Source organism: Salmo trutta, chromosome 5 (genome assembly GCF_901001165.1).
Source record: "Salmo trutta chromosome 5, fSalTru1.1, whole genome shotgun sequence".
NCBI lineage: Eukaryota > Metazoa > Chordata > Actinopteri > Salmoniformes > Salmonidae > Salmo > Salmo trutta.
In genome coordinates, this window is record NC_042961.1 from 44,010,076 (window position 1) to 44,082,164 (window position 72,089).

The following is a 72,089-nucleotide window of genomic DNA, read 5'->3' on the forward strand; positions in this document are numbered from 1 at the left end:
TACACTGTGTATACATAACATTAAGAACACCTGCTCTTTCCATGACATAGACTGACCAGGTGAATCCAGGTTAAAGCTATGATCCCTTATTGATGTCACTTCAATCAGTGTAAATCTACTTCAATCAGTGTGGATGAAGGGCTGGAGGCAGGTTAAAGGATATTTAATCCTTGAGACAATTGAGACATGGATTGTGTATGTGTGCCATTCAGAGGGTTTGAAGTGCCTTTGAATGGGGTATGGTAGTAGGTGCCAGGCACACCGGTTTGTGTCAAGAACTCCAACGCTGCTGGGTTTTTTACGCTCAACAGTTTCCCATGTGCATCAAGAATGGTCCACCACCCAAAGGACATCCAGCCAACTTGACAACTGTGGGAGGCATTGAAGTCAACATGGGCCAGCATCCCTGTAGAATGCTTTCGACATATTGTAGAGTCCATGCCCTGTTGAATTGAGGCTGTTCTGAGGGCAAAAGGGGGGGTGCAACTCAATGTTAGGAAGGTGTTCCTAATGTTTGGTATACTCAGTGTATATGCACTACACATTATTGTTTGGGGGGGGTCCATCTTTAGTGTTTCCACTGGGGCACAATAACTACTGCGCACATGGCTTGAAATCACCGCCCCAGTTTAAGCACCTCCTTCCACGTTGAAATGACTTGGTGTACCCAGTGAGAAGGGCCATTTAAACTTGAAAAAGATTAAGACTATCACTGACGCCTCAGAGGCTACATTCACATTTGGTTTTGCTTTTTTACCTGATAAAATATCTTAATTAAATTGTTGGAATTATATGAGATTTATCCTAGGTAATAATGTTCAATTGTATTTGTGAATTTAGCAAAAATAGACTTTTGGACTAGATGAATTTCCTTAGATGAGAACTGTATCTCATTGCATACCTGTAGGGTTTTACAACAAGTGGATTATCTGTGGAAAGGAATACCACAACCAAAAGGTATTCGCCCAGGCACAACCCACTGATGACCCGCTTGTTTGAAATGTCTACACAGAGCTTGTGTTTTTGGTTGTCTGTGCTCCTGTTTCGTATACATGCACTGTTGACACTGTACACATGGTTGATACTTGTCACCTGCTGCATCATGTCTTCTTAAATGTAAATGTCGAGTTTTTAAACAGATAGAAATCACATGGGGGGGGGGGTGTTCAGTAGGCTCCAACATGTATTAGGTTTCTGTCTTGAAATTACAGCCTAGGCTAAAATGTCTAAAGCAGTAACATACTTTGAGATGGGGGGACAAATCATGTCCAAACTTGCACAATTTCCGTTCATTCTACTGTTCTTAGGAAAGACAAATGGAAATTCAAAAGTGTCTAACATTAGTTCTGGAGTAGCCTAGCATGCAGGCAGGCAGGCTGGCAGCGTGGACATGACGCCTCATGTCAACCAGATGCATCAAACTGCGTCCATGTGGAAGTCATTCATTGTCAATTGAGCAGTCTGCAGCGCTACGTTGGGGATGCCGCACTAGGCTGCAGGTTCTGTGTACCACGTGCATTTAATATTTTCAACTCGTGCGGTTGCTTTACTGTGCAGTGGTACATGGAAGTACACACACAGACTCCCAACTAGCTAGCTTTTAGCAACTTCAAAAGCGAAGCACGTGCATCAAGTACGAAAAATGCGGGCTACACACCCAACAAACAAAACGCACATGCATATGGCGGACATTGGGCGTTATGTAAATGGTATAGACTTTATACACAAGCCTCGCGTCGCCCAGGGGATTCTGAAACCTATACCCCAGTTGGAAATGCAGTAGCCTAGCCTTGAGATATTGGACAACTTTCCACTAACATAGTTGGAACATTTGGGAAATGTTATTGAAGTCAGACCAATAGGCTACACTTAAATCTGTTTGTTTGAATAACCTTATGTTTTGTTTGTCTCCATGTTCTTGACATGATCCGTTATTTCCTTATAATATATGGGAACTCACAACGCACCCTTTTCAATAGATGAGCATTAGTAATTGCCTACTATTTGTTTAACTAAACAGGGTGCATGATGTCATAGTAGCCTATCCCATACTATATTTAATAGGTTACGGGAAATAATATGCTTATGACGCAATGTAGACACGTTCAACAAGATAGAGATGTTTCATTGATATCACTGTACATTTTGATATCTTGAAGTGCTGCATGCATGGTGGTGATTCGATTGTCAAATGTTTGTAGGCCTATAGTCCAGTGAGCGGTCTGGGCATAGCAGTGTCTTGATAAGCAAAACGACAATGTATTTAGGCTGCGTTAGAAATATATTTTATTTCACCGTGTCATTAGAATCGAACGATTTTTTATTTGGAAAATATTGACGATGCGCGTTCCAGACCCCGCCTGCTTTTACAGTACGTCATTGGCGAGTAGTAGGGAGGGGGCGAAGGGAGTCACTTCCCTGCCTACTTTTAATAGCTTTGTCATGTGATGGAAAGCAGTTGTAAGACAGGTACCCTCAGTTCATTCTCGGTAAGGGGCAGTAGCCTGTGCGAGAGCGAGTGGAGCGCGAGTGGATTTCTTTTTGCCTGATTTCTTTTTTTGTTTCTTTCGGACCGTCATTCAGTGCCTGGATGGCGTGGGACAGGTGTAACCAGGACTCGGTCTGGAGAGAATTAGAGGTGAGCAGTTCTAAAATATCCAACTTAATGTCAACTGTACAGTTCTGGAACGTTTTGGGTGATGGACCTCACAGAACATCCAAAGACGGTGATTTCCAATAACGAATACGGCTTTTCCTTTGCTGGTGTTGGCACGGGATGCGTAATATCGCCGCTATTGCGCTGAGGATACGATACGGGGAAACGCAAAGCACAGGAATACATGACAAGTGGAGGGGATAAAGCAAAATTGCTGCTTTTACTTCATAGTGTCGTGTTTAAGTCGTTATATGTAATGTTGTAGGCTGCAGGAGCGGTGCGTCTCTTGCAGCCCTGGAGTTTGCTGCTGGTCGCGTCTCCCTAGGATGTCGTGCAGTCGGAAAGAATGTTTACATGCGTATGGAGATCTTTCCAGTCAAAGTCTGTATTCGCTCTTGTGCTGATGTGAGAAGGGTCCGCTCTTGAAGTCAGAATGACAGAAATGTTTCCAAGTCAGGTATTGTACAGTGACAAAGAACACTCGGACGATATACGTGTCTTTTTATCGGGGCTTTAAAGGGATTTTACGTGATTTGTTCAGTGGGATTTGTTCAGTGGAAAGTGCAGAGGTGATAACAGGAACGGAGGTTCGATATTACGAAGGAGCATCTTCTCTTACATGTATCGGGCGCGTCTTGACATTTCTGCCGACAACATCCGTTTGGAGGAGTAAATACATATCTGTAGCCTAGTTGCATATTACAAAATAGGCTATGAGAATGTTTTTACCGGTTAATGAAAATATTTGCGTAATTGCCATCGGGAATGTTTTCCCCATAGCATACTTGGTAAGCTCTTGGTTTAAAATGCACGGGGTAGATTGACAACTCAATGCAATGATTTTGACTTGAATAACTGGAAATAATGCAAATAGTGATTTAGAGATGGACGATAGACTACAACTCTGTTATTAGTGTTATGCATGTCTGTGCAAGTTGTTTTAGGCATTGAGATGTAGGCTATAGTATGCAGTTACCGTCGACTTTAACGCATTCATGGGATAGAAGCTCATCTTCGATATGAAGCTGCTGTCGGTTTATCAGCTTTTCTCCATCTGTCTATTATCACCACTCGAGGCAAGATTGAATGACAATAATTCGCTTGACAAAATGCCTTGAAATGTCAGTTTAATCCATTACTTATTGACCAAGACCATTGACCTACGCATGTATTTATTTGCTTTCATTGACAGCCTGGCGAATGACTTTATGCACCAGTAGCACTCCTTTACACTTTAACTTCAATTATTCATAGAGATAGATGGATGCTCGTTCGTCTGAGCCAGCCTGTCAAATTATTATAAAAAAAACATTTTATTTTTTGTTCCGTCTCGGCATTTTCGAGTATATCATCGTAGTGATATCTGCTTCCTATCTATTGTGTTGTTCACCCCCCCCCCAATTAGAAATGTGCGTGTTTTTCAAGAACCAGTCCTGCTTGTGACAACATGCTTACTTTATTCTTTATTTTCTAAGTGCGTCAATTCATTCTGAGTTGAGCATAAATCATGCCCTGAAATTCCCAAAGACCGTCCCTTTACAACCAGGGAATTGCACTCCGAATCCCCAGTCATATTCCTAATAATCTCACCATAGCAGGTGCTTGTATGTGTTCTGTGTGCGTAAATCACGTTGGCTCGCAGTGGCGGTTAGCGCACTCCCCCCTCGCTCTGTCTGGCGGCGCTATTTCATTAACACCCTCGGAAGTCGATGAGAAGATTGAGAGGAAATGTCAGATCTCGCTTTGATTTCTTTTTTTTTCACATATCTTGATAAAGTGGGGGCATTTTACAGGGCTAGGAGGGATAGAGACTATGATGATTTTGCATCTTTATCCTAGTTTATCGGCAAAGGAGACGGAGTTGTGTCGTAAATATAGCCTATGACTGTGTCATCTCATGAGCGCAACCAGAGGCCGGATCGACTATGGCACGTGTTGGCCGGGGGGTTTTTCTTTTTTTTGTCGCCTACCTCCCACTTGGCATAGTAGGCTATCTGTCTCTCTGTTGCCCTGAGTCGAACCCTGGTCACATCTCTCTCCAGTCAGACGCCCTCTCCCTCTCTCTGGCTCCTTGGCGAACTAACTGCCTCCGGGGTATGCCCCAGGGTGTCACCATTAACTCTCCCCTTAAGTTTGCATACATTGAATCCTGACAACTCTCTAGCCAACAGTTATAACATGTGGGGTTCGATTTGACATTTGCCAAACTTAAAACGCCTGTTTATCTATGCATAACGAGGGTGTCAGTGAGAAGACACGAGAGTAAATTTGGAATTAAAAAAAATACCTGCATTTGGCTCGCTCGAGCTTATCTCTCCTTGCTTGCCTGAGGGTTGTGCGCGTTTCTCTCTCTGTCGAGTAGAAGTGACTGCCATGTTCCAGAACAAGATGCATTGCGTGCAGTGCTGGCATAACCTTGCCTCAAGCAAGCACGGGCCACTGAAGCAATTAACATTTGTAACATATTGGCACCTGAATAAGAAATGTAGGTTAGCAAAGCGCCTTCCTGGAACGTACTTACATTGAGCTTGCAACCGTTGGCGCAGAGTCAAACTCCATTGCCCCATCTTCCTCCTCTCTCCACACCACACCGATTTAAAGTCTGGGGATCCCCTTAAAGCAGTTCGATGAAGCGATGATTTGTGTCTGGAAAGCGGCGGAGCAGCTGTCGCATAGGCCCCTATATAAAAGCGGACAGTGAAGAATGAAACGCGGCATTTAGCGTCACCTCGGCCCGGTGTATCACATGTACGGGGTGGAAAACGACTGTTGCGTCAGAGTGACATTTGTGCTATGGCTACTGCTGCCATTGTGTTGACGCGCCCAGGTCAGCCAGCCAGGTGGCAAGTCTAGCCATGCTGTCATTCAAATGAAGAGAGTTTAGCCTATCAGTGACATGGACATGAAACCATAGGAAGAATACCCCTGCAACACGATGTTGAATGAATTATCAGGCTTTATGAATGTTTGCCCTATTAGGCCAATAGGCCTAGCAGGATTTCCTAGTCTACTAAAACGAACCATGCAGTTTGAGAAATGTAAAAAGGTAGGCCTATCAATAAAGATAACTTGTTATCATCAAATACATAACGAATGTCCTCAAGGCCAGGGTGTAGTGTACAGATATTGCATAATAACCATAAAATAATACCTGTGGGGGTAACGGCTCGTGAATTCACGTGAAAAAGTGGCTTCCATCATTTGCCTCAGTGTGCGTGTGTGTTTGTGTGTGTGCGTTGGTACGTACGTGTGTCTGCGCACCTTTGTGTGTGTTGATGGGTTTCTTGACACCTCCCGTCTTCTTGTCTCCCCAGTGTGCTGCCTTGGTTGGCGAAGACCAACCCCTCTGTCCGGACCTCCCCGAACTCGACCTCTCAGAGCTTGATGTCAGTGACCTGGATGCGGACAGCTTCCTGGGCGGGCTCAAGTGGTACAGTGACCAATCAGAGATCATTTCCAGTCAATATGGCAACGAGGCTTCCAACCTCTTTGAGGTAAGAGAGCATATCATACTATCATTACTACAGCTTGTTTTTATTTTCCCAAGTCTCTCTGCTCCCCTTTGCCCCAATATCAGATTTATGACACGGTCGTTAACTATTTCCGGATATTATGGTAGCCTGGACTCTTGTTCAGTGTGTATTTTTCTATCTAGGAAGTGGATGCTAGGTAAATGAACTCTTCAGAGGTCACCAGCCTGAGCTCAGTCAGCGATAAAAACACACGCGTCACACTGTACGCTGAGTTTGCTATCTGTTGAAAGCCTTCCAGGTACTTGATAAAAACCTCCCGCCTCGTACAGTATGTAGTAGTACCGACTGTATTGAGAGAGGGACTTTATATCCCCCTGAAAAGTACGAAGTCAAGATAACAGGGTTTTTGGCGATAAGCCTGAAGACCTTTGTACTGCCCTTTGGCTTCTCTCCCTGACAGTACCTTATCAATCCCCCAAGTCATTTATTACAGTCCAGCCACAGCTCTACTCTGCTGTGGCAGGCATCTTAAGGAGCAGAGGAAATTAAACCCAGCTCTTGGCCCTTTGGCCCCCATATTATGGCCATATTGCGAAAGCCCCCTTTTCCAAAGGGTTTGGGAGGAAAATTTTCAACTTTCAACCTGCCGCACTCTCTCTCATTCAGGGAGGCAAAGTCCACTGAAAGTAGCATGCTGGGGGGGGAAATAAAGTAATTTGGGACAAGTAAGCTAGGAGAGACAGTTCATTACTGGTTTATCAGTGGGGAGATAGGCGAGGAACATGGAGATTGGTGCTGGCTTGGCTGGAGAGAGAAGAATGCTGGAGGGGAATGCCACTGTGGGTCTGTGGTTTGTCATGCTGTCACGTTTTCGGAGGCGGAAAGTGTGTGCCTCAATGGCCCCAGTAGGGGAGAGGTTGATAGCGGACAGAATTCTTTCCGCACGCACGCACGCACGCACGCACGCACGCACACACACACACACACACACACACACACACACACACACACACATGCCTCCCTCCCCCCTCCCTCCCTCCCTCCCTCCCTCTGGTCCTTCAACCTAGTGCCAGTGAGGGGCCCCTAGACAGTCCCTTGTGCTCGGGGGTCCTGAGTGCTAGTCGTGTGACCCTGGACCCTCAGAGTGATATGGCCTGCGGCCGATGAGGGGATGGATAAAAATACAAGCTAGCATGTCTGTCAAGTGTGTGTGTGTGTGTGTGTGTGTGTGTCACATTTTAAAACACAAGGCACTCTTTGAGGTAGCCAGCATAGAGAAACCAGCACTGTACGAAGTGTGTGTGTAGGATACTACATTATCTCAACACACATACTACACCGCTGGCTCTGCCTTTCCATGAGAGACGATCAGAAAACAGCTATAACGTTCGAAAAACATCTGAGCACTAATGAATGTGATGCATTTCAAATGAGCTGGCTTTACAATCAATGAATGTATTCCGTGTGCTGGCGGATGCCATCTGGAATTGGAAAGTGGAAAGTTTTCAAGTTGCCATACGAAGTGCTCAGTACATCATACAGCAACGCTGGGAGTTGGCTCATGTTATTAGTAATCCTTACTAATCTGACAGGGGAAAAATGGTTGGTTCTCTCTCTGTGTTTGTGTGTGTGTGCACGCTCACAGATCAGAGGCTTGGGGCTGGGGGTTGCCGCACAAACTTTCTGCGCTTCCCTGATTGGCCTGTGTGGGGCACTGCAGCGCCCAATCACAACGTCAGGTTTTAGAACTGGTTAATGATTGGCCAGGTGTTGTGTGAAACAAGTTGGCACAGGGGACTTTTTGTTCTTCCTCTCTCACAATCTACTGCCAATGTTTTCTTAAACTACCTGACTAGAGGTTAATGGGTGTTCGTGGTAGGTCGTCTCTACCCTAATCTTAAACAATGCACAAACGAATGAATACACACACACACACACACACACACACACACACACACACACACACACACACACACACACACACACACAAACCTCATAGACATACAAATCCACACACATACTTACATAACTACTGCACACACAAATGCACATACTCTCTCTCTCAGTCTCTCTCACAAATGTTCTCTCTTTTTCCACACACACACACACACAGTGCTGAAGGGCACGTTGCTCTGTTTTTTTATCTCGCATTTGTGATTTGCCATGGAGTTCTTCTAGTGTGCACAGTACAGAACAGGCCCTGGCTGGCAGGCAGATGAGCAGAGAGACAGAGATAGAGAGGATCAGGGAGCAGCAGCAGAAAAGGCACAGTGGATTGTTGTGAACTTGACGGTTGATGCCCTTCAGTGTCAGTTGGCTTGGCCATGATTCATCTAGAGCATCTCCGGGGCTAAAATGGTGGAGTTGAGTCTGGAGGTGGTAGGGGAGTGGAGGTTGCGCCGCTTCCCAGGGAGGGTGCCTGGAAGCTGGGTGCAGCTGTCACCGTGGGGCCCCTTTCTGGAGGGTGGGTGGTAGGGAGGGGGAAACCAAGACAGGGAGATGTGTGCTAGGCTGGGCTCCCTCTGGCTACTGCACACAACTGGAGGGAGGGGGAGAGCGTGAGAGATAAAGAGAGCGATAAACAGATATAAAGAGACAGAGTGAGAGTGATAGAGGCAGAGAGAGACCGAGACCGATAGAGAGAGAGGGAGAGACCGCAAGAGAGAGACACCCCGATGCCAGAGAAAGAAAGCGTTGTCTTTCCTTCTTTAAGAACAGCCTCTGAGAATCCTTCCTAAAATGGACAACCTGGTCGTGTTGGATGAACTTCAGTCTCGGTCCAACGCTACTTGGGAGGAAGAACAAGTATTGTTTTTGTTGCGTTGGCACTTATGCAGATGCTGCCGGCTGCGTGACAGGCGGTGGCAAATGTGTAAGCAGCTTTATTATTATACCGCTAGAGTTTTTTTTTTTAAGTCGCTGGCTGTCAATAATGTGAACATCTAGCGTGAAGTTGGTTTGATCATTAATGGATCAGGGTGATTGTTTACATCCTGCACATGGGCTATTCGTGTGTGTGTGTGGTGTGTGTGACTACTATCAAGTGTTTGATATAGAGTGTGTGTGTGACTGTCTGCTTGTGCGTGCACTTGTGTGTGTGTGTGTGTGTGTGTGTGTTTGCGGGTGTGCTTGTCCATGTGCATTCTGTGTGTGTGTGTGTTCTGTCCCTTGGATGGCCTATTTTACTGTACTCTGTGTTCTTCAGCGGTATCCGGACAATACTGAGAATGGCACACAGTCTCTTACAAGGCCAGCTATCAGTCTGGACCACAGTGTGCTCTCACACCTCTTCAACACGCCCCGGCCACTAAGCCAACACTTTCTATATCGGGCTATGATTGTTGGGTCTGCCTGTGAGATTATGTCCAGAACTCCCCAACCGGTTGCCAATGTGGACCGAGAATCACGTGGGATCTCCAGGTTACTCAAAAAACTGATCTAGATTCAGATTACGCTGTCTCCAATCCCTACCTTAAACCTTACGCAGATTTAACAAGATCTGATCCTATATCAGTGGTTAGGAGCAACTTTCTACTCACTCCATCAAATATGGCTGCCGTCTCCTTGTAAGGAAGGAGTGGAAATAACATTACCCAATGACAGCCGGTCTCAAACACACTGATCAAGCCATTTAAAGATGACTCTATCCCCAGCTGTCAATCACTCAACATTACCCAGTAAAGATATCAGAGCATTGACAGAGTCTCTCATTAACAACGATAGTGAGGAAGTCAACATCACTAGAGGTAAAACAAGATGTTGAGTGCGCGCCTCTGTCTGAAACAAGTCGCTGATCCTGCGGATTGAGTGATCGGCGTCATTTCCGCGGCGAGGATAGAATCCCGCCGTGGAGTGCCAGCGGAAATCCCCCAACTGATGAATTAAAAACAAGAGAATCTGGTGAGAGAGGGAGTGGAGGATTTAGGGCATTAGCCAGGTACTGTATATGCAATTGCTTTTTCTGTGTCGGTCGCACACAAACACACGCTAGATTAGTCATCGGAGGTGGGCGATCTTGCTTACGGCGGGTTTGGGATTGTTAAAGGAAGAAGGTATTATGCCTCCGAGAGAGAGGTCCCTCCTCTGTTTGTTTCGTTTTTGTTTGTTTATGTGTTGTTCAAATGTTTCCCTGGGCAGATGCAGTGCTAACGCATAGCGGGCCGCGGAAGAGAAAGACAGCCGGATTGATTAGGGGGGATGTGTGTGTGTGTGTGTGTGTGTGTGTGTGTGTGTGTGTGTGTGTGTGTGTGTGTGTGTGTGTGTGTGTGTGTACGTTTGGAAGTGCTGAATGTGTCGCGATCAAAACGTTTGTTTAATAGTCCCCCCTCCCTCACCCTAGACACTCACAAGTAGTAAACTTGCACACACACACACACACACACACACACACACACACACACACACACACACACACACACACACACACACACACACACACACACACACACCTTCATCACCCCCTGTTACCAGTCCCCGCTGAACGCTGGCTGCGTTTATTTTGCAAATTTATGCTGACATTTGAGAGCACAGCACACGCACCCTTTCTGCAGTTCAGCAAGGGTGGCTGAATTATCATACTGTACTGTATAATATGATTCTCTCAAGTGAGCCCTATTAAAATAAAACACACTTCCCCTCATTGTTAGGACCCCTACTTTGTGCACAAATAATATAGTTTGATAAAAGCCAGGCTCCCCTTATTCTGTAAAACAAAGGCAATCTCTGTAACAGTGTAAGAGACTCACAGATCTGCCATTCTGACTGTAAAGTAGTCTTGTGGGGTTTTGGGGGAGGGGTGTTGCAAGTGTGCTGATCAAAATGTCATGTTCCAATACCCCTTTCTACCAACACACACAGGCACACTCAAGAGTACACGTATAGGCACTCACTCACACGTGAGCACACACACACACACACACACACACACACACACACACACACACACACACACACACACACACACACACACACACACACGGTTGAGTCGGAGCGTTATCTCTGAGCGTCTGTCAGATTCATTCCACAGCAAAGAGATACTCTCGCTCTATCTCTCTCCTCTCTATCTCTCTCTCCCCCCTACACAACACTCCATTGGCTCTCACACAGACACACAGACACTCTCCCCAAAGGATGTCCGCAAACAGCCCCGTTACGTTTCATATCCAGTGGGCATAAAGAAATGGATTCACCCGCAGACTGAGGGATGGGGAGGAGGGGGGAGGGAAGAGGGAGTGAGGGAACGAGGTAGCCAAGAAAATATTACCCTCAGGGCATGTTTGGAAAAGAGCAAGAGGGAATATCTTTTGGTGGTTGCTTGGCAGGCGGGCTGGCTGACTGTTGTATGTCTTCCTAAAGAGATACACTGCTGATTGAGGGCTGGGTTGGAGCAAATAAGTGCCCCAGCTGAGTGTCCTCAAACGTATTAGCTGATTGTTTCTGCTTAACAAGACACCTGCACACACATGCACGCACTCACTCACTCTCTCTCTCACACACACACACACACACACACACACACACACACACACACACACACACACACACACACACACACACACACACACACACACACACACACACACACACACACACACACACACACTTCTATTCAATCAGACTGCAGTGGTACGGCCAAGAAAACCTTTGGTCCCATCTCACACAGAGAACTGTACTGTGCATGGATGGAAAATCCACCAACAGAATCATCTGACGACACCATAGACACTGCTTTTGGAAAGTATTCAGACCCCTTGACTTTTTCCACATTTTGCCTTATTCTGAAATTGCTTAAATCCTTTTTTTCCCTCGTCAATCTACACACAATACCCCATTTTTTAAATGTAAAAAAAAAGAACATTTGAAATTTTAGAAAATGTATTACAAATAAAACCCAGAAATATCACATTTACATAAGTATTCAGACACTTTACTCAGTACTTTGTTGAAGCACCTTTGGCAGCGATTACAGCCTCGGGTCTTCTTGGGTATGACGCTACAAGCTTAGCACACCTGTATTTGGGGAGTTTCTCCCATTCCTCTCTGCAGATCCTCTCAAGCTCTGTCAGGTTGAATGGGAAGTGTTGCTGCACAGATATTTTCAGGTCTCTACAGATATTTTTGATTGGGTTCAAGTCTGGGCTCTGGCTGGGCAACTCAAGGACATTCAGAGATGTGTCCCGAAGACACTTCTGCGTTGTCTTGGCTGTGTGATTAGGGTCGTTTTCCTGTTGTAAACTGAAACTTCGCCCCAGTCTGAGGTCCTGAGCGCTCTGGAGCAGGTTTTCATCAATGATCTCTCTGTACTTTGCTCCGTGCACCTTTGCCTCGATCCTGACTAGTCTCCAAATCCCTACCGCTGAAAAACATCCACCTTACATGCTGACCAGACAGCTCGCGTGCGTACATCCGTCATCGCGCGCATGTTGATTTTATCCACCCACACCAGGTCACACAGGTTGAAATATCAAAACAAACTCTGAACCAACTATATTAATTTGGGGACAGGTCGAAAAGCATTGAACTTTTATGGCAATTTAACTAGCTAGCTTACTGTTGCTAGCTAATTTGTCCTGGTATATTAACATTGGGTTGTTATTTTACCTGAAATGCACAAGGTCCTCTACTCCGACAGTTAATCCACAGATAAAAGGGTAAAAGTTTGTTTCTAGCAATCTCTCCTCCTTCTTCCGACTCTATATGGCGGTTGGCAACCAACTTTTAGGTGATTTACCACTACCAACTGGACTGGAGTGTGGACCTCAGTTAATCTTTCAATCACCCACGTGGGTATATGCACCTAAAAACCAATGAGGAGATGGGAGAGGCGGGACTTGCAGCGCATCAATTTTCACAAATTGAACCAAGTTCTATTTTAGCACCTGGCTACGCAGGTGCTAAAATACCCACACCCAGTGGGTAAAAATACCCACACCCTGTGTGGGTGCAATGATTGAATAACATGTATGTGTACATTTACTTTGCAACGCGAGCGGTGTGGTCAGCATGTTAGCGATGGTGCCAGGTTTCCTCCAGAAATGACGCTTGACATTCAGGCCAAAGAGTTCAATCTTGGTTTCATCAGACCAGAGAATCTTGTTTCTCATGGTCTGAGAGTCCTTTAGGTGCCTTGTTAAATGGCGGGCTGTCATGTGCCTTGTACTGAGGAGGGGGGTTCTGACTGGCCACTCTACAATAAAGGCCTGATTGGTGGAGTTCTGCAGAGATGGTTGCCCTTCTGGAAGGTTCTCCCATCTCCACAGAGGAACTCTAGAGCTCTGTCAGAGTGACCATCGGGTTCTTGGCCAAGGCCCTTCTCCCCCGATTGCTCAGTTTGGCTGGGAGGCCAGCTCTAGAAAGAGTCTTGGTGGTTCTACATTTCTTTCATTTAAGAATGATGGTGGCCACTGCGTTCTTGTGGACCTTGAATGCTGCAGAAATCTTTTGGTACCCTTCCCCAGATCTGTGCCTTGACACAATCCTGTCTCTGAGCTCTACGGACAATTCCTTCGACCTCATGGCTTGGTTTTTGCTCTGACATGCACTGTCAACTGCGGGACCTTATATAGAGGGGTGTGTGCCTTTTCAAATCATGTCCAATCAATGGAATTTACCACAGGTGGACTCCAATCAAGTTGTAGAAACATCTCAAGGATGATCAATGGAAACAGGATGCACCTGAGCTCAATTTCGAGTCTCATAGCAAGGGGTCTGAATACTTATGTAAATAAGGTATTTCTGTTTTAAAGGTATTGTAAATTATCATACATTTCTAAAAACCTGTTTTCGCTTTGTCATTATGGGGTGTTGTGTGTAGATTCCTGAGAAAAAAAATATATCTGATACATTTTAGAATAAGGCTGTAACGTCACAAAATTTGGAAAAATTCAAGGGGGCTGAGTACTTTCCGAAGGCACTGTATAAGGTCCCAACATGGGTGGGGTCAGCTATGTGACCTAGTGTCCTGTATGTCTCCCTCCTGAACCCGTAATGAGGACATGGGGGTAAAGGTTAACCATGAAGAGGTCACATCCACCTCGCGTTTCCGTCAAAGTGGAATCTGATCGCCAGCCACTGGAGTGAAGCCCCCATGGCAGGTTTATTGTATTTTTTTATATTATAATAGGTTGTGTTTCCTTTGAGGTTGTAATGTGTGTTGGGTGTGTGTGTTGTTTGTTTGTGTGTTGTTGTTGTTCTAAGAGTGAGAGTAAGGAGTAAAGTTGGCATGCCGTTGCTGCAATAAGTAGGCACCCGCACTTCCTCAAGCTATGTGTGTGTAGTGTGTGTGTGTGTGTGTGTGTGTGTGTGTGTGTGTGTGTGTGTGTAGTGAGTGTAGTGTGTGTGTGTATGTGCGCACGGGCACACACAAGAGAGTGAGACAACTTATAAAAATACCAGGTGGTGACGTTTGCATGTAATGAATGGCTAGTCGCTGCACTTCCATAGCTTTCCTGTGTGTGTGTGTGTGTGTGTGTGTGTGTGTGTGTGTGTGTGTGTGTGTGTGTGTGTGTGTGCACGCGGCTATTTTTAGTGCGAGAGCGTAATCTGTACTAAGAGCCTTTCAGGACCGCTTCTCTTTACCCTGGCCGGAAATGCTAAGCCAATAAGCCCCCTGCACGCACACATAAACACATACACACACATAGACATACACACACACACAGACATACACACACACAAATACACATAGGAACCCAAACCGCAAGCCAAGCCTTCCTGTATTATTTAATAATGTATACTTTCAAGCGGGTGGGAGTTAAAAACACTTGCTTTTTAGAGAGAGATAAAGTGAGAAAGAGTAACAGAATGAGTGAGAGCGAGGCAGAGTAAGAGAGAGAGAGAGCGAGAGAGAGAATAGAGTGGAGAGAAAGGAGAGAAAGGGAATTGAAGAGAGAGTGAGAGCAAGTGAAGGATAGAAAGAAGGAGAGAGGCCCTCAGTCCGTGGGTTCAGTGATTAGATGTGAAGTGCTATCAGTCCTGTGTGATCCTCCTCTCCAGGAGAGGCATATCGATCAGAGGTGTGCAGCCCTCCCCAGCCCGGCCGCCCTGCCGCCCGGCCGCCCTGCCTTGCTACAGCTAGCATTCCTGCACTAGCGCCTCTCTCTTCCCTAGACCTACTCATAGAATAGGATGGAATAAACAAAAAATTGTCTCGATAGAACAAAATGGACTCTGTTTGTCTCTTACAAAGTAGCTGGTCTTGGTCGTTTGTTCTTCCGAAAGAGTGTGCAGTGGTTCTTTTTCTTGTATGCCTTTTGATGTGGAAGTCAAACTCACAACCCTGCTCATTCCGGAACTACGTTCAAGACCAGTTGAGCTATGCGAACTGCATGCTTATGGTTGAAGCTTGTGTTTTCTATTTGAACATTTGGGCTCAGGCAGGGCCTTGAATAGTTGAAGAAGCTCTTGAAGTAACTCCTTGTGCTTGAGTGAGTGGCTGCTGGGATGACGCACATTGGCTTGACAATCATTACCACTGACAGACAGTAGGCTAAGCAGAAAGCTGTGGCATGGACATTGATGGTGTGCATGTGTGTGTGTGTGTGTGTGTGTGTGTGAGTGTGTGTGTGTGTGTGTGTGTGTGTGTGTTTGTGGGAAGGGAGGGGGGGTTGTCTGCCTGCCTGCCTCTGTGTGTGTGTGTGTGTTTGTGGTAAAGGGAGGGGGGTTTGTCTGCCTGCCTGTCTGCCTGCCTCTGTGTGTTTGTGGGAAAGGGAGGGGGGTTTGTCTGCCTGCCTCTGTGTGTGTGTGTTTGTGGTAAAGGGAGGGGGGTTTGTCTGCCTGCCTGTCTGCCTGCCTCTGTGTGTTTGTGGGAAAGGGAGGGGGGTTTGTCTGCCTGCCTCTGTGTATGTGTTTGTGGTAAAGGGAGGGGGGTTTGTCTGCCTGCCTCTGTGTGTGTGTTTGTGGTAAAGGGAGGGGGGTTTGTCTGCCTGCCTCTGTGTGTCTCTGCTGTGTTTATGAGGTATATTAGGGGGTTCATTCTCACTGGAAGGATGTACATACATTTGTTATGAAGCACATTTGGGAACAGTGTGTGTCCTCCGATGGGGCTGTTGACCTAATTTTAATGAGCGCTAGCTCAAAATCCCTCTATTCCTCCATCCCTGTCTGTGTCCAATACCACGTTAGTGTTGTCATTACTTATATTAACTGGCAGACTGAATAGGCTTTGTACCCAGACAATTTTGTCTGGTATTGTCAATTATGGTACGGCAGGTAGCCTAGTGGTTAGAGCGTTGGGCCAGTAACTGAAAGGTTGGATCGAATCCCCGAGCTGACAGGGTAAAGATCTCTCGTTCTGCCCCTGAACAAGGCGGTTAACCCACTGTTCCTAGACCGTCATTGTAAATAAGAATTTGTTCTCAACTGACTAGCCTAGTTAAATAAACGTACAAAAAATAAATAAAATGCTGGCCAATTGCGAGCAGAATAAACAAGGCCTATATCAACGGGCAATGTCATATCAAAACATACTTCTTGCAAACATTCTTCTTGCCGAAGTGTGCACTTGTTCACTACTCCCCACAAAATGAAAAGCATTGGATTGGTGTAGGCGTGGGATAGAGGGCATTTCCATGTACCAGTAATTGTCCTTCAAATCCATGAAGGTTTGTGGATAGGTGCTTTGGGAGAAAGTACGAGCATTGGAGAGTTCATAAACGAAGGTGTTAGGTTAGCTGGCCGACGCCCTCCCACATTTATTAGACAGAGACGGTGATATCATAACAAATATCAGCAGTAACCTTCACACACTTAACACCATCCTCCGTTTAAAGGAACTGAAGCGCTTGAGGCAGGAGGCCACAGGTGTGTCAGTATGCAATTAGTGAAATAACAAGGCTTGCAAGCGGTCAGCTGACAATTACTGGGACATTCCACTCGGTCGAACATTCAAACAAACAGGAAAAAGGTTGAGCTGATTGGAAAAGATACATTTCCTGGATTTACATGTGACAATGACATTTTATGATCCTAGATAAACATGCAATAAATACATTCATGTGAATTACAGTGAAGGCTAATCCTTGACAGGTATTTCAATGAAGGGTATTTCAATGAATTTAAGTCCATCTATGAAATCTTTCCTAACACCCATCTGTATTGATGCAGAGGACTTAGACTTTCTCTAGTTCGTTTGCTCTGTGTATCTCCACAGTTGTAGAGACGTAATATTACTCAATAGTCCCACTCAGACTGTTGAAGGTTTTGGGCGCCCTCTTATGTTTACCTGCTGGCGAGTGTGTCGCCACCCCAGAAAGGCCATCAGATAGCCAAGTGGATGAAACGTGACTCTTGATAACCTGCTCACAAAGTCACGGCACAGACAAGGGTTACCTGCTGCAGCACCCTGACCAGATACAACTGGGGGGAAAACACACACACATGCACAGAAGTCAAGGTAAAAGATAATGCATTTATTTAGTAATCAGCAAATAGCTTTTATGCAGTAGGTAAGTGCTGAGGTCTCCAGGCTTGATAAGATCATTTGCTTTCAGGTGTTTTCTGCTCTCCTTGTTGTACTCAGCATAGAGTGTAAATTGAATAGGGTGACCTTTTGCCACAGAATCAAATTGACTATATTTCCCAAAAAGATTTCTGTGGTTTCAATTACCATATATTTGTGATATTGGGTCCATACCCTCCCCAACATGCACACACATAGACACACACACACATGCTTACATAGAAACACACCCGCATGCGCACACGCACACGCACCCAATCGACGCAGAAGTGTGCTTCCCTGCATACGAAATGTTTCCCGTTTGCGTCCCGGTACACAACACCACTGTGTGATACAGTATCTGTCCACCCTCATCCTCGCTCTCTCCTTTCTATGGAATGTATCCTCCTTAGATATTACTGCGACAAATGAAAAGGCCCGCAGCCCTTGATGAGCTTGGCAGGGTCTGAAAGGTCAGGAGGGGAAAGGGGGGAGAGATGGAGGGGGGCAGCGGATATTATCCTTGGCAGTTCTGTGAGAAAAGGAGAAGCTTTGGCTGTTCTCTCTCCGTGAAAATGTCACGACAAAACAGCCTCAAACTAACACCGCACGTTGTTTTTGTTTTGCTACACGCACAGTAACGGTAACGGTTACCGATGCGCTCTTTGGTGGAGGAAATGTGACAATGTCCATTTAACAGGGTTTTGACTTCAGAGCCCCCCCCACACTCTCCATCTACTGACCACCATTGTTTACACTCGACACATACTTAGGGATGCTTAGCACTCCAGATTCATAGCTGCCTACTTAAGCAAACAGCTAGTTGCATGCCATTAGAAAAATGCATCGAAAATATTCCCCACCTCTTACTCTGTATCTAGTGGGATTTTTTGATACAAGCAATGCTCTCGTGACTGAAGGCCCATTTCAACTAAGTAGGAATGCAAGAACCTCCATTTCTTGCGTCAACCTGGATAATACAGAAAAAACCCACCCCTAACCCAAATCACCACACGAAAGAGCATCCAAACATGTTGATGGTGTGTAATTACGTTGGAGTAATAAAAAGAAAGAATTAAACCGGCTCTGACCACTCTGACCATCTGTTAGAGGGAGAGAGACGAAAAAACAACAGCAGTTCTGCGTTAGGCCTTAGATGTGGATTCTCTAATCACACTGTTAATATAAACCCCCCTTATGGTCTGGCTTCAGCTGTCGGGTGACCGGGGGCTCTCCTGGGCCTGTAACGCTTGTGACTAAGCCACTCCTCAGACTCTAGTAAGTCTAGTCACTGGAGAGCTCCAGTTGTCTTCAGCAGTGGTGGTGGGCAGACTAGTCCAAACCTCCTGGGGGAAGGGAGGGTTGCTTTAGGTGTTCTGCCCCCCCCCCTCCCTTTGCTAGAGGCCTATGGAACCAACCACTGGCCTTCTCTTCATTTGTTGGTGTCCATCTCCTCATTTGTTGGCGTCCAACAGTCTGATCTCCTTAGAGATCCACCGTTGGCGGTGTGCGAGCTGCTATGTCTGTCTGTTTCTGTTATGTGTACACCTGCTTAGAGAATCCTGAGCAAGGATTCAAGCTTGTTTCATGGCTGCTGATGATGTTGTGGTGATAGTGTAGCTTTTGCTGACTCCCATGACTTTTGACCCAGAGGTACTGTACAACCGGTAAGGCTGAAGTCAAAAAAATTGCCGTAGGACAAGGTGGCGTCAGCAGATTTTTGAGACCTGGGCATGTTTTGTGTCAGACTTTTGGTCAAGAGTTGTGGTGGGACAGCCGAAGCTGTCGGTCAAAGACTTTTTACAAACCAGAATAAAGAGACGTTTTCTTATAAACACGTTTGGGTTACTCTCAGAATCAGAGTGAGTTGTGTCTGGTTTGACGGTCTTTGACAGAGAATCGGTCATAAGGATTGTCTTCCGCTCTTGCGCGCTCTCTCTCTCTCTCTCTCTCTCTCTCGCTCTCTCCGTTCTCATCTCATAGCGCTCTAACGGTTGAAATGGCTCCCAGGAGACACATCATCAGTGCTGGCCTCGGGGCATACACTTCTCCCTCACACAGTCCGAGGCTTCACCGACAAGGCCGGAATGTAGTTTCCACTGTTTAAAAGTCACACTGGTTGTCAATGGGAGTGACACGTGACAGTGATGTCCTGCCTTGACATCACTCCTGATATTACTGAGAAACCGTGTGTAGGGCCAAGATTTCTGGTTTGGATCAAACGGTCAATGGTCATAATCCTGCACCAGGATCTCTAGTAGTACATTGCTAAGATGTTAGGCAAGCTAGGATATGAGCCCTCTTACGGCATTAGCTCAGCAGAGAGGGAAAGGGTCTGATTTGAGCTGAGTGGACGACCCACAGTTTTGACCACTCTTATCTGTATATAAAACCCAGACGGTCAAGGAATTAGACTTTTATTGCTGGGTAAATGGGCTGTATACGTGTGTTTATTTTTCTATGTGTGCGTGCGTGTGTTCTTTGTGTGTGGCGTGGAGAAGGACAACAGTCTTGGCTCATAAACATTTTCAGGTGTTGACCGATGCCACCTGGTGAGGCTTGTGTCCAAAGCAAGCAGACCCCGGTCTATTGCTTGGGATCGTTTGCTCGGGAAATGGACTTTGAATAATCCGATGCACTGTTGACTCCAGTAGCCAGACGGTAAAACGAGACTGGCCTTCAGCTCTGGCATCTGTTACCGGGCCAATCATGGCCTTGACAAATTTGACAGTTTTAATATTTTGTTTTATGACTCGTAACACTGAGACAGACAGTGCAGCCAGATACACACGCATACATGTGCTCAAGTATACACACAGGCACGAGTACACACACACACGTTCATGTGCTCACACACACACACACACACACACATACACAGACACACACATACACAATAAAGATCTATACAACACTTATGTATTGTGTCGTTCCTATAGGTTACAATCACCTTCTCTCTCCATGTGCTAAATGACTGGCTGTCTCTGTTGGCTGCACGATTTGTCTCCGCAGTGCATCGTGCTGCACCTTAAAGCCGATTCATGGTCAAACCGGCGTCTGCAGTGGCCGTACAGCATTTACGGCGATGCGGACTCCGCAGAGCAGATTGTGTCATATGCATCCAATAAATTGGACTGCACCACTTAAAATGCACCAGTCGCAGTGATTCAGGGCTAATCTCTATAGCAAGCCAGCTAATTACAAACAGCTGCTAAATTAAAAGACAAGACCTTACCTCTTCTAAGATATTGGAGTCGGTATCCCGGTGCTTGAGATAGGAGCTCAGCCAAGACAGCATGAAGTAAAATGGCACTGTTTTCTCACCTGCATCTCCACTTCGACCATTTCATTTTTTTTGCTTTACGAACTTGTCCTGCAACTGCCTCCACTTCTTGTGGCAAGCATCCCCTTCCATAGCCATTACCTCCCCGATCTCTCGTCCCCTCATTTTTGTGTCTTTGAAATCCCTACACAAGGTATCATGAAGATGTTTATGTTTGCAAACTTGTTCTTATAGCCTTTTGTCAAGGTTCTCCATGTTTATTGTCATGGAAGTTGTCAAGGAAGTGAGTTTGTCTTTCCAAAGGACCTACTGCCCCCACCTACCATCAACCAATCATGTAAATGCAGAGCTATACAGAGCCCTCCGCATTGTTACAACATTTGGGAGGTCCATGGCATCGCCGTACAGAGCTTGATTTGGCCTCCGCAATCCTCCGCAATTGCGTCATACTCTCCGTGCAGAGCCTCCGCACCGCATTGCTGGATCAAGCATAAAATCGGCCCTTTCCCTCCCCCCTCTCCTGCCATATGTTGCGCCTGTGTGACCAGCTGACAGGTCAGCTCGACTAACGCCTTAGTGGCTTCTGACTTCTGGTGCAATAATACAGAATGACATTATTCGTTTCATCAAATCTAATGCTGCTTTCTTGGTGGAGTTGTAACGTTGAAGCGACTCACCTCTCCTCCTCTCCTCTCCTAGCCTGGTTTCCCCTCTGTTTCTGATTGTGCTTTGATTAGGTCTGGCTACTCGTTTAACCTCGTCCGAGAGAACGCCTTTGAGTTTATGAGGGGGCAGAGAGAGAGAGAGAGAAATATCTAGACGAAGCAGCACAATTAAATTGTCAAGGCGCAGATTTAACCCCGAGCAATTCGCTGGCCAATTTATTAAGAAATGTTTTCTGTCTGTGTGGACTGACTTTTTTTTATTATTTCTCCCCTTATTTGCAGTCTCCCCTTATAAACAGTACTTTCAATAACAGATGACCCATTTAGAATGAGAGGATTTCTGACTGGTTGTTGTAACGGTCTCTTTCATTTTAAGATAACAGCAGTGGGTGTAAAATTAATCTCTGTCTTATTGAATGATCAGGTTTGCAATTGCGTAAACTTTTATAGTGGATTTTTTATTCCCTTCCTTCAAAGATGTAAAGATGCATTGCCAAATGCCTACTTGAAGTTTGATCCCTGGCGCATTGCTTGGAGGCTTCAAATCTTCAAGAAGCAATTAGTCCATTTAATTTGGCTATTTAACTCGGAGTTCAAAAGTGTTTATTTATTTTTAAAAACACGCGCACCCCGTTATCAGTGGCACGTATAATACCTCTGGAACACAATGGCTCGGCGGAACTCAATAAAAGAGTTAAAGCAAGGACGATTTCAAAGACAGCCTGTCTGATAACAAAGAACCTCACCTGATAATGAACGACTGGTGTGCTGCTTTTTTTTCTGAGGTAGGGGAGGGAAGGGGGGGGAGGAGGTGGGAGAGAGATGGAACAGTCCTACCGGCGCTTGCCAGCGTGCTTTATGGCTAATTGAAGCGCTTGGAGTAAAACAGCCATGAATGGCACCCTTTAGAATTGAAGCGGGTTAATATATTGTGATCCCACAATTAGCCTTGGATTGTTAAGATCTCTTTAATTCAGTGAGGTCCATTAACCAGGATGGGAGAGATGGTGCTCCCACTGAGGCCATTCCTTTTTCTTTTCTTCTGCCAACCCTATTTCATTCTCTCAACAGCCGCTGTGGTAATCGATAAAAGAGGACGCCAGGTTAGCCCCGATGGCCTCCCCCCCCTTTGCGGTTGAATATCTCAACCCAATCGGTCCAAGTGAAAGATTTCTCCCAACGGGGTTCTTTTGGCTGGTGAAGAGTCAAGGGGTAGTGGATTGACTTTGGTCCAGTGAAGCAGCGAGAGGAGGGTCTTAAGCTGGCATGGCAAAGCTGGGCTTTGCTGGACAGGGGCTCTCGCAAGAGGAGAACCACTTTCTCAGGTCTCCTCTTTTCCCCCAAGCCCCTGAAAATCCCCTGACTGGCCTGGGACTCTTACCAGCCGGAGCTTTAGCAAGGCCTGTAGCATGACCGTCACGACTTGAGCTTTTACAAGTGTCCCTTTCACAGCATTACAGTCCCCCAGGGGGTTTTCTTGAGGAACATGGCCTACCTCTCAAGTCCAGCAAGACTTTTTCAAACCGGATTGTAGTGGTCACGTACCTCGAGTGAAACTCGACCAGAGCCTTGTAAAAATTCCTGAGACCCCTCCCTTCCGATGAGGCTCGGTGGCCTTTTAACTTCTACTGGCACTAGGTCAGACAGTGGTCTTGATTTCACGTGCAAAGCACATGCATACTGGAAAAGACGAAACTGCGAAGGAGGTAAAAAAAACGCCACCCAAGCCTTCAGTGAAAAGTTGTTTAAGTTGAATCCAAACAGATGGTTCTCCATTAAAGCCTCATTTGAGATAATCTGAAATGATCCCAGTTACAATTTTCTAGCTGAGGAGCGCATGTTAGGTTCTGAGAAAAGGATCTGGCTGTATCAACTGTTATTACCCACCCGCTTAGCGCACGGCTAATAAAGTGGGATGTTGGAAAACTGTGAACGGCAACATAGGTTCCGGCACGCTGAATTGAAGCTCTTTTGCAAGTAATTAAACAGCATGGTACCACTTCGGGAGCAATTTCCTGCTAACCGTTTACTGCCAGTGCTGGCGTGGCCCCAGTCACCGTTTTGTTATCTCTGTGAAATTATGGCCCTTTTTATAATGTTCTAATAATGACTGAGAGCACATGTTGTTAGAGGGTGAATGTTGTCTGAATGGGCATTGGGTTCACATTCTCCTCACTGTCAGCTAGCTAACGCAAATGCTTAGGCTATCTGTGCCATCTTCCCAAAAAATGGAGGAGAAAAAAAACATTAAATGGCCGCTATCTCGGAAGCTCTAAAGCTTCTCCTGTGAAGAGCTATCCACGGTGGTGTGTAATCGTGGGAAACTCAGAGGGGTTGAATGGGAGCAAGCGGCCTGGGGTAATTGTGTGCACGAGGGAGCCAAGCCAGAGCAGGCAAGTGCCGCTATCTGAAGGGATGGTTCCCCCTCGGCGGGATGATCGCCGCACGCTATCGGCGAGAGATGCTAATCCTGCTGTGTGGCATAAAGGGATTTGTTTTTATTCTTATTGGGCTCGCCGCGGAGCATCCCGCGGCGATTGCTGTTTATCTTTTCCTGTCTTTTCGGTTCCCCTGGGTTTTGTCCTGGAACTTCCAGTGCCTGTTGTCTCCCCCCTCCCTCCTCCATACCCCTCTCTCTCACACACCTCCCCTGTCGATGCTAGGCAGCTCACATCTCTCCGTCTCTTTCGCTCTCTCTCTCGTGAAGATGCATACTTTTAACTGGGGAAACAGCTGCAGCTAACTCACAACATCCACTTCAAAGGGGAACAAGAGGCGAGAACAGGACTTTATTTAGAAATGTTGACGGCAACTTTCCCCTCACACACGCTTCTCGATGGACGTCAGTTGTCTTTTCCTGCCGCTTAAAAAAAACACATTAATTTAGCATTAACAGGCAGTAATTCGCCTTATCGGAGGATTGCTCAAAAACATATTTTTGACAAGCCTATCATTCCCTTTCCTGAGGGGAGAGTTGGGGGATTGAGGCGACTCAACATCTCCCCTTCCCTATCTGCTCCCCCCTAGATATTTTGCTGTGTGTCACCCTTGTTAATGGATTTTTTGGGGAGATATTATTTTGGTCCTGTAAGCTGCATGCTTAAAATATGAGTGACAGGCCTGACTCATGCGCGCAGAGAGAGAATTGTGTTTTTAAAAGAAATAGGACTCCAGAACAAAGCCGTTTTACTGCAAAACTGGCCTACTCTATTAACAACATAAGCATGTTACCACCCACCCTCCCAACCCCTTCTGCAAAAAAATACACACGCTGGTAAAGCATCTTCTCTAAACTAAAATGTCCTATTTCTCTCTCCATCCCTCTTCCCTCTTCTCTTCTCCTCCTAAGAAGATAGATGAGGAAAATGAGGCCAACTTGCTGGCAGTGCTTACAGAAACGCTGGACAGCATCCCAGTGGACGAGGACGGATTGCCTTCGTTCGAGGCCCTGGCAGATGGGGACGTGACCAATGCCAGCGACCAGAGCTGTCCCTGTACCCCCAACGGTTCGCCGCACACCCCCGAACCAGAGGAGCCCTCCTTGGTAAGACCCTGTTCCGCCCCCTCCCTCATCCCCCAGCACACACCCTTCCCTTCACCCCCTTTGCCAGAGCCTCAGCCGACACCAGATAAGGCACTATGAGCGAAGCCAGCCGGTGACCAAAAATGGCTGTGTGCCTTGCAGGCCTTCAGCTTTGGCAGCCCAGCCGCCAACCCACATGCCCCCCCTTGTGCATGTCTGTCTGTGGGCTGAGATCAGCCATGATTCAGATGCATGGATGAAAGAGCAAATCGAATTGATCAGTGTAGCTGTGAGGTGCTAATTACATTGTAGCGTACTAGCTGCGCCAATGTAATGATACATGCACAGTGGTGGGTCTGGATTGGGTGACACTATGCCACAGGCCTCAAAATCAAGCTAGGGATGTAATGAGAAAAGGAAATCCATCTCATCTCATCTAATGTCAGTGGGCCATACTAATCCCAGAACCATCATTGGAGATAGACTATTTCCTGATGAAGGTTGGTCATACTGGTGTATTTGTTACGAAACACAAAACATGACTACATAACCCCTTTGATTTGGCCTTTCCTGAGGGGGTTTGACCTGGAATATTGTTTATTTTGTTCAGTTATTGTCCGTTGTATTTTATGCTGGCTCTGCTTGACCAACCTATCCACACTAGTAAAGCACGGCCATTGTGTACCCCAAAACACCTGCCACAGCTATATAGTTTCTCGTTGACTTGTCCTTTTCACACTGTAAATAAACAGAAAGAAGACCTGCTTGATAGATAGTAATGAGTTTGTCTTCATGAGGGCTTCTGTGTTGTTACAACTACACCAAGATAAATCGAACATCCTCAGTCACACATTTGCAAAAGCATTGACTATCTCTGATCGTTTATTTGAGTGAAATGTTGAAATTTCAGAGGCAACGGCAGTTTGCGTAAACTCTACTCACCCCTTTTTCTCTCTATTCTCTCTTCCTCCCCCCTTTCTTCTCTGTTCTGTGTGGGGTTTTTTCAGCTGAAGAAGCTCCTTCTGGCGCCCGCAAACTCCCAGCTCAGCTATAATCAATACATAGGCGACAAGGCACAAAACCATGCAGCCAGCAACCACCGGATCAGACCAACACCTGCTGTTGTCAAGGTAGCTACCCAGTCGCACCGTTCGCTCGCTTCCGAGGGCCCCTCCATGTTTGTTTATCATCTCTGTTCTCAGATTTTTTTTCATTGCCGGCCTTGGAATATGTTAAACTTCTGCTCCACTGTAATCTCGTAATAAAAACAGGCTGATTGCCTGTTCAGCTTTCCAGGCGAGGCATCGGGACTGTTGTCTTATTTAACCCCCCCCCGTAGAGGGAATGGGTTTTCCATTTAGATGAATGTAGTATTTTAGTGGCTGTATAATGGGCACCAGAATACAAATTAAATGAAGTCGGTGATTCCAGTATTTTGCTGTTTGCCGTATTTCATTGGAACATGATGAATGCTCTTGAAGATTCGATTCTTATTTAGTACGATAGCACATAAATAATGCATTCGTTTACTCCTCCTTGTTCGGAGAAACTACTGAAAAAGGTGCGCTTTCTAAAAAAAAGTATAATTTGGAATGCGTTGGTAGCGTTGTTGTCTAGTAAACAGCGCATACAGGAGCTGTTGTGTTGTGCACACAGAGCTAACACATCTCTGAAAAGTCTATTTTTAAACCCTTCCTTTGACTCACCCACTTCTGGAGCATGGAGCTATGAGGGCTCCCCCAGGACAGGGGATGAGCGCACAGAGCTGCTTCGGTGCCGCTCGGGGGCCACGCAATTAAGATGATGGGCGGGCGGCGCTACCACCATCGCCTCCCAAACAGTTGGGCCGACCCGTTGTGCTGAGCCTCACTCTCTCTTCCTTAATCTATTTTAACTCTTTCTTTCGTTCTACCTCCCCCTGCAGACGGAGATCTCCTGGAACAGCAAGCCGAGGGGGGGCTGTCCGCAGCAGAGCCGTCTAGTGAGGCGCCCGTGCACCGAGCTGCTCAAGTACCTGACTGCCACTGACGACATCCTCCTCCAGACCAAAGCCAGCGACGCCAAGAGCGCCTGGGGGGGTGGCGGCAAAGACAAGGGCGGCCTGCTGGGCGCCTCCTCCTCCACCTCCTCGTCGCCGTCCTCCTCCTCCACCTCCTCTTTCTCCTCCCTCTCCTCCTCCTCCTCTATCGCCTCCAAGAAGAAGTCGTCCTCGTCGTCCGTTGTGTCGCAACAGCAGCAGCAGCAGCATCACCAGCGAGGTGAGGCTGCTGGCGAGTGTAGTGTGGCTGGTGTGGGGGCTGGGAAGTGGCGTCGTTGCGCTCATGGGGCTGGTGGCGCTGAGGGACAGTCCGAACCCGCGGCGGCACCCGCTCCTGTCCCCCCAACACGTAGGAACGGCAGTGGCCATGCCCGCCCCAAACTGGAGCGCAGGCCGTCCAGTGAAGAAGGAAGGCCGCCAGGTCCGCAGCCTGCGGTGGACGCGGGGCGCCTGGCAGCCGCTAGGTTCATTAGGTACATGCATTCTTATTCTCTCCTTCCTAGAGAGACGGGTCAGACAGGCAGCTGTGGGCGTTGCCCTGAGGTGGGCACTGCCACTCAGGCTAGCGAGTGCTGGGGCGGGCATGGCCGTGGTGCGGCAGCGCGTAGGCACATCACAGTGACCATAAAGAAAAGAGAGGAGGAGCCGGGGCATCCGTTGCTTAGCCAGCTGCTGACCTCCAAGCAGAGGCCCGCCAGCTATCGGGCCCACTTGCTCCTGCCCGCTACTACCCCTCAGCCCCGCAAGAGCAGTTCATCAAGAATGAGCTCTGGAGTCCTGGAGAGGGATCAGTGTCCCAGCCAGGCTATTGAGGTGGAGGAGAAGTACAGAGGGACTGTCAATATCAATCCCGGCAGCTGGGGTCTCAGACAGGCCAAGGAGCCTGATTCGGACCCTCTGTTGGCCGAGAGCTTAGGCCTAGGCAGCTGGGTTAGCCAGCCAGACCAGGGGCTAGATTTGGGGCTGGAGCTGGGCTTGGGTTGGCCGGAGGTTGGCCTGGTGGAGCAGGCTGGCTGTTTCGGGGAGGAGGTCCGCGATGATGATGATGCCATGGGCAGCCCCATGGTGCTCTCACAGGGCCTGCCAAGCCCACTCTTCCCAGATTCTAGAATTCCAGACCCCACTCCCTCCGTCACACAAGGGCAGCAGCACCTACACATGCAGGCAGTCTGCAGGCACCCCGATGACCAGGGCCTCCTGTTGTTAGGTAATCATCGCTGCATCCCCGCCCTCTCTCTCTTTTCTCCCTCTCCTGCTCTAACCACTTTCCAGTTTGACTACACACTAACCCCTATGCTAATTTGACGCTAGCTATCACTCCGAGAACAACAAATACATTTCTAGATGTACCATCTATTCCAAAAGGCATTCTTTCGAATTGGTACAGACCCTTGTCTCAAGATTGACTTAAGGGGAGGTGGGAGAGGGGCCTGTTACGTGTTGATACATAATGGCATCTGTTAAATCAACCACTATCTGGCTGGATCAAGCTGAGTGTTCTGAATGTCTACCTAGCTAGTCTCGGCAGAGTACTGCTCTAATGTCTAACTGAGCTTCACTCTTTAGCTGCAGTTGGAGACAGCCAGAGCCTCAGGCAACTGCACAAGCTTCTTCGACTCTCCTTTCTTCCTCTGCTTTCGGGTCCAAATGCATGCGACAATTACTTCATGGGGGGGGGGGGGGATCACCACCTCCCATTGCCATGTGTACTGTTTGTGCCGTTTTCTATTTCGTTTTCCCTTTTTTTGTATTGAGTGGGATATCTGTGTCAAACGGTGTACTCTGAACACATGTGCCAATGCCATCACTTCATCCTGCCTCACAAAGTGAACAGTCAACCAAAAAAACGGACAGGGTCAATAGAGAAAGCCTATTGGTTATTTGCTCTTCTAAACCAATAGCAAGAGAGCATATTTCTAATCGTACTAGGTTGGGTTTTGTAACATAATGCCCGAATCTGAGATCAATTTGCAGATTTGGACCTGATCTTTTCTGCCTCAACTTGTTATCTATCTAGTTAAATAATTACCCATGCTCCTTTGTGTTCTGCAGCCAAACCAACCACCTTGCCACTTCCTTTGACCCCAGAGTCTCCAAAGTAAGTGCAAGAGTTTTTCAACATTCTACATAGACCAGAAAACAACAAAAAAGAACAAAGACAAATAAAAAGACAAAGAATTAGCACCAAGAATGAGGCATTTTGTTAACTCTCATTTCCATTTCTAAGATCACAAAGCCCTTTTTATTAAAGTCACGTTTTCCTGTGTGGTGTAAAATGGTGTGTTCAATCTCGTTTGTCTTTCAGTGACCACAAGGGATCACCGTTTGAGAGCAAAACCATTGAACGCACATTGAGTGTGGAGATCTCTGGAACCCCAGGTAAGCATCTCACGTGTTTTCAGGAAATGTAGGAATTAAGATCATCCATATATGAATGAGTGGGGATTGATGCAAATATTCACCCAAATGACAGAGAAGCTCGCCCTGCTTTGTATGTGGTATAATGGAAAAACCGAGTTCTCTCACTAATCCAGTTAGGGGTTAAATTGCAGTCAATGCCTCAAGGCTTTTCACACCATCTTGATAGTTTCATAAAAGTTTCGAGTTCAAGGTGAAGGACTAGGACACATGGTGACATTTTTTTATATGCCTTGCTATTGATTAAGCTTTCCAATCTCCTTGGGTTTATTAGACAGATCCCCCTTTCTTCTCTCTGTGAAGAGTTAATATACTGCCACTCCTCTCTCTCTCTCTCTCTCGCTCTCTCTCTCTCTCTCTAGTTTCGATCTTAATGCTCTTTGACTGTGATGCTCACCAATACATCACAGACAATTGATGTGTCATTATTATTATTTTAATTGGTTTTGCCACGTAATTCAGTTTCGACCGATATTATCTGTGTCTCTTTTTTTCCTCAGACAGTCTGGTAATTTGATTAGAGACATGGAAGGTAATGTCCAATGTTAAGGCTTGGTATTTATGGGAAGGATGACATTTTCCAAACGGGGTCAACGCGGGGTGATTTTAGTAGTATTATTGTCATTATCCCTGTGCATTCTATACTTATTCATTAAGTGTGTCGGTGAGAAGCTACAGACAAAAGGTAATTAAAAGCCAGACGAAGAGAATGTCAACCAAAGCTAAAACACCAGGCTTCAGCAGTTCCTCTCTGTCTCTCTCTCTCTCTCTCTCTCTCTGTCTCTCTCTCTCTCTGTCTCTCTCTCTGTCTTTGTCTCTCTCTCTCTTTGTCTCTCTCTCTCTGTGTATGTATGTGAATTATGCAGGTAATTATTTCAGTACCCCCCCCCCCCCCTTCCTTCCCTGAGATGAATCATCCCAGGTCAATAAAAACAAAATGGATGCCCTTTTCTTCTTCTTCACAATGTATTACGTCAATGGGACTTTTGGTATTAATTTACTAGATGGGAAAATAAAGGGCCCACGATGTAAACACACCAGACTCGCCCCGACACTTAAGGTGACGTTTTGTTTGGGAACGAGGACCAATAGGAATGATCTGCCATCTCCTTAGAGTTGGAGAGGGGGTACATTTGTGGGACACCAATGCACCAAGGGGGGTCCTCCAATTGACCTCGATCCACTTGCCATTTAACACTGTGTGTATATGAGCATCAGAGGTCAGAGGGGACACCCAATGGGAATTAAGAGCTGTGGAGCAATCAAACTGTTAATATTTCTTTATTTTTACTGCGTGTGGGTGTGCCTCTGACTGCAGACTTAAATCCTGTCCCATTCTCCTTGTGTCCCTGTGCTCCTGCTCCAGCCATAGTTAATAAAGCCAAACTCTGACTCCACTGCCCTTTGCAGATTTGGGATTAGATATTAGGGAAAAGCAATTAGAAGGAAAAACTCATGGATATTGAGCCCCTTCTGCGTTAGGATTAGTCTAGTCCCGTGCGGTAAGCGACTCGGGAACGCTGAATATGGAGAAACGGGGGGTATGAAATCTCTGCGATCCCTTGAGTTAATGTCTGCTCAATTGCCCCGCTCGAGTAGATCTGGAGATTATGGTTCTTTAATTGATAACCAAAAGGAGCTAAGCCAAAGGGGGAGGGGCCACCTTCAGGACAGGGAATTTTCCGTGGCAAGGAGAGACATTTTTATATGTTTATTAGGAGTTGTAATAGTAGGCCAGTAGTAGATAAACATTTCAGCTGTAAACTTTTCCATGACATGGGGTGAAAAGTGTTTTCTTTATTATCAGTAGTGATGGTAGTAGTAGGCGTAGTAGTACTAGTAGTAGTACTAGTAATAATACAAGGAGTAGCAGGAGTCGTCGTTTAACTATGGCATCTTTTAACTATGGCCTAGGCCCTTGGTTGTTATTGTTTTGTCACTGAGGTAAACCTGAGGCAACCTCACTACTCCGAACCAGCCCACAGATTTGACTGGAAGGACTAATCTCCTCTCACTAATAGATTTACTCTGCACTGTGTTGTCTTTAATTACAGTATCTCATGACACTGGGGTTTGGGTCTATGTGTTGCTATTTGCATGGCTTACCGCAGGATCAACTCTTTAAGCCCCGAGTCAGAGTCATTCGGTTGGAAATCTCTTCGCAATTTACAGTCCGGACAGAAACAGATTAGGAAAAAAAAAATAAGAAAAAGACAAAAAAAAAATGGCTATATGTTAAGTGTTTGTGTCTGCCGAGCATCCATCACTAACCGGTTTGACTGAGAGGCGCATATTTATCGAATTCTGATTTATTTTCGACAGCGCTAATGGCTCCTAGTTTATTACCCTAGTGCGCATTGTTTTGCACAGATGGCGTTCCATTGGCGAAACAGAAGTTCCTCAGGCACCGCGCTGGCCCTCCATCCCTTCCTTATTCATAGCTCATTTCATTGGCGTAATGATAATTATAGCCCTCTTTCTCAGCTCTCGCTCTGAAATGCTGCATCAAGCCTCTGTGTCTCTATCGGCGGTCCACGTCTGACTGTTAAAGTGGGACGGCGGTTTGCGGTTCGGTTTAATGTAAAAATCCAGATAATAATTCTAGATGATAAGCTGGTCGGATTAGACAGGCCAAACTCAGGAAATGGCCCCAAAACTGAACTTGTTATGTATCAGTCGCTCTCTCGCTCTTTCTCTCGCTCTCTCTCATTCTTGTTCTCTCTTTGTGTCTTTCTCTCACTCTCTCTTTTCTGACTCCGAGCCGTCCCATTAAATACTCTTACACTGGATTTGAAACTAATAGCTGTCATTTGGTCCAATTCACTGCGATGGAGAGTAATGTGCGTTCATAAAATGTGCAAAGACAGGGAGCGTAGGTGTTCAAAGTGCCTAAAATACATTCCGGAGAGGGAGGCTGTTCGCGGTTATTGTGTGCCCGTGTCCGTGTGAACATGCATGTGTGGCTGTCTGTCTGTGTATTAGTCCGGAAGAGAAAGACACACGGTGAGAGAAAGAGAGATGCCGAGAGACAGAGAAAGAGAGAGACAGAGAGATTGATCCAGAGAGGAAGGCCGACAGGGAGAAAAGAAGGGACGAGACAAGAGAGAGGGAAAGGGACTGCCTACCTAGCGCTGGTTGTTTGTGTGTGTGTGCATTAACAGTGCTATAAAGCAGACCCGTCTCAGGAATTCCCATATAACTGCCATCTGTCGGCCTGTAAATCTGTCAGGAGGGGTCAGGTTCGGCGCGAGTCACGGAGAGGCAGGCGGGATCTGAGAAGAATGACAACCCATTACCCCTGCAGACACTGAGCCTCCATTACCAGTCAGACATCTCCCCTGCGCCAAGCCGACACTATCGTGTGACAGCACAGTGGCACGCCATAGCAACATGTACCTCCGAATGCTGACATATCTCGCTACCTTGACTGGCAGTAGAAAGAGGAAGCCTGAGCGATAGGACACTTGTGATAGATTTTCAAAACCGAAGCCAAAGGTCTTCGCGTAGGCTACATTCGAGGGTTCAAGTCGAGATGCTATATATTTTCGAAGGATGATGTGTTCTAGTTGTCCGCTGCGGATGTGTGGCTTTCTCTTCTTCCTGAACGAGGGATTGTCCAAGGTCAGGGAGGGAGGGAGAGATGGCGGAGGTAACCCAGCCATGTAGCAGCTCCACCATATTAAGTTACACAGAGCATTACATGAATCTGTCAAGATTGCAATAAAATACGGATCAGGATTAGGAGCGGGAATGAAAGTGAATATTTTAATCAAGACCCTGTGTTTATCCACTGTCTATAAACAGGTTGTGGGGAGTGGAAACGGAGGGGGGTAGGTGGAGAGGTAGAATGCATTATAATTCCATTCTTTTATCAACCCTTTCTCTTCCTCTCTCTCTTCCTCTCTCTGTCTCTCCCTCTCTCTCTCTCCAGGTCTGACACCACCTACCACGCCCCCCCACAAAGCCAGTCAAGAGAACCCTTTCAAAGCATCACTCAAAACCAAGTTGTCTTCATGCTCCTCATCTGCCCTGGCGTGCAAGAGGGTTCGGCTGAGCGAGGCGGGCCCCTGCGGCCCCCCGGCCCTAACCCCGACCCTAGGTGGGGGTCCCTCCAGGAAGGGCCCGGAGCAGACTGAGCTGTATGCCCAGCTGAGCAAAGCGTCCACTGCCCTCCCCAACTCAGTGGTCACCGCAACGACAGGGGGTTGCCAGGAGGAGCACCGCGGCGGCAACGGCAAGCGGGGTGCCCAGCCCCGCGGCTTCAGCGACCACGACTATTGTCAGTCGACGGCGGCCAGCACAAAACGGGACGCTGACGCTAATGCGGCTAACGCAGCTTATACTACTGTTACCATGACGACTACTACGACAACCCCTCTGATGCCCAATCCGGTCATGGCGGAGGACAGGCATGTGAAATGTAAGGACTCAGCCATGCCACCCTCCTCCTTTTCTTCCTCCTCCTCTTCTACATCTTCTCCTACATCTTCATCCTCTTTGGCCAAGCAGCTTCAGCAGAGCTCTTACCCTGTGGCTACGGAGGCTCAGGGGCAGGACGCTCGGGGACAGGACCGGACCCCCACCACCCAGACAAGAGCACCCCCATCACAGACCCCAGATGGGGACCAGCATTCCACCAGCAGGAAGCAGCCCCTGCGAGACCAGGAGATCCGGGCGGAGCTCAACAAGCACTTTGGCCGCCCCCAGCAAGCCATTTACAGCCAGGGTGAGAAGGGGGGGGAATTGGTGGTGGAGGAGGGGGGTCAGGGAGGAGGGGAGAAGGTTGTAGCCCCGCAGGTGTCCGAGGAGAACCCTGCTGGGGACGAGTACTACTGCAAGCTCCCTGGTTCTGGTTCTACTGGGTACCTGCACCCGGGCCTCCCGCCCTTCCACGAGGAACTTGAGCTCCAGGACCGTGGCGTGGAGGGGCGCTACCTCTACCCCTGGGAGGGCACCCCCCTGGAACTGCTTTTCGAGTCCTGCTCGCCGTCCTGCTCGCCGTCCAGCTGCTCCCCCTCACGGGGCTCCGTCTCGCCCCTCTCCTCCCTCCTCCTCTCCCCCAGACACTTTGTCTGGCCCCGCTCGGGCTCCCCCTCCTCCCGCTCCCGCTCCCGGTCCCGAAGTTTCTCCTCCCACCACCGGAGGCGCTCCCTTTCCAGCTCACCCGACGGACGCCCCTCCTCCAGGTGAGTAAAGCCTCAATCTCTACTCACCATGCCTAGGTTCCCATGTCCATACTACGTCTTGCCCAATGGATCTACTACTTACTTTCATTCTAAGTAGTATGCCAGTGTGGATATCGGAACACAGCCAACTCATTCCCTCCTGCTGGGTGCCGTTTCCCCTCTGTTGTTCGAACGTTGTTTGAGCATTGCCTAAAGGTTGTGGGCGGCTCTGACAGTGTTCCCGGCAGGGGGTGGACAGCTCAGTCGTGTCAACAGGCCTCATCAGCTGTCAGAGACGTGTCAGTAGAGGATAGGCCCTGTGCTCTGAGTCTCTTCAGTCTCCCAGTATGGGGCCTCCTTTAGCTTCAGCTGCTTCAGAATCTTCAGCTTGAACTAAAAACATCGGGGAGACTCATTATATTCCAGAGGAAAGAGGCTTTAACAATAGGAGAGTGTGGCAGGGTCAGGGAGAATCCTTACTGGCTTGACTACTGGACAGTGGATTGCAATTGGCTGGTGTAATGAGGCTAGCCAAGCTCAACTCTCTCAGTACTTTACTATAGAGCAGAGGCTGTATGTATCACTCTTCTTAGAGTAGAAGTGCTGATCTCAGATCAGGTCCCTAATGTACATAATCTTATTCACTGTGCTCTAAAAAACTAAACTGATCCTAGATCAGCACTCCTACTATGAGAAGCTTGATACATACAGACCCACAGTTCCACTGAAAAATACCAGACAAGGAGGTTTGGTGTATTAGTCACGTGCTATCAAAATGGTATGAGAAAGAGGCAACTAGAAAAATGATGAAGCGACTGAGGCGCTGTGATTTGGTTGCTTCGACGTTGTCAAAGCTTCATTTCCCATGGCAAGGTTTTGTCTCTCTCATCTCCTCCTCCGTTTTCCTGGGATCTCTGTTTGATGCAGTGCATGTTGTTTTAAGCTGCAGCTGTTGTTTTTGCTGAGCGCCAGGCGAACCCCCCTTTGTCCCGGAAGATGAAAGCCAAATCTGGGAAGTGAGTTTAGTTCTGGACCCCCCTCCTCTGAAAACAGTGTGTATTATCACAGCAGCTCGAGCGAACTACATTACCCAAGGTTCCTTTTGATCAGAGCATAGGGGGTACTGTGTTTTTTTTAAAGGGATATAGGTACTGAGTAGGGCGACACATATAAGGAGACTTTGTCAGCAAGTTTGCATTGAGTGCCTTGCAAACTGGATAGATTCTTCATTCACTTCCCTCAAGCTCAAAAGTGAGTTTAAGTTTGTTTGCTGGGTTAATGAAAGGTCTGAATGGAGGTTAGTTTTGCCTTCTGTTTTGAAGTCCTTTACCGTACACAGTACACCGAGATAGTCACAAGGTTTCTAAAGATGTCAGGGTTGGTACTTGAAAGAAGAAAAACGGGGAAAAAATAACCACATAAAAGGTTATGGTTAAGTTTACCAGAGTAAAAGTACCTCAATCTCAAGAACTCACTTAAGAACTCAAAGTGAAACAATTTCAACAAATCCATTTTTTTTCTCTCAAATCTCTCAACTCCCCATCTCTCTCTCCAAACTCTTGTCTTCCTTAACTTTGTGGACATTTGACCATTGCCTAGCTTCTCTCCCTCTATTATTCAAGTCTCCCTTCTTCAGCATCAGATCAATAATTAAGCAATGAGAGCTTGTACTCTGTGTAGGGCTACTAGCTTTAGAGTTAGGCCACGGGGCCTAAGGACCTTCCCCTCATTTAACATAGATACGAGGTTCATGTATATACTGGCCCTGATGGGGGAAAAGGTGAGAACATCTCCCAGCTGCACTGTGCAGAAGCAGAGTCTAGCAAGTCAAATTCAGTAGAACTAGGAAAACGTGTTAAGAAAAATTAGCACAATCTATTTGGACTTTTGGTTATGTGCTTTTTTTTTATGGTTAGATTTTACACTGTGGCTGTCTGTCATCTTGTAAGAAAAAGCTACGATTTAGGGATGCCAAGGTACAGTGACTGGCATGTCTAGACAATATTATCGGTTTTTAGAGATACGCATTTCAGATATGCACACATTTTTTTTTAAATATCCTGGATGATATCTTGATGATTAATGTGCATTCCGTTTTTGCAGGTCTCGTCATAACATGGACTCCAGCACTTACCGATCCAGGACCCACAAAAGCCCTCACTCGCAGTCTCGATCTCAGTCCAGATCCCCCCTCAGCCGCAGGCCAAGGTAAGGTTAATGCTTGTTTTCATCCTTGCCTTTTAACCAAAAACATGAATTGATTGAAAACCAGCAGGATTGTGGAACCCCTGTAAAATGCCCTTATGCACAAACACAGGCAGTGTAAAATATTGACACTCATTCCTAGCTCCAAAATGATTTGCTATTGAGAAGCCTAACGACACCAGGAAAGACCCAAATCTTCCCATCTCTCCAATGCATGGCCAAGTCTGCCGAGGAAGTTGAGAGAGAAAAGTTGCAGTTATTTCCCCCGGATGAAGCCCTAACTAAGCAGAAAGTAATGACGTCAAGTAGTGCTGACAGTGGCAGCTGCCCAACTCCCAACTGTACGCCTCTCCCGCTATCCAGCATCTCCCGCGGGCCTCCTGTGGGATCCATAACCTTAACAGCAGGGAGGAGGCATCTTCTTATTAATGCGTTTGTTTGTTTCCCTTCCCCTCTGAGAAATGTTGCCCGTCTCGTTGGTGGGGTTTTTCAGCCGATACGCTTCATAATGCGGGCGTCAAATTGAAGGGCGGATGTTGGAAGGGCGGTGGAGGACAGTGAAGGTGATGGGTTTGGTCCCTCCGCAGGTACGACAGCTACGAGGAATACCAACACGAGCGTCTGAAGCGGGAGGAGTATCGCCAGGACTACCAGAAGAGAGAGTCCCAGAGGGCCGAGCAGAGGGAGAGGCAAAGTGAAAAAGCAATAGTGAGTTCCCCTGTTATTTTTCTTATTTTCTCTCTCTCTCTCTCTCTCTCTCTCTCTCTCTCTCACATCTAATAGCAGCCTGGCATTAATATCTCCCAGCTGTACCCATCGCTGTCTCACTACCTAGACAGGGCAGACAGTTGTGGGCCCGTGGCCCTGCCTACTGTTCCTCTCTAATGAATGAATACATGCAAAGTGAGTCACTGAATCTTTCAGGGCTCCATTCGTTTCCTCTTTATCTCCAGGTTGTGTCTTTTTAAAAGTCTCCGGCATCTGGGAACGGTGTCAGTTCTAATTAATCACACCACAGGGGCACATGTTAGAAACGGCAAGAGTGGGAGGAGGGATAAAAAAGGGAAATTCACCGCCAAGGAAATGTACACTGTTCAAATAAGGACTCTTTCTAGTGATCTAGTTTGAATTGAATCAAAGTGGGATGAATATCAATTCTCTATCTCTCTCTCTGTTTAGTATTGCACTCATTTGGAACATGCTAACACAGTCTGATAAAGGCACACGTCAAATAATGCACACACGCATAGCTTTAGCCTGCATACATTTTAGACGAGACAGTTATGGGCAGCAAAGCCAAGCTGTCAGTAGAGGTTTGGGAGGCAAGCGGATGTGAGGGCCACACACACATACACTGACTGCCAGCCTGACTGCCAGCCTGACTGCCAGCCCGCCCCATGCCGGCCACATCAATTCCGAGCTTCACCCGATACCCGACAGGACAGATTTTTCTCCACAACCCAACCCATCGGCATAGAATTGTTCTGAGAGCCGATCCGTGACCCGACAAATACCAACTTCAAAAAAAAATATGATGACTTCATTTGTCTGCATGTCTATTCAACATTTGGATAAAAGAAAACCATGACATTAATAAAGAGCAATATATTTTTATTTTCACAATGAGATGCGGCATATTGACAACTCAATCGTTCTGAAGAAAAGGGCCTTTTCATTAGCCATCTTACCTCCTGAAAGTCTATAGCCGACATAACAAAACCTTTGCATTCAGTTTTGTTTAGATATTCAAATAGTTTAATTGAGACTTAAATAAACAATTCCCAGAATTGAATATAGGCTGCAAAAATAGATTTATTTAGTATGCTATACTCAAACTTTTACCAGTCGTACCGGTTTAAATCTGTCGTTCTGCCCCTGAACAAGGCAGTTAACCCACTGTTCCTAGGCCGTCATTGAAAATAAGAATTTGTTCTTAACGGACTTGCCTAGTTAAATAAAAGTTTTTAAAAAATATGATATGGTCTAAATGAACGAAAGCCTGAATTAACATTATAAGATTATTATATATATTTTTTTATTTAACTAGGTAAGTCAGTTCAGAACAAAAATGTATTTACAATGACGGCCTACTCCGGCCAAACCCGGACGACGCTGGGGCCGCCGCCGTATGGGACTCCCAATCACGGCCGGATGGGATGCAGCCTGGATTATTAACTGATAATAAACTGAATTAGCCTATCATAAACAAATATGCTTTGCAGGCTGTGTATCCATCTACCGGTTTTATGTTTCAGCACCACACATATAATGGACAGTTCCCTGATTCGCTGCATGTGTGGCTGATAGCCTGTCTGCCTTACCGTTCACAGAATGGAATTTGCGACACAGTGCAAAACAACATGGTCATGGGTTCGTAAAAAAAAAAATCTTAATTGTTTCCTACCTGCAATATAATTGTTCTGAACCACAAGCCGACCCGCGGGTTGAAAGAACATTTTCATTCCACCCGGCAGCTTTTTTTGCTGGTCAAACATAGGGGCCTGTGGATATCAGACCCGATGCAGGACCTTGGATGCCGTCTTGGAAAGCCGGCATATTTATCAGCTGTCAGAAATGAAATGACTAATTCAGCAAACTGTATGTGAAGAAGAGCCAGAAAAAAAGAGCATTCCTGTTCATTTGTCTTTTTTCTCTCTCTTTTTCTAAGTAGTGGAGCTTATGTCTTGCCATTGAGGATGCATCCCAAATGGCACTCTGTTCCCTATATAGTGCACTACCTTTGACCAGGGCCCATAGCGCTCTGGTCAAAAGTAGTGCACTACGTGGGGAACAGGGGGATATTTGAGACAGAGCCTTACTTTAGCTTCTTTGCGGAGGTGAACTTTAAGTTTTAGTACCAGGCAACTGATTTACATGTATAAGTTACCAGTGGCCTGAGGTAGCTTTCGAAATTTGAATGGATCTCAATAGACTTGCCCCAGTAATGGCAAGTAAATGAGTGAATAAGTAAATAATACCAGTGATACAACGTAGCCCTAAAGCTTGCTCTGCATTATATGATTAGCAGACGCAATTAAATTGCTCCCAAAACCATGATTGCAGCCTCGTGCTTTAGGTCCAAAATTATGCCGCTGTGACCTTTGTGTCCTTTGTGGTTCGAGGAACATTGTGTGACCCCCCCTCCCCGGCCTCCTGTTGTTCTTAATGGTGTTTCGTACAGATTTCTCAAAATGGCATATTAACTGGAGCCTACGGTATGGCATAAACAACTCTTTCTGAGACAAGAACGAAAGAGGGCGAGCGATGGAAAGAGAAAAGGCTTCCTTCTGATATTTGTCTCTGGATTTAAAAAAATATATACGGTTCAATATGGGCCAGAAACAAAGACAGAAAAGACAAGTGAATGAGCAGGTAGATCTAAGGCGATTTCTAAAGCCTGTCTGTCCTATCAGATAAGAGGAGGTATTTAGCACAGCCCAACCAATCAAGGAGGAACAAAACAAGACGGGAGCAACAAAAGGGTGGCCTCACGTCAGCAACGCTCGGCACCGGGCATTCCGAGGAGTTCATTACGGCCACCGAGTGAACCTGAAGGGAAGGAAAAAGGATGAACGAGAGGGAAGTACTCCTCCTTTATCTCTCTCCCTCTCTCTTTCTATCCTTTAATGAGCAGGAGGAGAGACGGGTGGTGTACGTGGGGAGACTGAGGTCCGACAGCACGCGAACCGAGCTAAAGCGGCGTTTTGAAGTCTTCGGCGAGATCGAAGAGTGTGCCGTGAACCTGAGAGATGACGGGTAAGGCCCCGGGACGGTGTTTGTGTGTGATGTGCCTGCATGCGTGTGTGTTGGCTATATAGGGAGGTAATAGGATTCATTGTAATACATTGTGTCCATTCATTCCGACCATCTGGGAACACAGAAAAGCATCATCTCTTTCAGGGCTTTGCATCGACTTCTATGTCAAAGTTGAGTGGAGACGCAGGGCGGGATAGAGCTGTATGCATTCCAATCATGTTTTATTCATCTTATCTGTTCCTAGCCTAAAAAGAGCCCTACAGATACATTTTATTGTATAAATAAATAGTGTAGATGGCCGCTAACAGAGGAGGCCCTGACGTCATTTTTCTATTCTCTACTGCAGGGACAATTTTGGTTTCATCACCTACCGCTACACTTGTGACGCCTTCGCTGCCCTTGAAAACGGACACACCTTGCGCCGGTCAAACGAGCCCCAGTTCGAGCTGTGCTTCGGTGGACAAAAGCAGTTCTGCAAATCGAATTATACAGACTTGGGTAAGTTCTGCTTTGTTGTTGCTCGGGAGAACCCCGGAGCCACAACTAATACAGGCGGACTGTCAAAGGGAGGGATGGATGGAGGGGGAAGGGAGAGGGGGAAGCTGGGAAAGAAAGAGGCTCAAGTGACACCTTTTAAAATTAAAGAGCATATATTTACTCTTAACCCCCCCCCCCCAAGCTTTACAATTCACCTTCAAGGCATCACGGTTCTGTGTACCAGTCCAGGAATAGAACTGCTCTTTTACCGCCGCCCATATAGGAGTATATCTCAAGGAATCGAGAGGCCTTCTTCCATTCCATTGCTCACAGCCTATATCTTTCTACTTAGTCAATGCACAAGTAATTGGAAAGATGAGCGCTAGATTCTTTAAAAGCTTATCTGTGATTTGTTTTGATACCCTAAAAAAAGTGATGTATAGTTTGTGCTCTGGTCCTCTTGGAGGGTAAAGAGAGGTAGATGGAAGAAGAGAGGGAGGGGGAGGGGGATGAAGGGGAGGGTGGAGGGGGGCAAGGTTAAGTCCCATCAGCCCATCCCTCCTGGGTGAGCCTCCATCTGTTGCCAGCTGTTGTGGCGTTCAACAGAGGAAAGACCTCGCTGTGGTACCTAGCAGCGTGTCATCCACTGAGAGAAGGATGAAGGGTTGACGGGAGGGAAGGGGGGGATGAAGAAACGAGCCTGACAGCGGAGGCCTGATTGACTAATAATCAGCCATCTCTTCCTCATGCGACATTTATAGACAAAGACACAGACACAGGCTCGGGTCCTTAAGACGGCAGCCCTACAAAGTGCCGGCGACATAAAATCACGGGTAGAGCTAGTCGATTCATCTGAGGAAAAGCTACGCAACTTACAGAAAAAGAAACCGCGTGAAAGACTGGACTCGATGTTCAGATGGACGTGGCTAGAGTGCCCGGATGACGAATATGACAAATAATGCAAGACATTGATAAAAATACCTCGGCTTCTCCCTCGATAGACGCCGATGTTGAAAACAAGTATAGAAAATGGGATGTCCATCCTTCTTTTTCTCATCCTCTTCCTATACTATAGCCCCAGTATCAATAAGAGGGTAGACATTTTGGCATCGATGTTTAAATAGTCAGTCAGTCCATCAAGGTGGATGCTCTCCTGTGTGGCCATAAGAGATCATTTGCTCCATTTGATGATGGAGGTTAAGATCCGGAGTGGGGCTTGTACAGTTGCTCCCATTTTCCACTCGCCATTCATTCCTTGACAAAGAGTGAAATGGGGAATGTTTAATGCAGGGCCACTGGGAGGTCCGTAAGTCATGGCAGAGGGGAAAAAATAACATGTTCTTCAAAGGAATGAAGGTATTATTGTATATTTCCGAGGTCCTTGAGAAAAGACATGGAACGCTAAGACAGCTAATCAGTCTCTCGGAATGAAAAGAAAGACCTTCGTTCTGCTTCCTCTCTTTTTTTGAGAGAAAAACTAGTTCAGGTTATCCCAAACTGCCCCGTGACGGGGGTAGGAGAAAAAGGGAAGGCGAAAAGAAAGAGAAGAGAAAAACATAGTGTCCAAAGCGAGGGAACTTGAATAATGTCATGCGGTAGCGACCTCAGTCCCTCCTCTCAATCTTGCCCGGCGCGTTCGTCTCGATTTTTTTTATTGTTGTTTTCCGAGACACTGTCCATTAGTTCTAAGTAGTGCGCATGGGTATTTTTCATCCGTCAAGGTGTGCGGCATGACACAATCCACCCCTTGGCCATAGCATTAGATCACGACTGGCATCTCCTGCTTGCCATGGCCATTTCCATTTCTCAAGCTCTCAAAATTTGCCGCAGCCTGTGTGGGGGCCCCATTTGTGAAGCTGTCTGCCACGAGAGATAAGACACTTGTTTATTATCGCGCCGACCATTCAAAATAGATGCCTCCGCCACTCGCTCAGTTTGGGATTTTTTTGTCACTCGGTATCAGGAAAAGCTTTATTTTCCACCCTGAGCATTTTAATCATGTAAACATTGTGTCTAAAGACCTAATTTCAGGAGAGATATGAAACATTGGAGGGGAGCACGGATAAATTTGGGACTTATTGAAAAGTAACAGATGCAGATGGGTTCTTTGAGATTGATGTAGACGTGCCACGTGCCTTGATCTGTGAGACAGGTATTTTGTGTCCAGCGACAATTTGAGACATTTACATTACACTTTAGTCATTTGGCAGACGCTCTTATCCGGAGCGACTTACAGGAGACCACTTAGGTTGCTTAAAACTGATGTCAAAATAAATCCCTGGTTTCAGATTCCCATTCTGACGACTTTGATCCAGCCTCCACTAAAAGCAAGTATGACTCCATGGATTTTGACAGCTTGCTGAGAGAGGCCCAGCGCAGCTTGAGAAGGTAACAAGTGCTCTGGCACCTGCTGTCTACCAAGAGGGATGTCTTGATACCTCACTAATGTTTCTGTCCTTTGACTACGAGAAGTTTTACACTCTATGTAAGAGAGTATATAAAGAGGAATCTATATATGTATAGACCTATATATAGACCTATATATATATATATATATATATATATATATATATATATATATATATATATAACAAAAAGTATATTAAAAACAACGTTTACATGAACATAGCTGCTGAAGAAGCTGGGAAGAGACAGTACCTGGAAAGCCAGTGAATCCTCATAACCCTGTACACAGGTGTGTGTGCTTTACTGCTGTACAACAGTCAGTGAAAGACAAAAACATTCATGAGATTTTTTTTCTCCAAGCACTCCAAAAACCCAACTATGCTTTGAGTGGTGAACATGTGCAGCTTGTTCAGTCTTTTTTCTTTTTGTCCTTGATTATTATTTTTATTTTTTTATCTGGTGTTTGGATGTGGTGTTACGTTATTAACGAGAGTATAGGGATGCGTATCTTGGAGGCTCAAGATAACATTGCTGTCTAAATTTTCAGGACAAAAATGTAGCCCTGTATATACAGATATTATCAAAAGGAATATTTTTATTTTGTGTACATATCAGACAAAGTTCTTTATTTGTTACAGCTATGCACTGTAAAATGCAGCCTTTTTAAAATGATGAAGACATTTTCTCAATTAAGAATGTCGATCTGTAGTTATTACAATGATGTAAAACATATTGTACACCTACATGAAGTTTAGAAGACATGACATGATTGTAAAAATGTGTAGGAGGCTCATTTTGATGGAGCATGTGAACAAATTTCCTTTTTTAAAGAATTATTTTGTTGGGGGAAAAAAGTTAACCATGTATAGTTTTATCTGTTTATAAAGTTTCTCAATCAGTGTTTTTCCGTATACAACAAGTATGAAATGCATTTTTAACGTGTTTTTTCATGATTGTAATGAAACAAACCCCATTTTTAATAGTATTTCTGAAACAATCAGTATATATATATATCAATTCATTTTGATTTCAATGCTTTTTATGGTTCTCGTTTTGATAATTTTACTCTCAGTGAGAAAGACTACTACGATGTTTAATCTGTTCAATCAGGATAAACCGTGCATATTTATCTATTTATTTTAATATTTGAATCAAAAATATTTATCCTCTCCATCTCACATTTTTGCTATTTATATTGTTATTTGATTTTTGTTATTTCACTTACAATCAGTGGGTAAGGTGTACAATAATGTGGGAATATTACATTCTATGCCTTTCAGAAACAATAAAAAATAAATTATAATCTCCTCGACAGTGGCCCTTCATGAGATATGCTGCTCATTGTCCAAGTGATTTCTGTCTCCACAACAGTGGTTTGCAGCCATGACAAAATGTCTACCACATTATTTTCCTTTGTACACAGTAGAACATGAAGCAATAAAATGATTTTGCAGGTATTTTTGTTGTACCACACTGTAAAAATCTGTGTCGTTGCTCCACACGCTTGATTATGTGAATGCCAAACAAAAGTTTACAATTTTCTTTCCTGAATTTAAAACAAATCTTGTATTTGATGTACAATATATATATATATATATATATATATATATATATATATATATATATATATGATGATGATGATAATAATATTGACATTATTCACAATAATTACAAAAATAATAATAATATAAATGAAAGAAAAAGTATATAAAAAAGCAATAAATTATTTTTCAAAGTTGTATTTTAGCTCATATTGTTGTGTGGTTTTGGACCCTGGCCCATTACCCAATCGCTGGCTACATACAGGGATTCCATTCCAGTGTCTTAGCATGGTCACATGACCCTTATCACCCAATAGAGAACACTTACAGAATGTTTTACTCAACACTCCTGTTTGCCCATTTAGTGTAAGTTTGGGTCTGTGTGTTTGTGTAGAACATTGTGGCAACTGTACAAATGTAAACTAATACAATGGAAAACACAGTGTTAAAACTGTAGTGTTCAACAACAAGCATCCTAGCATCAAAACATTTGTCTGTGTAGCGCATGGCTATTAAATGATGACAGCCGATACAGCACATAGTACTTTGGATATCAGGCTCTCCTGTCTAAATGGCACTACTTGAATGACATCTTATAAGCCTAGAGAAACTACTCAATACTGCATGGAGCCACACCATTTTCTATTAGGCGCTGCTGCCACACAGTCCAGATATCACAGCACCTTCAACGTGACCGTTAAAGGTAACCTTGTGCTTTCTGGTGCAATTAATATCCTGTTTATAGTGCAAGCTAAGTAACAAGAAAAACCAGCCTACATTGCAAGAGGTAGAACTCTTTTGTATGAAAGCTTCGCTGATCACAGGCCACCTTTCATGAAGTTTGACTTGTGTAGATGAAAACGAGCTAATTTCCTTGATGCAGAGGCAAAATCAGTGGTGGGGAAATCTCCCCGTCTACCTGTATTTCAACATATTTTTTATTTTATGTACAGCGCTTGGGTAATGGTGTCGCGTCCCATTTGATAGATGTGGCTTTAATCATTGTAATAAAAAAAAATCTGCTTTGTAAATCGCCTAGAGTAGTAATATATTATAACACCTTATGGTCCTCAAAATGTCAGCTGTGTCAGACTTTTTAACAATGTGAACTACTGAGGAATTTGCCACTGCTTAAACGTTTGTTGGGTGATCATGTTTCTTTTGGAAGGACAATGGTGTGAGCGTGTGTGTGCATGTGTGTGTTTATAGGCAGGTGTGTGTGTGTGTGTGTGTGTGTGTGTGTGTGTGTGCATGTGTGTGTGTGTGTGTGTGTGTGTGTGCGCGCGTGTGTGTGTGTGTTGGGCAGAGGGGGGTGGGAGGGGGCGGGTGTATTGCTTTGGGTGGTTACCTGTTTGTGTCCTATCCACGTTGCCTTCTGCCAAGTCCTTACCAATGCCTTTGTGGTTCTACCTATTGTATGACTTTCTTGTGAATTTTGTTTTTATGTGCAATTCTCATCAGCCTCACCATGCCAATAAAGGGAAATGTGTTTGAAAGAAACTCACTTGGAACCCTCCTTTCATGTGCCTCTTTTCTTTACTGTCTCATCCCTCCTGCTTCCTCTCTCATTGTCATGGTAAGACTGTGTTATTCAAGCATCATTGTGACCAATTTAAAAATCAGCACTGCATGACTGTAATGGCGTATCCTTGAAGTCTACCCTCCATGCGAAAACTGACTATTGAAAAGCAGTGCCTTCATACCCCTTGACGTATTCCACATTTTGTTGCATTAGAGCCTGAATTATTAAACATTGATTAAATCGTTTTTTTTCCTCACCCATCTACAATACCTCAAACTGACAAAGTGAAAACATGTTTTTAGAAATGTTTTCAATGTATTGAAAATGAAATACAGAAATATCTCATTTACATAAGTATACACACCCCTGAGTCAATACATGTTAGAATCACCTTTGGCAGCGATTACAGCTGTGAGCCTTTTTGGGAAAGTCTCTAAGAGCTTTGCACACCTGGATTGTACAATATATAATAATTCTTCAAGCTCTGTCAATCATTGCTGGACAGGCATTTTCAAGTCTTGCCATAGATTGTCAAGCCAATTTAAATCAAAACTGTAAGTAGGCCACTCAGGAAGATTCAATGCTGTATTGGTAAGCAACTCCAGTCTTTATTTGGCCTGGCTTTAGGTTATTGTCCTGCTGAAAGGTGGATTTTTCTACCAGTGTCTGTTGGAAAGCAGACTGAACCAAGTTTTCTTCTAGGATTTTGCATGTGCTTAGCTCTATTCCGTTTCTTTTTATCCTACAAAACTCACTAGTCCTTGCCGATGACAAGCATACCCATAACTTGATGCAGCCACCACCATGCTTGAAAATATGAAGAGTGGTACTAAGTGATGTGTTGGATTTGCTCCAAACATAGTGCTTTGTATTCAGGATATAAAAATAATTTGCCACAAATGTTAGAATTAGTTTTTTGCCTTATTGCTAACAGGATGCATGTTTTGGAATATGTTTATTCTGTACAGGTTTCCTTCTTTTCACTCTGTCATTTAGGTTAGTATTGTAGACTAATTATATACAATGTTGTTGATCCATTCTCAGTTTTCTTCTATCACAGCTATTAAACTCTGTAACTGTTTTCAAGTCACCATTGGCCTCATGGTGAAATCCCTGAGCGGTTTACTTCCTCTCCGGCAACTGAGTTAGGAAGGACACCTGTATCTTTGTAGTGACTGGGTGTATTGCTACACCATCCAAAGTGTAATTCAATGTCTGTTATTTTTGTTTAAAAAAAACAATAGGTGCTCTTCTTTGCGAGGCATTGGAAAACATCCCAGATCTTTGTGGTTGAATCAGATTCCATGCAACTTATCGTGTGATTTAAGCACATTTTTACACCTGAAGATATGTAGTCTTGCCATAACAAAGGGGTTGAATACTTATTGACTCAAGACATTTCAGCTTTTTTATTTTTAATTCGTTTGTAAAAATGTCATTCCACGTTGGCATTATGGTGTAGTGTTTGTAGGCCAGTGACACAAAATCTCTATTTAATCAGACTGTAACAACAAAATGTGGAAAAAGTCAAGGGGTGTGACTACTCTCTGAAGCCACTGTACCTGTTTTACTGGGTGCAGTGTTGCAAATGACACCATGCTGCCTGTCGTAGTAAGCATTTACCTTAGGTTTCACAAAGCTACATCTATCTGCATTAGGTTACTGTACTGTATGAAACTGTATGAAACCAAAGTCTACGCATATAACATATCAATGCCTTCAAGTGCTGGACACTTTTCCCTCAGCTACAAATCTCGACCAAGAACTTAATTAGACCTAAGCTTTCCCCTCTTTGATATTCCTATCACCTGAAAATGCTATATATTCTCCTAGTTGTCAGTGTCCACAACTTCAGCCCCGCGTACCATGACTCTGCAAGTTAATTAGTAATGTTGAGGGGACAAATTCATTTGAAGTCACAAATTGGCGGACGGAGTACTGACGAAGGTGATGATTGCATCGTTGTATCGGCCACCGGTTGGCCTCGTGGCTGGACGTCTCGCTGCGAGCCCCCAAACCTTTTTCTGTGGGTGTGACAGGAAATATGGGAGGAATGTGCATTAAACTTTAAGGCTGGGGGTCTGATTGTGTTTTTTATTAAGGGCTGCCATTTAGCCCCCGGAGAAAAAGAGAGGCGGCCGGCTTCATTTCGGCTCAGCATTCCAGCAGGAGGTCTCTCTCTGCTTGCCCTTTCCACAGAATGAAACTATCCCAGGAAATCTCAATTCCCTTGCTTTTTCCCTGTCCCTCCTCCCCTTCCCTTCATGATAGGATGGACGACTTTATCTGTTAGGTGCTTATCTTACTGGTTAATAATAAAAAAAAAAACACATATCTGGACTGTGGTTGAAGGTAAGTGGAAGTCTTGCAGATAATGGGGTTTGATCAGCTTTGGTTCCCTCCATGACAAACAGGTGATGTTATTTAGAGTTGCAGGGCAGCCATCGTCCTTCCTGCACTTCATTGCGTAGCACTGGTATCAGGGTCGGCACTGTCTTCAAGGGCTCCGTGGATAGACTAATTCAACTTGAGCATAAAATGAAGTCTAATCACAGTCACATTGAAAATGTATAACAATAATATGTTCAAGTCATGAATACCTTTTTAAGACAGTATATTTTTTTTGACAAACAACATCTAGATGATTTAGATTGTCTTAAAATAAAAATACAACATTTGACCTTTTCTCACGCATTTCTCACACATTTGTACCTCTCCCGTACAGTGTCAGGGTGGAATAAGAAAAATCCTTGAAAATAAGATAAGGCTACACACAACTAGTTAATTAAAGGCTCTGGGGTGGAACATGTAATGCTACCTGTAATTTAGTATCAGGAACAGTTTATTCTCAGGGAAGCACATGATTCATTTAAAAAAAATCCATCTCAGAAGGAACACGTTTTTTTCTTGCGAATACTGTGAAACTGGCATTCTAGTTAAATCATTTGCCTGTATAATTCTATGAAAAATAACTTAAGTTAAGTGACAACATTAGGACTGGGGAGTAAGAGAGAATTATCATTTTTGTTGAGTGTGATATGAAGCAGGATTAGCAAACTGTTAGTGATGATGGAATGCCGTCAAAGAGAGACGCGGGCGAGGTGAGGTCCCTGGATTTCGTAGTTCTCTTGTCTCCTGTTTCATTTCAAAGCTTCCTAAGCTTGAGCCCCCCCAACCTCTACTCTCCTCCCTATGTTTTATTTTTAGAAGATTTGATAAGCAGTGCTGTTCCCTCTTTGTCACCAGGCAAAGTCTACACTCTTTGACCTCTAGTCATGCGTAACCCGTGCTTGCCAGTTCCAACGAGTCTTGCCAAAATGGGTGGAAGAAGCTAAATATTGTCTTCGCCTGAAATATCATGTCATCGTGATGATTCCCATAGCCGATGGCAGAGAGTTGCAACTCCCATCGGTTGACATAAAAAGAGAGTAGCAGCTTCTTTAATCCTGCCTGTGGCATGGTGGTCATGTGAGCTAACAACTGGGATTCCCACCTCATATTGCTCTCATTGGATCATTTTGGTGCAGTTTATTATCATGTTTTTGGCCTCTTTTTTTTTACTTGACAAGTCAGTTAAGGACAAATTCTTATTTTCAATGACAGCCTAGGAACAGTGGGTTAACTGCCTTGTTCAGGGGCAGAATGACAGATTTGTACCTTGTCAGCTCGGGGATTCGATCTTGCAACCTTTCAGTTACTAGTCCAACGCTCTAACAACTAGGCTACGCTAGGCTACTAGGCTACTCTACCACATCACTGCCCTTGAAGTAATCAATTTGTCTAACTCTATTTGAGAAGTATATTAAGACTAGCCTTCAACAGTGGATTTGAATCTGCTAACCTTAGGCCACAAGGCTAACACTGACAGGGTTAAAGACAGTATCTCCATGAATCCCTAAAGGCTCCAGCACTGTTTCAGTAGCAACAGAGCCTTTCTATGCCATCAAGACTGTTGTCTATTGTATGGCGAGTAATGGGGAGATGATCGTGACGGAGCTATTACGATCACACGCCCCCCATTCCAACTGTTGTGTTGCAGCACTTTGTGCTTTTAAAGAGTAATGAGCAACAGATGGACAGTATTCTTCTTCCTCCCAAACTATCAACATTGGGGACCATGAACATATACTTCTCCTAGATAATTAATGGCTACAGACAAATGGCGGCTGATTGAGCTACTCATCCCTATTTTCAATCACCATCTGCTGCGTGTCGTCTGCTAAAAACAATGCTAATTACCGCAAGTGTGCCCAAGACGTACCATATTAATTAGAACAACATAAAAGGGAAAGTTGAGATAGAATGAATCAGATGTGGCCCAACTGTATGTGGAGAGGAAAGGAAAAGAGCAAGCGTAAACGGATTAACGATTGCCCCAGATGCGGCTAGAACCCTCGCTTGTTGATAGACCTCCAGTTGTGGCCACTGTCTGAATGGTAGAGAAGGAGCCGATTGCACAACGAGACACACCTGCGCTGTGCATGGTACCACAGCGTTAGCGTTCCTCCGGGCCACGGCAGGCCTTTTAGAATGCTGGGGCTGGCAACTCCTCCACACCGGGACGTCAGCAGAAAGATGAGTCGCCGCGGCCACCGTGGGGACAGCCGGCTGACAGAGGACATTAGGGTTCTGGCCGCAGATGGGTGTGCTTTTTGTGCGCGCATCACCTGCGAAAGGAACAGAGTGAGAAAGGAATTGACTCGACTTGACAGGCCTGTGCTTTTTAGGGCTGCCTGGCTGTACGATCCAAAGCAATGTAGCCTAGCCACCTCGAGGATACTTTAAATTTGAAATGCCCATAGCAGGTGAGGGAGGCGAATGATATTGATAGCGAGGCATTTTAGCAGCATACACTTAGTGTGATGGTTGATGAGCTAGCGTTGAATAAAATATGCAAATGAGGTGATGTGAGTGCATTTATATCATCTAATTATTTGGTAATCATCAAGTGGCATCAATAGCTATTAGCATAATTTCCGTGACTCACCCTGTTCTTAATGACTTTAGTCAAGAATCTGACAAATCAAATATGTTCATTTCCTCTTGCAAATAGACAGTTTAGAGGCAATTAAACACTGAATGATGCACTATCCTGCTCCAGCGATACATAATATTATTGGACCTCCTCTCCAGCTGAGACCTCATGCACCTTATTTTTTGGAAATGTACAGACAGCCAAATTCAAATAGCATGACTGACTGGCGTGTCTCTCTCTCTCTCTCTCTCTCTCTCTCTCTCTCTCTCCCCTGCCTACCCCTCTCTACTCACTTCTAGTGAAGCAAATACCCTTACACACTCTCTCAGATGGAGCTGAGCACATCGCAGGACTAGACGTCACTTTACAATAGAATGGGAAGTGGACAAGAACTATTTGTTTGCACAATTTACCTTAAATACAGTATATGCAAGGTTTATAGATGATACATCACATCTTGGGAACATGTCCCAGGGCTTTAAAATGGTTGCCATTTTGTTGGATTTGTTGTCAGGGGTGGACTGGCCATTTGGCATTTCAGGGAAAATGCCAGACGGGTTGGTCCATTTTTAGCACAGTCGGCCTATCTATCTTTTTTTTTGTTGTGCTAATAATGGCTAATAATTGGGGCCTTATGAAAATAAATGGGCCGGTGTGGGGGACTCGAGGAAAAAAATGGGGCAGTGTGTTAGCAGGTAAGGGACACAAACGGATACAGTAAGAGCAGCAAAAGGCTTTTCCAAAGCTTTCTGAAAAATAAAAACATAATTATGCATAGTGTTCTGGCCCCTGTAGGTGGGTTTGAGTTCCTTTAGGCTATCATGTAATTATATTGTTGACCACTTGGGGGCCACTGTCCTGTGTTGGTGTGTGTTGTTCGTTTAATGTGCTAAATCCTGTAGAAAAAGAATAGTTCACATTACAAAATGGTGAAAGTCAAATTGTGGAGCTGCAGACGTTATCAAACTCCATCCTTCTTGCTATCATTTTGAAGCATTGTCTAAGTAAAATTAATCAGAACATATTTGGCTTTCAATTTATGATGACATTTTGTACAGATTATCGTTTTAATGAGATTTATGAATAGATAACTGTCGAGTGCATTTGATCTTGTCATGTTTTTGGGAATTAGTTTCATTTGATTTAATGCATAATGCCGCGTATTTCTGTGTTCATGAACATGTATACAAATACATGCTGTGTTATTATTGAGAATTAAGCCTAGTATTCAGCTAGCATACAACAAGTCATACTCATTGTTCTTTTCTTTCTATATTTCAGTTTCTCATTTCAGTTACTATTACTGTACCTACGAAGTGGTGGCAATAAATCATCCTTCAACACAACAGTAACTGTGCCGGGTTCATCTATCTGTTAAGCTTAAGAAGACTATTTTGCGAGTAACCAAAAAAGTGTTAAACAAATCAAAATATATTTTATATTTTAGCTTCTTCAAAGTGGCCACCCTTTGCCTTTGCACACTTGGTATTCTCTCAACCAGCGTCACCTGGAATGCTTTTCCAACGGTCTTGAAGGAGTTCCCACATATGCTGAGCACTTGTTGGCTGCTTTTCCTTCACTCTGCCGTCCAAATAATCCCAAACCATCTTAATTGGGTTGCGGTTGAGTGATTGTGGAGGCCAGGTCATCTGATGCAGCACTCCATCACTCTCCTTCTTGGTCAAATAGCCCTTACACAGCCTGGTCGTGTGTTCGGTCATTGTCCTGTTGAAAAATAAATGATAGTCCCAATAACTCTCCAACGGGCCTGTGTCGCACCATGTCACAGACACCAGGAATCTTCCATTTCAGTTGGTCCTCCTCAACACTTAACGCCACTCCAGTTATCACTCCTTTCAATGGCGCCCTGCTCCAGACAGCAAAGCAAGTCACAGGTCTTGTCCCAAAGGGGCATATTGCAGAGCGCCCGCTCCCTCTGGACGGAAGACGCATAAAAAAATCATCACAAGTCTTCAACTAACTTTGACAAACACAGCCAAACGGTGTTATCAGGGAACGTGTACCCTTCCCTGTCCTCCAGTGCGTAATCAATGCTCACTCCATGAGAGTGCCGCTTCAGTATTTATTTATATTGCTCACCTCATCTCATGACAGCCACAAGGTGCCAATGGCAATGGCTACATATGCAATCTGAGAAAAAAACATCAAAACCATGAGAATGGCAAACTTTGTCACCAAACCTACTATTCTATGACCAAAATGCCATGACCGGAAGACTGAACACATAAATGCTGTTTGGGCACACAGCAGTAACAACTTTTGAGAACAATTCTGTCCTCTAGGCTCTGGTGTTGCTAATAGTATGAAACCAAGGCTAACAACACATTAATAACTCATTAACACCACATATCCATTTAATCCAGGGATATTGAGAGGGTACATTTACAATTAACACAGAAATGTCATTATTCCAAAGCATCATGGAGGCTGTTTATTTTGGAATATAACTTCTCTTAATGCTTGGATCGTTAGAAATGCAGACCAAAACCAATGTGTCTAAACTGCATTAAAATGCATGGACAGTGTGACTCTAATTACTGGTTAAAAATACTCCACGCCTTAATCCACATGGTAATAACGTAATTAAAGTGGTGTTTCATGGGCTTCATAATCTTCTGTGACAAGGCTTAAAATTCAATTAACCCCATTTTAACACTTTGTTTCAACTTACTCCGGAAGGCTAATTTGCTTAAAACTTATTTTACTCACTATAATTACGTCTTGAGAATTCTTCTGTAATCTAGAAATATAAGTTGTTTGTCTTGACGGACCATTGATTCGCTATGGACGTCATGCTATCTGTCGTTAAATATAAATTACATTTGTAAAAACTGTTAAATAACGTGCACATGATTTGAAATATTTGGTCATTCTCTTGTGAGAAAAATTATAGAAATGTAGTATAAGCACTCAGAAGCCGGCTTTAGCGTAATTAGCATTCTCGTACACTTAACATGGCGGGATAGCTAGTTAGCTTTGTGGCACAACAGATAGAACATATCCTTTTGTCGTTAGTATTCTGTGTCAAGCAACATATCTCTTTCAAGCATTGATCTTGACCAATGACCAATACATAGCATATTAACTAACTAGCTAAACCACAATATTAAGTCTATGACAATGCTAATTATGCTAACGCCAACATCCAAGTGCTTACACTTTGTAAAAACGCATGTTAAAATGTTTTCAATAACTTTCCTTAACAGAGAATTAACACATCTTAAAAATGTTGTGCACTTTATTTAGTTGTTTTGACAAATTGTATTCGTATTTAAGAATGGTTTTGCTTGTTTGCCAATGGGCCGGAAGTTGACACATTAACCCCACCCAATGAGATGGCTGGAAGGTGTTCATGTGGCTCTGGAAATAGACGTGTTGCATTGAAGTGATTTTAGTGACCTAGCAGAACATTGTCATTGTCACACAGTTTAAATTCCAAATAATTTTGCTCGTCATTTATTTTTTGCCAAATCTTGATATGTTCTAAGGTATATTTTACACGTTTCCATTGTGTATTATATGACAAAAATATGATCAAATTAACAAATTATACATCTGCCATGAGCAACTCGTTCTTAGTTACTACACTACTTCAATCATGTCTACCACAAATGTTAGAGACAGCTTCAACCCATTTTATATTTCCTCTCTCTGAGCATGTGCTGGCTGTGACATATAGAGCCAGCAAACTTTCCATGTTTTCAGTGAGAAGGCCGTTGGACCAGCCCAAATCTAGCCCTTTGAAACAGTGCCAAGATTTCCACTGGTGTCTTTCAGATTAGCATAAGATGTGAGAGCCTTAGCTAAGCAAATCAGACAGTGTGAAGGACAGAGACTTCACACTTTGAGTACGCTTTTCATTTGTTACAGATACTGGACAGGAAATATCCGCATACTAGAAGAAAGCTCATGTACAGTAGAAGTCTTTCAGTGATTAAATATCCTATGAGAAGCCATGTTGTGCCACTAGCAAGTCAACATGCACAGTATTTGAGCCCCCTACAGAAGCCTAGCTCAAAACAAAAAAAGCATAATTGACATTGTCATATTTTTATAGCACTCCATCACTCTCCTTCTTGGTCAAATAGCCCTTACACAGCCTGGAGGCGTGTTGGGTCATTGTCCTGTTGAAAAACAAATGATAGTCTCACTAAGCGCAAACCAGATGGGATGGCGTATCGCTGCAGAATGCTGTGGTAGCCATGCTGGTTATGTGTGCCTTGTATACTAAATAAATCACTGACAGTGTCACCAGCAAAGCACCCCTACACCATCACACCTCCTCCTCCATGCTTCACGGTGGGAACCACACATGCGGATATCATCCATTCACCTACTCTTCGTCTCCCAAAAACACGGCGGTTTGAACCAACAATCTCAAACTTGGACTCATCAGACCAAAGGACAGATTTCCACCGGTCTAATGTCCATTGCTCGTGTTTCTTGGCCCAAGCAAGTCTCTTCTTCTTATTGGTGTCCTTTAGTAGTGGTTTCTTTACAGCAATTCAACCATGAAGGCCTGATTCACGCAGTCTCCTCTGAACAGTTCATGTTGAGATGTGTCTGTTACTTGAACTCTGTGAAGCATTTATTTGGGCTGCAATTTCTGAGGCTGGTAACTCTACTGAATTTATCCTCTGCAGTAGAGGTAACTGGGTCTTCCTTTCCTGTGTCGGTCCTCATGAGAGCCAGCTTCATCATAGCGCTTGATGGCTTTTGCAACTGCTCTTGAAGAAACTTTCAAAGTTCTTGACATTTTCCAAATTGACTGACCTTCAAGTCTTAAAGTAATGATGGACTTTGCTTATTTGAGCTGGTCTTGCCATAATATCGACTTCATCTTTTACCAAATAGGGCTATCTTCTGTATACTGTACCACCCCTACCTTGTCACAACACAACTGATTGGCTCAAACACATTAAGAAGGAAACAAATTCCACTATTTAACTTTTAACAAGGCACGCCTGTTAATTGAAATGTATTCCAGGTGACTACTTCATGAAGCTGGTAGAGAGAATGCCAAGAGTGTGCAAAGCTGTCATCAAGACAAAGGGTGGCTACTTTGAAGAATCTTAAATATAAAATAATTTTGATTTGTTGAATACTTTTTTGTTTACTACATGATTCCGTATGTGTTATTTCATAGATTTGATGTCTTCACTATTATTCTACAATGTAGAAAATAGTAAAAAAATAAAGAAAAACCTTGGAGTGAGTAGGTGTGTCCAAACTTTTGACTGGTACTGTATGTCATTAAACAAACAAAAAAACACATAGCTGAAACAAACAAACGTGACATTTTCAAACATTCTCTGTTCTCTCTCAACATCTCCCAGGCCTGCCGTCATAGTGGACAAAGAGCTGGTATTGACGGCAGCTGACAGAAGGCTGGAATAAAGTGAAGAACAGGGGTGGAGGAGCTATTTTTACTGGGGCCCAGGAGTGTGTCGAACACAGAAGGTGAGTCGGGAGGGGACCGTTTGGGAGCGGAGATCGGGGAACGTTAATCATCTAGACAGGAGAAACATTAACTGTGCATGAGGCTTGGTCTCTGGGTACTGAACTTACTGTAGTCTCCTCAAACAAAGGCGGAGAGGGTGTGTGTGTGTGTGTGTGTGCGTGCGTGCGTGCGTGTGTGAGAGAGAGTGCATTTCTGTGTGTATTTCTGTGTGTGTGTGTGTGTGAGAGAGAGAGAGAGAGAGAGAGAGTGCATTTCTGTGTGTATTTCTGTGTGTGTGTGTGTGTGTGTGTGTGTGTGTGTGTGTGTGTGTGTGTGTGTGTGTGTGTGTGTGTGTGTGTGTGTGTGTGCGTACGCTTGTGCATAGAGTCTGCAGAGATGACACACACAGCTCTTGAAGACTGAGTGCACTCTGCTCTGAAGAAAGCCACTCACACCCAGTGGAATATGCCATATTCTAGAACTGTACATTCAGGTTTGGTGAAAACACACACTGTTAAAACCGAAGATGCTGTATGGCTGAACTTACCCTACCCATGGTAGGCCTGTCACACTGTACCATCATTCAACTTCAGCTCCAATCCATCGTGACAAATAATTGAATATTTACTGGGTGTAGCCTATACATTGTTGCCTATGGCACTGCTTGTCTGTCCCTGGATGCGATATTATGCCTAGTATTGCCGCAAAATTTGTCGTGATATGGCACATTTACCAATGACTGCATTGGAGGTGTGCAGAAAGCAACGCTCTCACCTTAAGAGAGCGAGGGGAGGGGACACACGTTTTGTTATTATTTTCGGCACCGGCTGATTCACGGTGACCTGTTTGGGTTCCAGGGATGTCGAGCGTGGCGATGCATATACTGTCTGTTGCTTTCCGTCAGGCTCTCGAGGATTTCAACTCACATGTTGCTGTTACTAGAGTCAGTTATTTAGTGCAGTGCAACATGGGAGAGCTAGTGGGTATGCATGCTTTTGCTCCAGCCCTGCTATAACCGACCTGATTCAGCTAAACAAGGTCCCGAGGAGCAGCTGACTAGTACAATCAGGTGTGTTGTAGAAGGGTTGGAACAAAAGCCTGCGGCTGGGTAGCTCCTGCTGTACATATTATGTTGTACAATATTTAGTTTGTAGCAACATAGCTGAGTGTCACTGGAGGCTGCTGAGGGGAGGACGGCTCATAATAATGGCTGGAACAGAACAAATGAAATGGGATCAAACAAATGGAAACCATGTGTTTGGTGTATTCAATACCATTCCACTTATTCCACTGCCGACATTACCACGAGCCGGTCCTCCCCAATTAAGGTGCCACCAACCTCCTGTGCTGAGTTTAGTCTTGCTTACAGGGGCTTAAAAGCTCCAAACAACCTAGATTTTATTGGTACTGTATACTTGTTTCAGTTGTGACAGCACCTTGCCTGCTTCACTTGTTCATGTGCTGTTGCATATAGCATTGCAAATGATAGTAATTGCAAATGATAGACACGAGTTGAATATAGTGCTCAATCCACCTGACAGATAACTGTTAAGACAACCAAGGAAGGTGTAATTATTTCATCCTCATGGTTTAACTTCAACACTATCCTTAGCGTCATCCATTAGTTTGGTCTTCTTGGCATAATCCACTTATTTGGTCTGGAATACAGTTGGGCTGTGTAGGATTGGATTTGTTGATTGACTTGACTTACCCATTGCAGTTTCCTTTTGTGACCCATAACGTTGCCTCTCACCTTTGCAGTGAAATACATATTCCTCTCTAAATATGGGAGAGCCTCTGTCACTACATATGAATGATGATGCCATTTGGTTATGTGAAGGCTGTCATTTCAAGGGGCTCAATTAGTCAATCATGACACAGGCACACACACACACACACGCACACACACACACACACACACACGCACACACACGCACACACACTCTCAGCCGATGGACCTTTTATTGGCCGGATTCACAGCCAGATGTTCCTGTGATGTGAGGATGAGGAGGGAGAAATTAAGGGGAGGGACGTCCAATGACTCATTGCAGCAGAACATTGCCCCCCCCCCCCCCCCCCCCCCCCCTCTAGAGCTGGTATTCCTAATGTTTTGTACACTCATACACACATATATACAGTACCTGTCCAAAATTTGGACACACCTACTCGTTCAAGGGTTTTTCTTTATTTTTACATTGTAGAATAATAGTGCAGACATCAAAACTATTAAATAACACATATGGAATCATGTAGTAAGCACAAAAGTGTTAAACAAATCAAAATATATTTATATTTTAGATTCTTCAAAGTAGCCAACCTTTGCCTTGATGACAGCTTTGCACACTCTTGGCATTTGCTCAACCAACTTCACCTTTTTGTTCACTCTGCAGTCCAACTCATCCCAAACCATCTCAATTGGGTTGAGGTCGGATGATTGTGGAGGCCAGGTCATCTGATGCAGCACTCCATCACTCTCCTTGGTCAAATAGCCCTTACACAGCCTGGAGGTGTGTTGGGTCATTGTCCTGTTGAAAAACAAATGACAGTCCCACTAAGCGCAAACCAGATGGGATGGCGTATCGCATGCTGTGGTAGCCATGCTGGTTAAGTGTGCCTTGAATTCTAAATAAATCACTGACAGTGTCACTAGCAAAGCACCCCCACACCATCACACCACCTCCTCCATGCTTCACGGTGGGAACCACACATGCGTAGATCATCCATTCACCTACTCTGCGTCTCACAAATATGTCTATTGCTCTTGTTTCTTGGCCCAAGTAAGTCTCTTCTTCTTATTGGTGTCCTTTAGTAGTGGTTTCTTTGCAGCAAATCGACCCTGAAGGCCTGATTCACAAAATCTCCTCTGAACAGTTCATGTTGAGATGTGTATGTTACTTGAACTCTAAATAATTTATTTGGGATGCAATTTCTGAGGCTGGTAACTCTAATGAACTTATCCTCTGCAGCAGAGGTAACTCGGTCTTCCTTTCCTGTGGCGGTCCTCATATGAGCCAGCTTCATCATAGCACTTAATGGTTTTTGCGAATGCTCTTGAAGAAACTTTCAAAGTTCTTGAGTTTTTCCGAATTGACTGACCTTCATGTCTTAAAGTAATGATGGACTGTCATTTCTCTTTGCTTATTTGAGCTGTTCTTGCCATAATATGGACTTTATCTTCTGTATACCACCCCTACCTTTTCACAACACAACTGATTGTCTCAAACACATTAAATTAACTTTTAACAAGGCACACCAGTTAACTGAAATGCATTCCAGGTGACTACCTCATGAAGCTGGTTGAGAGAATGCCAAGAGTGTACCAAGCTGTCATCAAGGCAAAGGGTGGCTACTTTGAAGAATCTCAAATATAAAATGTATTTTGATTTGTTTGACACTTTTTTGATTACTACATGACTCCATATGTTATTTCATAGTTTTGATGTCTTCAATACTATTGTACAATGTGGAAAATAGTAAAAATAAAGAAAAACCCTTGAATGAGTAGGTGTGTCCAAACTTTTGACTGGTACTGGTACACATACACTGAGTGTACAAAACATTAGGAACACGAGAGAGAACGAGAGAGAGGGGAAGGAAGAAAGAGGGTGCTGCTCTGCTGCAATGAGTCATTGGATGTCCCTCCCCTTCATCTCTCCCTCCTCATCCTCATATTTCCATGACATGGACTGACCAGGTGAATTCAGGTGAAAGCTATGATCCCTTATTGATGTCACCTGTTAAATACACCTCAGTCAGTGTCGATGAAGGGGAGGATACAGGTTAAATAAGGTTTTTTAAGCCTTGAGACAATTGAGACATGGATTGTGTATGTGTGCCATTCAGAGGGTGAATGGGAAAGACAAAATATTTAAGTGCCTTTGAAAGGGGGAACGGTATTAGGTGCCAGGTGCACCAGTTTGAGTGTGTCAAGGTCTTCAACGCTGTTGGGTTTCTCACGCTCAACAGTTTCCCGTGTTTATCAAGAATGGTCCACCACCCAAAAGACCACTAGCCAACGGTAGGCCAGTGGTCAAAAACGGGTTATTGATGAATGAGGACAAAGGAGGCTGACAGGAACTTTGCAGAGCAACAGACGGGCTACAGTTAGTCAATTGACAGTCCAGTACAACATTGGTGCCCGAAGACACATAAAAGAATACACAACTCGTCGTACCTTGACACAAATGGGGTATGGCAGCTGACGACCTCAGAGTTCCAATTCTTTCAGCAAAAATACAAGAAACAGTGGATGCAGTGAGATAAGGAACGAAAACATTGGACACTGGAGAATTGGAAAAACATTGTCTGGTCTGATGAATCCTGGTACCTGCTGTTTCACGCTGATGGAAGGACTAGGGTATGGAAAGAACCACATGAGTACATGCATCCATCGTGCCGCCTGTCAACATTGCAGGCTGGTGGTGATGATGTGGGGTGTGTTTTCATGGCACACACTGGGCCCCTTGATGAAAGTGGAGCAACGTTTGAATTCCACAGGATATCTGAACATCATTGCCAATCAGGTGCATCCCTTCATGCCAGCAGTATGTCTGCGAATATATTTTTTCAGTAGGATAATAATGCCCTATGCCACAAGGTTAGGATTGTCCAGGAATAGTTCCATGAACATGAAAGAATTCAGCTTACTGCAATGCCCTGCCCAGTCACCAGATCTCAATCCAATTGAGCATCTGTGGGATGAGATGGAACGAGCTATTCGGAGTAGAGATCCACTAGCAGCCAACCTGACACAACTGTGGGAAGCGTTGGAGTCAGCATGGGTCATCATCCCTGTGGAACGCTCTCGACACCTTGTAGAGTCCATGCCTCGACAAATTGAGGCTGTTCTGAGGGCAAAAGGGGGTGATATTAGGAAGGTGTTCCAAGTATTTTGTACACTCAGTGTGTATATACAGTACCTGTCAAAAGTTTTTACTATATTCTACATTGTATGACAATAGTGAAGACATCAAAACTATTAAATAACACGTAGGGAATTATGAAGTAACCAAAAAAGTCTTAAACAAATCTAAATATATTTTATTTTTTTGCCTTGATGACAGCTTTGCACACTCTTTGCATTCTCACAACCAGCTTTATGAAGTAGTCACCTGGAATGCATTTCAATTAACAGGTGTGCCTTGTTAAAGGTTCATTTGTGGAATTTCTTTCTGTCTTAATGCGTTTGAGCCAATAAGTTGTATTGTGACAAGGCAAGGGTGGTATACAGAAGATAGCCCTATTTGCTAAAAGACCATGTCCATATTATGGCAAGAACAGCTCAAATAAGCAAAGAGAACCAACAGTTTTTCATTACTTTAAGACATGAAGGTCAGTTAATACGGAACATTTCAAGAACTTTGAAAGTTTCTTCAAGTGCAGTCGCAAAAACCATCAAGGGCTATGATGAAACTGGCTCTCCTGAGAACCAACACAGGAAAGGAAGATCCAGAGTTACCTCTGCTGCAGAGGATACGTTCATTAGAGTTACCAGCCTCAGTAATTGCAGCCCAAATAAATGTTTCACAGTTCAAGTAACAGAGACATCTCAACATGAACTGTTCAGAGGAGACTGTGTGAATCAGGCCTTCATGGTCGAATTGCTGCAAAGAAATCTGTACTAAAGGACACCAATAAGAAGAGACTTGCTTGGGCCAAGAAACACGAGCAATGGACATTAGACCGGTGGAAATCGGTGCTTTGGTCTGAGTCCAAACTTGAGATTTTTGGTTCCAAACGCAGTGTCTTTTTGAGACGCAGAGTAGGTGAATGGATGATATCCGCATGTGTGGTTCCCACCATGAAGCATGGAGGAGGAGTTGTGATGGTGTTGGGATGTTTTGCTGGTGACACTGTCAGTGATTTATTTAGAATTCAAGGCACACTTAACCACAGCATTCTGCAGCGATACGCCATCCCATCTGGTTTGTGCTAAGTAAGACTGTCATTTGTTTTTCAACAGGACAATGACCCAGCACACCTCCAGGCTGTGTAAGGGCTATTTGACCAAGAAGGAGAGTGATGGAGTGCTGCATCAGATGACCTGGGATCCACAATCACCTGACCTCAACCCAATTGAGATGGTTTGGGATGAGTTGGACCGCAGAGGGAAGGAAAAGCAGCCAACAAGTGCTCAGCATATGTAGGAACTCCTTCAAGACTGTTGGAAAAGCATTCCAGGTGAATCTGGTTGAGAGAATGCCAAGAATGTGCAAAGCTGTCATCAAGGCAAAGTGTGGCTACTTTGAAGAATCTAAAATCAAAAATATATTTTTGACTGTAAAGTCAAACTGTAAAGTCAACTTCTGACCTCACTAATGCTCTTGTGGCTGAATGGAAGCAAGTCCCCACAGCAATTTCCCAAAATCTAGTGGAAAGCCTTCCCAGAACAGTGGAGGCTGTTATAGCAGCAAAGGGGGGACTCTATATTAATGCCCATGATTTTGGAATGAGAATTTCGACGAGCAGGTGTTCACTTACATTTGGTCATGTAGTATATACAGTGTATTCGGAAAGTATTCAGACCCCTTGACTTTTTCTAGATTTTGTTACGTTACAGCATTATTCTAAAATTTCCCTCATCAATCTACACGCAATACTCCATAATGACAATGTGAAAACAGGTTTTTAGAAATGTTTGCAAATGTATTAAAAATATGAACAGATACCTTATTTACGTACGTTTTCAGACCCTTTGCTATGAGACTCGAAATTGAGCTCAGGTGCATCCTGTTTTCATTGATCATCCCTGAGATGTTTCTACAACTTCATTGGAGTCCACCTGTGGTAAATTCTATTGATTGGACATGCTTTGAAAAGGCACACACCTGTCTATATAAGGTCCCAAAATTGACAGTGCATATCAGAGCAAAAACCTAGCCATGAGGTCGAAGGAATTGTCCATAGAGCTCCGATACAGGATTGTGTCGAGGCACAGATCTGGGGAAGGCTACCAAAAAAATCTGCAGCATTGAAAGTCCCTAAGAACACAGTGGCCTCCATCATTCTTAAATGGAAGAAGTTCAGAACCACCAAGACTCTTCCTAGAGCTGGCCACCGTGCCAAACTGAGCAATCGGGGGAGAAGGGCCTTGGTCAGGGAGGTGACCAAGAACCCAATGGTCACTCTAACAGAGCTCCAGAGTTCCTCTGTATGAGATGGGAGAACCTTCCAGAAGGACAACCATCTCTGCAGCCCTCCACCAATCAGGCCTTCATGGTAGAGTGGCCAGACGGAAGCCACTCCTCAGTAAAAGCCCACTTGGAGTTTGCCACAAGGCACCTAAAGGACTCTCAGTCTGATGAAAGCAAGATTGAACTCTTTGGCCTGAATGCCAAGCGTCATGTCTGGAGGAAACCTGGTACAATCCCTACGTTGAAGCATGATGGTGGCAGCATCATGCTGTGGAGATGTTTTTCAACGGCAGGGACTTGGAGACTAGTCAGGATTGAGGGAAAGATGAACAAAGCAAAGTACAGAGAGATCCTTGATGAAAACCTGCCCCAGAGTGCTCAGGACCTCAGACTGGGGCGAAGGTTCACCTTCCAACAGGACAACAACCCCAAGCACACAGCCAAGACAACGTGGCTTCGGGACAAGTCTCTGAATGTCCTTGAGTGGCCCAGCCAGAGCCCGGACTTGAACTCGATCGAACATCCTTGGAGAGATCTGAAAATAGCTGTGCAGCGACACCGCCCATCCAACCTGATAGAGCTTGAGAGGATCTGCAGAGAAGAATGGGAGAAACTCCCCAAATACAGGTGTTCCAAGCTTGTAGCGTCATACCCAAGAAAACTCGAGGCTGTAATCGCTGCCAAAGGTGCTTCAACAAAGTACTGAGTAAAGGGTCTGAATACTTATGTAAAAGTAATATTTAAGTTTTTATTTTTAATACATTTGTAAAAATGTCTAAAAACCTGTTTTTTCTTTGTCATTATGTGGTATTGTGTGTAGACTGATGAGGGGAAAAACAATGTAATCAATTTTAGAATAAGGCTGTAACTTAACAAAATGTGGAAAAAGTGAATGGGTCTGAATACTTTCCAAATGCACCATATATACAGTATACACACACACACACACACATCTCTTTCCCTCTCTCTTTCACCCCTTCTCTCTCTCCCCCATCTTTCACATCCCCGTCCCCCCCTCACACACAAAAATAGACACTCAAACAAACCATTCGTACCTATCATGTTAGTGACCTAGTTAGCTGTAAGTTGAACAAACAGTTAAATTTGGATTCACAGAAGGTATAATTTACGGGAGCTTCAATACAGTATGCTTATGTGTGAGATAAGATGTGTGCGATCTTCTGAGCTGTTTTGAAACCCAGATAATACACTCTGGAAAATCAGATTCCGAGAGCACCGTGGCCCCTGTAATTGTCTCTCTGACTGCTACTTCTGATGCTACTCAGAGCCGCGGTGGAATTCACATATTGAACTTTGCATGGTGGGGAGAATGAATTATTCTTAGAGTTATATCATCATAGCAATACTTTCTCTCTCTCTCTCTCTCTCTCTCTCTCTCTCTCTCCTGTTTGCGTTCTGTCTCTCTCTCTCTCTCTCTCTCTCTCTCTCTCTCTCTCCTGTTTGCGTTCTCTCTCTCCTCTCTCTCTCTCTCTCTCTCTCTCCTGTTTGCGTTCTGTCTCTCTCTCTCTCTCTCTCTCTCTCTCCGGTTCTCATTCATTCTCTCTCTCTCTGGTTCTCATTCTCTCTCTCTCTCTCTCTGGTTCTCATTCTCTCACTCTCTCTCTCTCTCTCTGTTTTCTCATTCTCTCACTCTCTCTCTCCCCTCCGCTCTCTCTCTGGTTCTCATTCTCTCTCCTCTCTGGTTCTCAGTCTCTTTCTCTCTCTCTCTCTGTTCTCATCTCTCATCTCTCTCTATCGCTCTGGTTCCAGTCTCTCTCTCCTCTCCTCTATCTGGTTCTCATTCTCTCACGTCTCTCTCTCCTCTCTGGTTCTCATTTCGCTCTCTCTCTCTCTCTCTCTGGTTTCTCATTCTCTCACTCTCTCTCTCTGGTTCTCATTCTCTCTCTCTCTCTCTCTCTCTCTGGTTCTCATTCTCTCACTCTCTCTCTCTGGTTCTCATTCTCTCACTCTCTCTCTCTGGTTCTCAGTCTCTTTCTCTCTCTCTCTCTGGTTCTCATTCTCTCTCTCTCTCTCTCTCTCTGGTTCTCATTCTCTCACTCTCTCTCTCTGGTTCTCATTCTCTCTCTCTCTCTCTCTCTGGTTCTCATTCTCTCACTCTCTCTCTCTCTCTCTGGTTCTCATTCTCTCTCTCACTCTCTCTCTCTGGTTCTCATTCTCTCACTCTCACTCTCTCTCTCTCTCTCTGGTTCTCATTCTCTCACTCTCTCTCTCTCTCTCTGGTTCTCATTCTCTCACTCTCACTCTCTCTCTCTCTCTCTGGTTCTCAGTCTCTTTCTCTCTCTCTCTCTGGTTCTCATTCTCTCTCTCACTCTCTCTCTCTGGTTCTCATTCTCTCACTCTCACTCTCTCTCTCTCTCTCTGGTTCTCATTCTCTCTCTCTCTCTCTCTCTGGTTCTCATTCTCTCACTCTCTCTCTCTGGTTCTCATTCTCTCACTCTCACTCTCTCTCTCTCTCTGGTTCTCATTCTCTCTCTCTCTCTCTCTCTCTGGTTCTCATTCTCTCTCTCTCTCTCTCTGGTTCTCATTCTCTCTCTCTCTCTGGTTCTCATTCTCTCTCTCTCTCTCTCTGGTTCTCATTCTCTCTCTCTCTCTCTCTCTCTCTGGTTCTCATTCTCTCTCTCTCTCTGGTTCTCATTCTCTCTCTCTCTCTCTCTCTCTGGTTCTCATTCTCTCACTCTCTCTCTCTCTCTCTGGTTCTCATTCTCTCTCTCTCTCTGGTTCTCATTCTCTCTCTCTCTCTCTCTCTCTGGTTCTCATTCTCTCTCTCTCTCTGGTTCTCATTCTCTCTCTCTCTCTCTCCGGTTCTCTCTCTCTCCGGTTCCCCCTCTCTCTCTCTCGATCAAAATGTCAGGTGGGCCACACTATTTCCTTTGCTTACTGTAATCATAATTAAATCCTATTGTGCCGATTATACAGTCAAAACATACAAGAAGTAGAGGAGGAAATGGTTACTGAATATGTAGCCCAATAAACATAGATCTTTAACACCACCATCCGTATAATACAGCACCTATACACAGGCAAAGGACTGACTTATTCAGATACGTTTCCCAGTAAAGACCTATTTGCAAATCAATCATGCAGCATAAATACCATTGCAGGCTTATTTCTACCCTCCAAAGGCAGGCAAAAAAAAAGCTGAAATCTAGCCATGGCAGTTGATGGAGAATATGAATGAAGGTGCTATGCTGCTTTTATGCGTTCTAATAAGCCTCCAAGGCACCGGAACATTATAGCTCTCAGTTTTACAACGGCTTGATGGTCTGCTTAGAGATGCACGGCGAGGAGGCTTGGGGGGGGGGGGATTGGGATAGCTGTATATTGGGTGGTACATTCCACCTGAATATTTGGCTATGAATCAGATGAAGCCACCCGTTCCCTCTTCTTCTACCCAGCACGCCTCTCAGATGATTTGCTTGCTAAATAAGAGGGGAAGAGATATTCCCAGTGAATGGGTTGGGATCCGACTGAGAACGAGTAAGGTGGTGGGTGACTATGGTTTGCTCTAAACTGCTACACACACACACTTACACACAGTTAACTCTAATCCGTTCTGCACACACGCGCGCACACACACATCATCCCCACCCACACTCCTTTCTTCCTCCGCCTTTTCTCCATATCTTAATCATGTCCCATCAGAAGGGGCCCCGCCCGGTGGCTGAGATGTGCCTAAGCAAGTGAGCCAACGAGGGAGACTGACGGAAAATAAGCCTCTCTGATATAAACACGTGATTAGCTCGGACAGAAATATATTGCATCGAATAGACATGCTTTTCTGACACGTGTACAGTAAGGAGTCAAGTTAGCTCAAATTAATTACATTTCTATCTGCAATGTTCCGTAGATTGCGTCCTCCTGAATGCCACCCGGGGTTGAAGAAACTAATACAAATATATGGGTGTATATATATATGGATGAGTGTGTGATGCTATGCACTGCACAGAGATCCTATTAAATTAGTTCCGAATTGTAATATTATGATGCACTGTAAGTATATAGGGCCACTGTAGAACCCTCCCTTACAGAGTTTAAGCAACCTAATTTACCTTGGTTTGTACAGCACATTACTCCAAAGCCGTTGCATGCATTGCTTTTAGGGAATAATAGTATTTTCATTAGTTGGTCTCTTTTGGCCCTCAATAAGCATATTAATGGTATTTTGTTGACCCAGCTACCTCCTGTTATTTCAACGTGATCAAACAATGAATTGTAGCGCGGCTGTTAATGTTTTTTGAACTGGGTGAAACATTGTATTATTAATGCCTATATGAATCATATATATTGTTTCTTCTAGCTTTCAACGAGCCTAAATGTTTTATGTCTAGATTGAAATAAACAGATACTTTGCTACAAATTATTGCTTAATGTGATGCTCCAGAACTTTTATATAATTTCAGCCAGTAGTTTTGAAAGTGGTGCTCATAGGCCAAAATGAGGGCCCGTTTTGTGTGTAGCACGTCATCTAATTGTGTACTACGTCATCCAATTGTGTACTACGTCATCCAATTGTGTACTACGTCATCCAATTAATATAATATGTTTTTGTTTTTTTGCAATTCGTATGTTACTGTATGAATCCTATTTGTACAATATGTTACAAATTTGCTGTGCTTAAGATCCGGGACAGCATCTTTAATTAGTACATTTTAGTGGCTGCTAGTCTCAAATTCAAATATTATTTCTCAGTCTCATATGAAGCCTCATTTTATGTACAAAACGTATGCGGTGCCTTCCTCAAAGTCAAACATAGAAAGTCAAACATAACATGCATACCAATAATATTAAGCACATGACACACCTGTAGTATGCGTCATATCTGCGCATCTCCGAAAAGTAATCAGCCAAATCGGCACCCGTGATTTCTCGAAAAGATTACCATCTAAGTACTTGGTATTATTTTTCATTGGGAACGCCATTGGAGCTTGGCATTCATCTGGTAATGAATTTGGGATGCATTATTTATGCATTTTAATGTTGGATAGTGGTTATTCCACATAATTTCATTAAAAGGCAGCCATAGACTAACTACCACACGCACAAAACAATTAATTTCTTAAAGCGTCCATTTGCACCATTTAGCGAGGAAATCGGAAGGGCGGTTGGCGAAGGAGAGAAATGTTGTTGTTGTGGGAAATGTTGGCGGAAGTGTAAGAGGCTTCTGAGGGTATCGAGAAATATTGATGCCGTGTGAGGCTCTGATTTAGCTCGCAGCTGTGACAAGTGGACGCCAATTGGGGTAGCAGGGCCTTCTATCAAAGCAAACAGCATTTTGGGAGATAACACTGAACACTGCTGCTGCACGCCTGATTGAAAGAACAAGTAGTGTGTTTGTGAAAGACCACATATTGCCCCAAGGGGACTTTTTCATTTTTTCCCCCTTGAAGCATCACAAGGCAATTTTTTGAACGTTTTTTTTTTTTAAATATAAAGGCACTATAGGAAATAGGTATTGCGATAGGGTTGTTGTTGGACATTTTATTTTTCATGTGGAGAAAAACCCTTGACATTGCGAGTGGGCCTACGTTCTCTTGGAGAAATCCCTTGAGCTTCAGTGGCATCCTCTAGGCCCATCCATCTGAAATCAAAGCCCTTTGTTATTCCTCATTCGTCTTTTCTTGTCTCTCTCTCTCTCTCCCTCATGCACAATCTCATGCACGCACACGTACGCGCGCATGCATGCACGAACAAACACACATGCACACAAAAATACACCACTCTCCACACACACACACACACACACACACACACACACACACGTGTCTGTTAATGCTTTCAAGAATACACAAGCCAATATAGAATTGATCCTGTCTAAAAATATTTGGACCGTGGGGGATCGATGTGAGAGACATCATCTTCATGCTATTGTGGAATGTATACACAAATAGACCTTAGATAGCATCGACCTTTGATAGCATCCGTCTTTGGTCCCTGCTGACTTGCAGTCAACGTCTTACTGCCTTCCGTCCTCTACCCTGTCATTGGATAATACTGCTCCAACCAGGAATCATCCCACCGGTCAAAAATATGTTGAGCTATCATTCTATCAATGGAAGTTTTGGTTGAAAACCCCAAAAGTTCTAACGTAGACTCATTTTAACCACATTTCAACCACAAATCAGATACTTCAAATGTATTTTCTTCTATCTGCAAATCAGACTTTTGGAATTGAGAAGTTGTCAAGCCCCTCATTTTAGACTTTCACTCAAGGCATTTAATCCCTGTCTTGCTATTGCTGCACAGGGGATTGTCAACTGTTTTCTGGTTCTAGACTAGCATACACTCTGATCTGATTCACTGTGGGAGTGTATTAGGATGAACTATCTATCTCTAAAGAAAAGATACTCTTCAAAGTTCATTCTTTTTTGAAGAATGGAGTATAGGTGGGTAACGGACACACACGCACATAGGTACTCTCTGAAAAATATGGACTCACACAATCATTCCCCCACGGGCTCATCATGCCATCAATAGTGTGCCAAATAACTGTAAAAATGGAGAGGACGATAGGGAAGGAGAAAAAGTGAGTATGTCCGTGCTCGCACAGGAAGCCTTGGCCTCTTCTCATCCTTCTAGAAATGATAAACAGACAATTAACTGGTCAATTTTACCTGGCTGCGTGGCGGCCGTAACCAGTGAGCCGTGCGTCCGGTCCGGCACACAGATCTCCCCTCGACACCTCCAGAGAGCCATTTCGTGTCCACGCGCCACTGAAGCCATGGCACCAGGCATTATTTACACCTTTCAAATGAGGTAAATCACCAACAGAACAATGGGCCGTGCTCAGTAGAAACGGACCCACCTGCAAACTAGCTAGAGGATTAAAGGACAATTTAGATTTTTTACAACCAAATATCAATTGTTAAAAGTTAAATGGCATGTTCTAGTAGGGTCCAAATTTCTTTTTGAGAAACTTAACCTAACCAGCGAGTCACTTCCTCATCCTCGTTGCTCAGTACGGGGGTGTCACGTCCTGACCAGTAAAAGGGGTTGTTTGTTATTGTAGTGTGGTCAGGGCGTGGCAGAGAGTGTTTGTTTTGTGTGTTTCGGGGTTTTTGGTGTATGTTCTATATTTTCTATTTCTATGTGTTTATCTGGGTTTTCTATTTCTATGCTGGGGTTTTGGAACGACCTCCAATTAGAAGAAGCTGGTTGTCGTTGCCTCTAATTGGATATTTAAGTGGGTTAATTTTCTCTTGTGTTTGTGGGTGGTTGTTTCCGTGTATAGTCTGAGCACCTTACAGGACTGTTTTTCGTCGTTTGTTTTGTGTAAGTGTATTTTTGGTTTTTCCTTCTAATAAAAAGCACAGCACAGGAAAAAAAAAATGAATGAAATGTATGCATTCACTACTGTAAGTCGCTCTGGATAAGAGCGTCTGCTAAATGACTAAAATGTAAATGTAAAATGTAAAAAGAAGATGAGCACCGTAACCGCTGCATATTGGTCCGATGATTTCTCCTCCTCAGACGACGAACTTTATGACAGGGGGCTCTGAAAAAACATGAACAAATGCTCCAAAAACACAGAAATACGTCCTTTTAGAAACAGAAATGCTATCAGTATAGTGATGCTGGTCTTTAGATGTTGTACACATAAAATTGTGTCATTCTGAACTTGTTAGTACATTGTGTTACAACTCGAGCGCTACCTCTCTGTCCATTCTAGCAGCAGACTACATGGAGAATGGAACAGCTGGTTAAGGGAAACAGCTAAAGTCGCACAAAATGGAATATAAGGTTGCGGATAAAGGTCGGAATGGCACAATTTCATGTGGTTGCAAAAACATATCCTTTAATGTCATGGCCAACTTTTGTGGCTCATCGAGCAACAGCTGTTTTCTTTGTCTGAAACTTTGCGTTCTGCTATGTTGAAATTACATTGTCTTTTTGTCATGTGTGAGAAATGGACGCACCTGCAAACTAGCTGGAGGACA

General features: G+C 44.6%; 1 protein-coding gene across 7 annotated transcripts; it reads left to right on the forward strand.

Annotated features, from left to right (window-relative positions):
* Positions 1-2,458: 2,458 nt before the first annotated feature.
* On the forward strand, positions 2,459-43,624 carry LOC115194244 (peroxisome proliferator-activated receptor gamma coactivator 1-alpha). Of its 7 annotated transcripts, none has more exons than XM_029753763.1 (13): positions 2,459-2,638; positions 5,971-6,150; positions 24,864-25,058; positions 26,045-26,167; positions 26,962-28,282; positions 29,128-29,173; positions 29,381-29,454; positions 33,425-34,679; positions 36,762-36,866; positions 37,451-37,571; positions 40,495-40,619; positions 40,966-41,117; positions 43,385-43,624. In XM_029753763.1, the coding sequence occupies exons 1-13, from the start codon at positions 2,591-2,593 to the stop codon at positions 43,486-43,488; spliced, it is 3,849 nt and encodes a 1,282-aa protein (XP_029609623.1). In that variant the 5' UTR covers positions 2,459-2,590; the 3' UTR covers positions 43,489-43,624. The 7 variants fall into 7 exon arrangements, with proteins under 7 accessions (XP_029609623.1, XP_029609624.1, XP_029609626.1 ...); XM_029753764.1 differs by having other exon boundaries at positions 40,498-40,619; XM_029753766.1 differs by having other exon boundaries at positions 26,962-27,295.
* Positions 43,625-72,089: the final 28,465 nt, after the last annotated feature.

Bases quoted from the DNA above. Each gene is read 5' to 3' on its own strand.
- LOC115194244 (XM_029753763.1), top strand. From the start codon at position 2,591: ATGGCGTGGGACAGGTGTAACCAGGACTCGGTCTGGAGAGAATTAGAG. The intron at 6,151-24,863 runs GTAAGAGAGCAT...TCTCCTCCTAAG, and splicing joins AGGCTTCCAACCTCTTTGAG to AAGATAGATGAGGAAAATGA. The intron at 40,620-40,965 runs GTAAGGCCCCGG...TCTCTACTGCAG, and splicing joins GTGAACCTGAGAGATGACGG to GGACAATTTTGGTTTCATCA.